The 71,797-nt window shown below is 41.0% G+C and overlaps 5 protein-coding genes and 1 pseudogene across 11 annotated transcripts in view; 2 read left to right on the forward strand and 4 right to left on the reverse strand.

The window, feature by feature from the left end:
- The first annotated feature begins 6,002 nt into the window (after positions 1–6,002).
- On the forward strand, positions 6,003–7,794 carry LOC131348697 (gamma-crystallin M2-like). The gene is made up of 3 exons (XM_058383830.1): positions 6,003–6,008; positions 6,093–6,341; positions 7,455–7,794. The coding sequence occupies exons 1-3, from the start codon at positions 6,003–6,005 to the stop codon at positions 7,737–7,739; spliced, it is 540 nt and encodes a 179-aa protein (XP_058239813.1). The 3' UTR covers positions 7,740–7,794.
- A 3,730-nt stretch (positions 7,795–11,524) lies between these two features.
- mbd2 (methyl-CpG binding domain protein 2) lies at positions 11,525–43,808 on the reverse strand. The gene is made up of 7 exons (XM_058383707.1): positions 43,277–43,808; positions 34,156–34,315; positions 27,567–27,704; positions 23,876–23,966; positions 22,332–22,509; positions 19,455–19,581; positions 11,525–12,096 (listed from the first exon to the last, which is right to left on the reverse strand). Exons 1-6 carry the CDS (start codon positions 43,390–43,392, stop codon positions 19,467–19,469), a joined length of 798 nt encoding a protein of 265 aa, XP_058239690.1. The 5' UTR covers positions 43,393–43,808; the 3' UTR covers positions 11,525–12,096; positions 19,455–19,466.
- A 3,526-nt stretch (positions 43,809–47,334) lies between these two features.
- rnf185 (ring finger protein 185) lies at positions 47,335–51,906 on the forward strand. 2 transcript variants are annotated; one of them, XM_058382650.1, is made up of 7 exons: positions 47,335–47,494; positions 47,904–48,162; positions 48,279–48,297; positions 48,381–48,493; positions 48,573–48,627; positions 50,170–50,287; positions 51,490–51,906. In XM_058382650.1, the coding sequence occupies exons 2-7, from the start codon at positions 47,945–47,947 to the stop codon at positions 51,585–51,587; spliced, it is 621 nt and encodes a 206-aa protein (XP_058238633.1). In that variant the 5' UTR covers positions 47,335–47,494; positions 47,904–47,944; the 3' UTR covers positions 51,588–51,906. The 2 variants fall into 2 exon arrangements, with proteins under 2 accessions (XP_058238633.1, XP_058238634.1); XM_058382651.1 differs by having other exon boundaries at positions 51,493–51,906.
- Positions 51,907–52,474: 568 nt separating this feature from the next.
- Positions 52,475–57,112, reverse strand: LOC131348071 (phosphoinositide-3-kinase-interacting protein 1-like; annotated as a pseudogene).
- A 101-nt stretch (positions 57,113–57,213) lies between these two features.
- On the reverse strand, positions 57,214–60,800 carry LOC131348068 (FAST kinase domain-containing protein 5, mitochondrial). The gene is made up of 2 exons (XM_058382644.1): positions 60,679–60,800; positions 57,214–60,304 (listed from the first exon to the last, which is right to left on the reverse strand). Exon 2 carries the CDS (start codon positions 60,296–60,298, stop codon positions 57,860–57,862), a length of 2,439 nt encoding a protein of 812 aa, XP_058238627.1. The 5' UTR covers positions 60,299–60,304; positions 60,679–60,800; the 3' UTR covers positions 57,214–57,859.
- A 4,080-nt stretch (positions 60,801–64,880) lies between these two features.
- Positions 64,881–71,797, reverse strand: part of LOC131348066 (leucine zipper putative tumor suppressor 3) — an 11,107-nt gene continuing 4,190 nt past the window's right edge. For 4 of the 6 annotated variants that reach the window (XM_058382642.1, XM_058382639.1, XM_058382638.1 and 1 more), the window contains 4 exons: positions 70,701–71,288; positions 70,291–70,611; positions 69,118–69,348; positions 64,881–67,517 (listed from right to left, as the gene is read on the reverse strand). In XM_058382642.1, the coding sequence (XP_058238625.1) occupies positions 66,756–67,517; positions 69,118–69,348; positions 70,291–70,611; positions 70,701–71,288 (1,902 nt within the window). In that variant the 3' untranslated portion in view covers positions 64,881–66,755. The remainder of the gene's footprint in view (positions 67,518–69,117; positions 69,349–70,290; positions 70,612–70,700; positions 71,289–71,797) is intronic. The other 2 variants (XM_058382643.1, XM_058382641.1) reach the window with 1 other exon arrangement.

Below are 71,797 nucleotides of genomic sequence, written 5' to 3' on the forward strand. Positions count from 1 at the left end.
AAGCAAAAAAGATTAATGAAGAACATAAAATGCGGCGCAGCGAGTGATGATTGTCATTTGTCACCACAGATGAGTTGATCGTAGAACGCTTGTTTTGGAAACGTGACCATACATCAGCCATCACGTTGGACAGTTAGGAAATTGCTCATGAATCACGCGGCACACCTCCGAGTCACGGCTTCCCTCCACGATCAATACCCTCAACTCCAACAGCGCTGTATACGTTTTCTGAATAAATTCTGGCGGCACGATTCTTGTAAAAGTGAATCTCTGAAATATTACAGTCATTTTATTTCCATAAATTTAAACAAAAATAAGTAAAAGATGACTTGAAGAGTCGTTTTGGGCTTCACATGGAGCCAAGCTCACTTGTAAGCTTTCCTATAGCAGCATGTCCTAAAGAGGGTCTTTCTCCTGCTATACCATGACAAGTACAGAGCTTTTATCCATTTGTAGTTACACTGAACTTTAGAAACAAGTTCCTGTTACCACTGAAGGAAGAGTCGTTCCCTCAGCAGCTTCTCTTTTCTTTCTTTCTCTGTTCCAGTTAATCCAGTAAATTGTCCAGTTAAGACAAACAAAGCAGCGTGTCCTGCTACAAAGTACTGACACTGGAGACTCCTTCCAGAAATGCTACACAAACTTCACCGTATCAACAATTCCACACATTTTTAATCTGTTTAAGTGTAACGTATAAATGAACAAATCCCTGTGATCCAATTATTCCGATAAAAAACTAACATGTTCGAATCTAAAGCTGTGATCTGCAGCGGCATCATTACCAGAGCCGCTGTTCTGTCCTTCTGACCAATCAGATTTGAGACTAACGGTATATATGAGTTAGCCTGCGAGCAGCTGATCAAAGCTGATCTAAGCTCAGGTCATTAAAGTGCATTTGTCTGAAGACTTAATCCTTAACAATTGTACTCGTTCGAGACAGCAGATGAAAGCGAGGCTGTTTTATTTATTTATTTATTTTCTTTTTTCAATTCAAAATCAATACATCTAAAGTCTCCTTGCAAAATTCCTCAGCCATTTGTTCTCCTTCACTGTTAATTACTTCCTCTTGGTCTCCGTGGAAACAGAGCGATCTCCCTCCCGACTTCCATTTTGCCCCGAAAAGGAGACGAGTGTGCAATCCAAATGATCCATGGCCATGTTAAAGAGGCCACAAAAGAGCTCGATACACGGCCCTTCCTGACCCCGAGTCCCCTCCTCCCTCCTCTGTGAGTGATTGCCTTCCCTGCCGCAGAAGCTGCTGGTCAATTTGATGAGAATAAAAGTAAAATGGGGGAAAGGAGAAAAAAAAAAGCATTCCCTGCCGCTACGCCAGACCAGGCCAATGATCGTCCTTGATTTATACGAGCAGGAAGCTCATTTAGGCGCGTGGCAGGATGCTTTATGGAGGCTTCTGAGCACTATTGTAAAAGTGTAGAGGGCAAACAAGAAGGTGGGATGAGATACAGCATGCGGTAGCGTGTTCTGGCCAGAACCGGGTCCGTGTGCCATCAAATCGAAAGCCTTCACAGCGAGATATGAGCCACAGATCAGTGTTTGAAGATGCCGTTCCTACAGACCACAGAGGGTGAGATACACGATTATAGAAAAAGTGCCCCTGGGGCAGTTCAAGCCTTTAATGAAACATCCTGTCATTAGTGTGCAGATTAAAGTGCACTTCTAATCACTGGGCTTTAATTATGAATGAAGGGATGTGGCTGTATGTTAAAGGTCGTACGAGTGATTCTATAACTGAAGTATGATTTGGCCAGCATGAAGCTTTAAAAACGATATGGAGAAAACAGGCGTTTATATATTCAAACCGTTCCTCGGGAAACGAGGTCATTTTAACAATGTTGCAAGGTGGCATTGTGCTCTTAGAGGTTTGAGATTTCAAGCAGAGAATTAGCAAACACACAACATTTCAGTGCCTCAAAGTTTTTTTCTACAAAAATGCTTTATTTTGTGGCTTTTATTTATATTTTTTACTTGAATACTGCAGCTTTTTAAAGTTCCTTCTTTTGCAGATTGCTTCATTTTGCTTTTCTGAATTCGCAAAATCACGTAATCCTGGAGGGAGTCTTTCCACCCTTGTCACGTGTGTGCCCTTTAACCGCCACTTTAATGGGATATTGGTAGTAGCTCGAATGGTAAAGGCCACGGGTTGTTGATCGTAAGATCGGGGTCCAAGCCCCAGCACCTCCAAGCTCCCACCATGTGGCCCTTGAGCAAGGCCCTCAAACCCCCCTGCTTCAGGGGCTCTACATCATGGCTGACTGTGCGCTCTGACCTCAAACCTCCAAGGATGGGATATGCAAAGAAAGAATTTCACTGTGCAGTAATGTATATGTGACCACTCCAAAAACACAAGGAATGGAATTCTTTCTTCTGATTGGATGAGACATCGTCACTCAGGATATAAAAGCAGTAGGAAATTGTGTATCTAACTTTATTTCTTGTACATGAGTGGAGTTCTGTGTTCACGATTTTGGATATACTGATTGCGTTTCATGGCATAAAGATTAGTTTTCGATCTCTAAAAACACACCTGAAGAATGCAGGAATGTTTCGAAGACCAAACTATTCCAGATTAAAGGATGTAAGGAACGCTATAAGAGCAGAGCTGCGTTCATATACATGCAAATCAACTTTCTACTGCTGCAGCCTGCTGGACTTCCTGTATATCCTGAGTGACAGATGTCTCGTCCAATCAGCAGTAAGAAATCCATTCGCAAACTACACCTACCTTTTCCATTTTGTCTGAATTGTCTTTGTGTTTTTGGATTTGTTTTGCACTTCTCGGCCACCGTAGACAAAGAAAGGCTACTTACTACTGAAAGTAACTGTATCTGAGTAACTGCACTAGTGAGCATCATAATGAAGCTTACAAATAACGTGAAAAAACCTTCTTGCAGGAAATCTGGATGATGCCACTTCCGGTTGAACATCTGGACCTTCTTTTAGCAGGAAATCTGGATGATGCCACTTCCGGTTGAACATCTGGACCTTCTTTTAGCAGGAAATCTGGATGATGCCACTTCTGGTTGAACATCTGTACCTTCTTCTTGCAGGAAATCTGGATGATGCCACTTCTGGTTGAACATCTGGACCTTCTTCTTGCAGGAAATCTGGATGATGCCACTTCTGGTTGAACATCTGGACCTTCTTCTTGCAGGAAATCTGGATGATGCCACTTCTGGTTGAACATCTGGACCTTCTTCTTGCAGGAAATCTGGATGATGCCACTTCCAGTTGAATATCTTGACCTTCAAACACCTATTCAGGCAAAAGTGCTGAGTAAAACATTCAGCAACATCAAAACGTATGGAAAAGGATGTTAAATGCGTAGATTCACACACAAACAAAAAATTCTAGGATTTTTTATGACCTGTAATGATTAGAGTTCGGTCATTATAGTGCGCCGGGACAGGTTAAATGATGTAATGCTTTAGATTTTGTAGGTTATATTAATATTTTATTCTACACAGATGAAATATGCATATAGGATGTAATAAAGGACACCTTTACCTGTGTGTTTTGTATTATTCCTTTAAAACATTTCATTCCTCCATATTATTTATTAATATTCATGAGGTCACGAATTATTTATTAGCTTCCTGATGGCCTTCTCAATGGAAGGGGAAAGTATTTTACATGTCAATATAATCAAACGCCTCGCTCTTTTTTAAAATAAAAATGCTAATTCGTTTAGTTTAATTTAATTTAATAAAATGATGCAATATAATAATAAATGTTTGCTATCGTACCTACCTGTGTTTATAGTGCTGTCTTTAAAGCTTATTATTTGTTGAGTTCATTAAGAGGGGGCGGGGAACCAACGGCAACAAAACAAACAAACAAACAAACAAACGCCATCTTAAGTTTATGGCTAGTTTTCTGTTTACGGAAAACTCTACACTTATTTGCCTCTTTACCGCAACTCTTCTAACCTCATGCTGACTACAGAGAGCTGTGTTTAATACATTGTCCCAAATCTCACATTAGTGTACTAAAAAGTGCGCAAAAACAGCTAGTTTATAAACAGGAACAGCCTGAAATTTGTTATAGACTACGGATGGGGAGTGCGTGTGTCAGGTGTGCTGTATGTTAATTAACCGCCGTGAGCCAATCAGAACGAAGTATTCAAATAGCGCTTACAGCGCGTTCGAATTTCAGCCAATCAAAACGAGCTATTTCGATTGTTCTTTGCATGCATAATAAAGTATGCAAATGACGCCTTCGGGTGTTACTCAAACATCAATCCTTTAAATGTGGTCACAGGAGATGCATGGGCACCCTGACTGGTCTGTGGCTATGCAGCCCCATACACAAGAAACCTTTCTATCAGAACCAGCATTAACTTCTTCAGCAATTTGAGCAACAGTAGCTCGTCTGTTGGATCGGATCACACGGGTCAGCCTTCACTCCCCACGTGCATCAATGAGCCTTGGCCGTCCATGACCCTGTCTCCGGTTCACCACTGTTCCTTCCTTGGACCATTTTTGATAGATACTGACCACTGCAGACCAGGAACACCCCACAAGAGCTGCAGTTTTGGAGATGCTCTGATCCAGTGGTCTAGCCATCACAATTTGGCCCTTTGTCAAACTCGCTCAAGTCCTTACGCTTTCCTGTTTCTAACACATCAACTTTGAGGTCAAAATGTTGACTTGCTGTCTAATATATCCCACCCACTAACAGGTGCCATGATGAGGAGATCATCAGTCTTATTCATTTCACCTCTCACTGCTCACAGTGTTATGCCTGGTCAGTGTATATAGAGATATAAAAAGAGATATGTAAAAAATATAACGAGATTATATATTATTTTTGGTCAGTGCATCACAAAAAGTGTGACGGTGCACAAACTTTTGCACTCAGCTGTGTATGAATAAAACATAAAGCTTGATAAATGTCTCAAATAATGCATATGCTATTTTTACACTCATTTGGCTGTAGGACCTGTGTGTTGTCAGCCTGCATCAAACACACACACCCACACACACACAGCTGTAGAAGAGATCTGAGTCACAGCCTACAAAAGAATAAACACATTAACTAAGCGGACTTAATTAGACGTATTCGACTGACAAGCTAAATGTGAAGCATTCTGTTAAGATCGCTGTTTTTTTGTTTTAGGAATCAGCAAACCTGAGAGCTGTAGGTAATGAAATAAACTGGTGAAGTGTTTCAGTCTTCATTATTTTCATCTGGTTGTGTAAAGTGGAGGAGACTATGCTTATATTTTTGTTGGTATAGCCAAACTGGAGAAGCTGATCTGTGAAAAAGTCACAATTTGCTCACAGATCAGCTCTACAAAGCCAGAGAGTTCATGACATTTGTTCAGAAAGTACAGTAAATCGGACGCATTGTGTCGAGTGACATTTATTGAAAGTAGTTTACGATTATTTAGAATTATGCTCTTAAAAACAAAACATTCTTAGTCAGGGTTTATGGTTCTATAAAGAAGCTTTAACATGTATGGAACCTTTCCATTGCCGATGCTGCTAAAGAAGCTGTTTCCTCTCTAACATCAGCACAACTTCAAAGTCGTACATTAAAGTGAAAGAGTTTTAACAATCGATCCTGAAATGCTGTGGTGCCAGATCAGGTGTAATGATGTATTTGGCCCTCGTAGCACTGCCAAATCGCTCACTCAGCCTGACATCAAGACAAAAAAAGGCATTCAATTGAGCAAGGCTATTCATCCTGAAAATGACAAACCCAGTACAGTGCACACAAACAGAGAAAAAAATAAATAAATATATAAATAAAACGCTCCAACGTATTGTCTTGCATCCATTCAAAAGCCCTCCGGAGGCCGAATCGCATGGAACTGTAATAAAAGCCGTACTCTGTGCTATGTTGCTTGCTCAGGGGGTTTTAACAATGAGGTGTTCGGCTGGATTTTCGGGGCAGTCAGGTATAAATACGAGGCTTCAGCGATGGAAGGGTGTGTGTCCATCACCATCTCCAACAAAGCCTAGAAACCGCCCACTGCAACCATGAAGGTAAGAACCTCAGGGGGTTTTGTTGCTAAAAATATCCACCTTGCTTTAGGGGAAGTCTTATATAAGTCTGACTTTTTTGTTCAGATCACCTTCTACGAGGACAGGAACTTCGGAGGCCGTTCCTATGAGTGCAGCAGCGACTGCACCAACATGTCCTCCTACCTGAACCACTGCTACTCGTGCAGGGTGGAGGGCGGCTGCTGGATGGTCTACGATCAGTCCAACTTCACGGGGAACCAGTATTTCCTCAGGAGGGGCGATTACCCCGACTACATGAACATGTGGGGATGGGGCACAAACAACTGGATCAGATCCTGCCGCATGATCCCCATGGTATGTTGATTCGCATCACTACATCTTCCTTTCAAGACGATGAGGAAAATTACATTTCTTTATATAAAGCGTTGTGATTGTAGCCGAGCTGTTTGAGGGAAATAATCAACAACGATGTGGTGCGACGGAGGCCAATATGTGCTTTTGACCACCCTATTTTTTTCCCAATACCACATTTATCAATTTTTTTATTATTATTTATTAAACAAAGACACATTGTACTCCATTATTCAAACAAATAATTACATTACATCCTGTTCTCACTTGTGCTATAGCAGCTATAAACAGTCATTCCCTCACCAGCCTCTCTTATTTGTATTTAGCTTATTAATAGTTAATAAGACAAATAAATAAATAAACCAACACTACAGCTTGTCAGGTTCCCAGGAAATGATAAAGAAAGAAAGACAATATCACTGTTAAACAGACATTTTAGTTTTTGCAGCTACAGCTAGCTGCACTCGTTGCTATAGAAACACTAAGGTAATGGATTAGCGCATCTATAAAACCTAGACCTGTGATTGATGTAGCAGGTATTACTACAGTCAGAGCTGCTGTTATTAATAGAGAAGAAAAATTCGAGAAATCAGCAGTGTTGTGGTACAAACCGAATGACTAAATAAAAAGAAACAGCGAGTGATGCAATACGGAGCAATGCGTATTTCGCTTAGCATGCTAGCACCTAAATCGGGAGGACACACAGCTCGTAAACGAAACCAAGATGCTACAAAGCTTCAAATAATTGTTTTTTAAACGCAAAAGATTTACTTCAGGGATGTGTTTGCACACCCTGAGGTTTGTTTAGTCTTCTGTTAGCAAGCTCATTTGCCAGAGTAAGCTAACGGTGCCGTGCTGGCCGCTGCTAATAAACTGCGGTCTGAAACACATATCAAACCGCACGGAGAGTCAAGTAATGAATATGAATAAACACAGAGGGCTGTGATGAATATTAATGAGAAGACAGGACAGCGGTTTCTGAGAAAACAGGCTGGAAGTTGGAGAGACTGATGAGGATACTTATTATTGAAAACATTTGGATTATACATATAGTCTTTAACACACACACTCAAGGTTTGGATGTGTAATCGTTCCCTTGTTTCTTCTCCAAATCAGTACCGAGGTTCCTACAGGATGAGGATGTATGAGAGGGAGAACTTCATGGGCCAGATGATGGACGTGACTGACGACTGCGACTCCATCATGGATCGTTACCACTGGTCCAGCGGCTGCATGTCGTGCCACGTGATGGACGGCCACTGGCTCATGTACGAGTATCCTCACTACAAGGGCAGGATGTGGTACTTCAGACCCGGGGAGTACCGGAGCTTCAGGGAGATGATGGGAAGTGGCTCCATGAGGTTCATGAGCATGAGGCGCATCATGGATTCCTGGTATTAAATTCCAGTGGATGTCAAAATGAGCCACATTTAAATAAAAACCTCACTTAAATAAAACTTACCAGGTTGTTTTGTGTGGGTTTTTATTTTCTGAGGGTAAAAAATAGAAAAATGTACACCATTTAGTTTTCACAAGAATGCTTTAAAATGGCCGTTTAAATAAAATAGAAATCAATGAAAGTGAAACAAAAGCCATTCAGACATATTAGATGAAATCTTGACCAAACTTCCCAAGCTGACACCGACACTATTGTCGTTTCTTTATACTGAGCAATTTTACAACCAGGCCACGTTCTGGCGCTAAAAAAAATAATAATAAAAACATAATGTTATGACTCTCTTGAGCTCAGTTACGCTGCAATCTGTGTAATAATACCCATAAAGTCATAAGGCTCAGCTTTAAAGCAATGCTCATGCTTTTTCTGCTTAACATTTCAGCAAAGAAGTCGTTTCGTTTTCATATTCCGGATATCTCAGACACAAAGCGCAGATTTATTTCTGTCTTTCCGTCACAAATATATCTCATAAATCAGTGCTGTGAAATGTTTTTCAGGCTCATACATTATTCATATATATATATATATATAGGTATATAGGTATATATATATATATATATAGGTATATAGGTATATATATATATATATATATATATATAGGTATATAGGTATATAACACCTATATTTAAGTCATAATCTGTAAAAAATATAAATAAATATCCACCTGTCGTCTTAATGTTTAGGAAGTGTAATTATCTCCTTAATGCCAGAGCTGGAATTTGAAGCATCTCACATTTAATACACAGCTTTTACAGCCCACGTGTCAGCTAGATGGATGATTTCCATATCCATATCCGTTTTCTGTAGCTTATCCCACACAGGGTCACGGAGATACCCTCAATGAGGTGCCACAAATCAGACACATTCACACACTATGGACAATATAGAGTTCCAATCAGCCTACAATGCATATCTTTAGACTGGAGAGGAACCCAGAGAACCTGGAGGAAACCCCCAAGGCACTGGGGAGAACATGCACACTCCACACACAGGGCGGAGTCAGGAATCGATCTTAACATTTATGAAATGTATCCATATCCATTTTCTGTAGCTTATCCCACACAGGGTCATGGACACCCTGGAGTCTGGAGGGTGAATTGAGGGACGAGGCAGGAGATCCATCACAGGGCACAAATCAGATATGCTCGGACACTATAGACGATACAGAGATGCCAATCAGCCTACAATGCATATAGTATCTTTAGACTGCAGAGGAACCCGGAGAACCTGGAGTACTGGAGGGTGACTCAAGGGACAAGGCAGGCGATGAGGTGCCAGTCCATCACAAGGCACAAATCAGACACACTCACACACTATGGAAAATATAGAAATGTCAATTAGCCTAAAATGCATTTCTTTAGACTGGACAGGAAACTGGAGAAAAGCCCAAAGGCACTGGGGAGAACATGCACACTCCACACACAAGGCCACAGAGAACCTGGCATCTGGAGGGTGAATCAAGGGACAAGGCTGGAGACACCCTGGACTAGGTGCCATTAATCAGACACACACACACAATGGACAATATAGAAGCCTTTATTATGGCCACACATATGTAACAGCACAGTGGAGTTCTTTTCTTCACATATCTGAGGAAGTTGGGGTCAAAGCGCAGGGGCAGATATGATACAGCACTCCTGGAGCAGGGAGGGTTAAGAGTCTTGCTCAATTGTCCAACAGTGGAGCTGGGGGCTCAAACCCAGATCCTCAACCCAGAGCCTTAATCACTTGAGCCACCACTGCCCCACGAATAGAGATGTCAATCAGCCTAAAATGCATATCCTAGGACTGAAGAGGAACCCGGAGAACCTGGAGGAAACCCCCAAAGTACTGGGGAGAACATACAAACTCCACACACAGGCCAGATTCAGATGGAGGTGGGATATAAAGTGCTAACCACTAAACCACCACATGAATTCATTTCTAGCCATTAATCCTGGGTGTCGCTCACAAAACAAACATGTGCCTAAGGCTAAGATCAGGATCACTTGCATGTAAGTGAAACACGCCTCTGTTTTAGGCACGCCATGTGTGTTTGCGCTCTGAAGTTTCACATGAATGCCAGCATCAAATCCCCACACATGCATTCGGAATACAAACAACCGTAAAATCGGCTCATTTTTGTGTTGCATTAAATTCATTCTTGTACCGTAACACGTCGAGGATCTGCTCCGGCTACCGACGGCCTTCACTTTGGCTCCCTCCGAGCCCGAGGTCATTCCATTACCCACTAATAAGAACCGCTGAGTCCGAGCCGGCATTATAGTTCGCTGACTCGTCCATTTTCCTGTACTCCTGGAGAAATGTGCATCATCTGAGTTAGTCAGGCCACTAATCAGATATGACATCCGATAACACGCCGTAATTAGGAGCTCTGAAGTCATTTCATGCTGCGGAACCTGAAATCATTTACGAAAACACAGGCTGCCAGAAGAGCAGCAAAGATAGAGAGGGCATTTTAACCATTTCGTTGAAATGCCTCTTTTATACACGCAATCTGATATAATGAGTCAGATGTGATAAAAATCGGTCGTTTTGTTTATGGGCTGAAATGTCACATCACTGTTTTCCATCCTGTTAGGGTCGTTATTGAGTTTTAATGATGCAGACACATGGCCTAGTCCAGCTGATGCTTTAACTAAGTCACATGCATCTTTTTGAGAATTAGAATAGAACAAGGGGGACAAATACCTTCAGAGTCCAAAAAATTATGCAAAACAGGACCATTATAAGATGCAAATGGATTCTCCGGCCATTTTGTAAGCAAGCCTGAGCCAACGAAAGAGACAGAGGGGGGAGGAAATTCCCATAGACCGATATCATCTTGGCAACACCAGACCATTAACGCATGCTAATGACAGCACACGGAAGCCCTGTGGAACCTGCAGCAGCCATAATGGAAAGATCAGAAGCCATCCATGTGCCACAAATGACACACCACTTCCAGAAAAACTCATTCTTTAAAAGGACAATTGCAAACGAAATCATTACAAAAAAAAAAAAAAAAAGGTCTCATTTCATCATGTTCGGCTGAATTTCTGATGTAAATTAAGTCGGTTTTGTTACCTTTAAATAAATTAGCGACTAAGTACATAAAATACATACATCAAATTAAAAACGTAAAAAAAACTAATAATAAAATAAAAAAGAATTTAATATCATGCAAACTTTTAAAATAAATACAAACAAAAAAATATGTACATATTTAATATAAACAATAAAATGTATAAAATATTTAAGCAAATTAAAAAATGAAAATATTTTAAGTATTTTTAAGTATTTAAGTATTTTTATTCAAGTATATTTATTTATTTATTTAAAATTCTTTTATTCTATTTATATATTACATTTGGAACAGAATTTTAAATAAATAAAAATACTTGAATAAATGTAAGAAAAATTCAAACAAACTTTAATAAATAAACAAATAAACAAACTTAAACATGAACATGTAAAGAAATAAAATTTAAACAAATAAATATATACTACATAAAAATGTAACAATTTTTTGTAACAAAAAAATAATCAACTAATAAATATACAACATTTAAAATGTGAACATGTTAAATAAATAAATAAATAAATAAATAAATAATTCACCACAAAATATTCATTGTTATGGTACCAAATATTTTTTGAAATTATTCCCCCACCCCACCCCAAGATTCAGCTTCAGCTCCATGAGCAAAACTGAGCAGTTTAAAAGAAAAAAGAAAAATGACCGCACAGATGTGAACATTATTATTTATTTATTCTATTATGATGCACAAAATGTACAAGTATTTTTTTTTTATTCCAAGGTATAAAATTATTTCTCTTAAATAAGCAAAGTTCTCATTAATAAGTATGTAAATGCATTATTCGTTACAAACCCTGAAAAAAGAACGAATCCCTTACAAGTGTCGGAGACTGGGGGAAAAAAAAAAAAAAAAAAAAAAGAGTTAGCAATACAAATCCAGCAGATTGCAACCTGACTCAGTTTTTCAGAAGTATTGCTCACTGATTTCCTGTAGAAAAAAGTTTGTTTGTTTGTTTTTTCACACAAAATAATTCTGATTCATATAGATATGTACACAAAAATATATGCTCTAGATTTAAAAAAAAAAAAAAAAAAAAAAAAAAAAAGGAAATGAAAAGGAAAACGGAAAGGAAAAAGGAACGGTCTTGGTTTGAAAGCTGTTTGTCCATGATTGTGTAAAGTGTGCTTGGGTCTGCGGGACGGATCCAGGCGCAGACTGATGACATCATCTCAGAAGGAAGGGGTCGTCAAGGGGGGTGTGGCCTACCTGAATTCAGTGTGTTCTGTAAAGGGAAAAAAAAAAAAAAAGAGTGGATGTGAGTAAATATAAATATACAGGTAGCATAAAATATTAGATATTTAAATATTAAGTAATAAATATTACACGTTTCAGCCTAAGCAGAAAGTGAAGTTAGAGGAGAAGAGTTTTCTTGTGTTCTTTCTCATGTTCCACTCCACAGCAGAGGTCAATATCAAGCTCATGTGAAAGTAGATGCTCAGGACTTTGTCGTGTCTCAGAACTATTTCTGTTTTTAGCCTACTAGAGGTGATATATTCATAGAAAAGTTCCAAAATAAACAAAAACGGTTCGTTTTTTCCCCCACACAAATGTTTGTATCTTCAAAGTAAATGTTGATATCAAACCCATTTCTGCTCTCTGAGACGCTCGAAGTGTTTGTTCATCGAAAAAGCGGCTCAAATTAGATCTTCAACCAGGAAAATTCTGTGTAAGGTTCTCCAACAGAGGGAAAAACACACGTCTAAAACACACTGAAAGCCAGCAGTCTCGATTTAGATCAGACTCACAGCCTGAACATCACCCATTTGTTTACATGACGATGTAATTCTATTCATTTGTTTTATGACTGATTCGAACGCTCCTCGCATTACGAATGTTCATAGATGCGAACAAACAGCAGAAGTAGCTCACGTGTCTGCCGGACGTTGTCACAGTTGTCCTGTTGTGTGCTTACTGTCCAGTGCGATAGTGTACAGTAGTACAGCGCTAAAGCAGAGCCAAAGGATGTCCGGAAGCAAGAAGAAAAAAGCAGTGGTGATGTGGAGGGGAACTGCTAGGTAGCGCAAAGCAGTAACCATGGAAACAAAAGTGAAAATAATCGAGAGATTGGACCGAGGCGAAAAGCTTTACATTGCATTATTTGTGTTAAAGGTGTATAAGACTCACTTTGACGGACTTACAAACGAATCCGACGTACGAACGTGGAATGGAACCCGTTTGGAAGTCAGGGACTTACTATATTATTTGCTTCTATCTATTTAAAAAAAAAAAATCTATTTATAATTGTCTCATTAACACTAAGTTCAACACCGTCAATATGAAGCAGCGTTAAAGCGTCGCAAGAAATGTCCGAACTCCAAAAATATCTAGTAGCTAATCGATGATTAAAGCGTAACCACGTCTGGATGAGTAGTTCCAGGGTCTGTGGAAGTTCTTTAAGCTTCGAGGGTTTACATCACGCTGCAGCGACGTGCCGGGATGGAGTAAAAATAGCGCAGGACCTTTCCGAGCAAGGTCGGAGAGCCGAAGGGCGTCAGACGAGGAGCGGAGCCGAGGAAAAGTCGAATTCGTACGGCGGTGCAAATGGGAGGGTTTTTTGATAAAATAAATAAATAAATGGGAAAAAAATCCCCTCAGGATCAGGAGTAATCAATAAGAGGACTGCAGGAGGCTCGGGGAAACATGAAAGGGAGCAAGAGAAGGTGATGGAGATCCAGAGATGGAGATGGTGAGGGAGTGGAGAGAGTGTGTGTGTGTGTGTTGCTGAAGGGCATGGACTCTCCCAAACATGCTACAAAGACACGAAATGCATCTGAACTCCGAGTGCTGGCGCAATTCTTTGCCGATCATTTTCCTAATATGAGGGAAATTAATGTTCTTTCTTTTTTCTGGTGCTTTAGGATTAATTAGTGATTCCAATCATGACTCATTTCCTGCAACTGCGGTGAAAATTACACACCGTTTGACTCCACATTACGGCATTAACACCTTTTCCAGCCATTTTTCCCCCACCATAACACCATCCCCCCCTTTGCCCTCCCCATGCTGGTAACCTACTCAGAAAAATAAAATGATTTATAATCAATCTGAGATCGTCACGTGTGTAATATACGTCTCCATTAACAGATGCTTTTTACTTAGTTTTTGGAAAAAAAGAAAAAACACGTTGGTAATTAACACTAACTGCCCTACAACTTAAGAGTCTGCCTGCAGCGCAAGCATTAATTATCCACACTTATCGGCAAAGCACCGCGCTGAAAGACGGAGCAGAAAAGGGAGGCAGGGATCCGCTCCGTGAATGAAATATTAAACAGACGCGTTTTAACGCCTGGGCCGTAAGACGGAAGCGGGAGTTCAGACGGAAGGTGGTGTCATAAATACGCAGGAAATGAGGGTTTGTCTGTTTCAGGAGCGTTGAGAGATCGGTGTCGGGATTAATTCAGAGCGGTTTCTCGCTATCGGCGATATGAAGGCTTCGTTTAGGACACACGTGACCGCTTTTTGGGGTTTTTTCCCCCCCACATGAAGCTGCAGTGAGGTTTAAAAAGAAAAGGTGAAGCAAAAAAAAGGTAGAGGAGAAAAATAAAAAACACTGCTAAAGCTAGAGTCGCGGGTTCGGTGGTCAGCAGTAGGTGACTACGGGACTACTGGGTGATGGTATTTATTAATGGGTGGAGTTACTAGAAATCCAAAAAGCTGTTTTCTGTAAATAATGTGAAACATTTTGGAGGGAGATTTGAAAGTTACAATGATCCGAGTAACTCCACGTCATCACAGCACTCTTGTTGATGATTTTCCTGTAAAATCACGACCCATGGATGTTTTACTGCTAACACGGTGCTGTTATTAGCAAATACTCACTGCTACGTTCGTTTTTCCTTTTCGTTTTCAATGACCGTGAATTCAATTAGAGTTATTGCACACTGTGACACGTTTACAATAATGCCGAGAATTGAGACGGACACAGACGCACACGAGGATCGAGAAAAGAATTTAAAAAATACCCTGTGACTGAAGGCCAATAGGCTGTTAGTGAGTTTTCCTGCTACAAACCTTTAAGAGCAGCACCTGCATCATTAATTCGCATTTGCACGCAAGCATATCGATCCTTAAACCGCAAATCTAATAAAGCATCTCTCCCGGAGCTGCCGGGGTTACGCCTGGTTTCCAGCTTTACACGCGAGCTATTTCCTGGAGCTGGACGCAATGAGCCGTATGTCTAACACCGAGTGTCTTCGCTGCAATCATACACACACACACACCTATTTCATTTCCATCTCCCAGGCCCTTGTCATAAGGGACGACCGGCAAAATAAATAAATAAAAATAAAAGGCTACAGGTTGTGAAACATTAGGCACCTAATGATCAATACGGAGTGGGATGATACTAATTTAATACCAGATGAAATGTCAGAGCCATGGAGACGGAAAGGAAAGGAAGTAGGTGTGTTGTTGTTAGCGATTAATATCGTTCCTCTCTTTTTATCTAGGAGTCTAATGATGTCAAAGGACTGGTTCATTCATTTTTAATTTTAGTGCATTAGAACACATATCCCAATCATTAAGGGTATTTTGCTCCACTTTTAAACACTACGCAGAGGGTAAAGAATAAGAAGAAGAAGAAGAAGAAGAAGAAGAAGAAGAAGAAGAAGAAGAAGAAGAAGACGAAGAAGACGACGACCCCCTGATGTAAGCCCAAAAGCACTGAACATTCTCGCTTATTCCTCACACATTTCTGATTTTGTTCACTTTTAGCCTTTAAATATTTTAAAACCGTCTAAGAGCCGCGACATAATGAGGCAATGGCCAAGAAAAAAAAAATTCCTGGCATGGATTTTCTTGGAACAAAATCATCCATTTGGGCAAAAGGCTGGCACCAGTATTGGTCCTGTGTGTGTGTGTGTGTGTGTGTGTCAGCATTAAGGAGTGCTCCATCACATCAGAATTCCAACCACTATGTATGGATGCGTGTGTGTGTGTGTGTGTGCATGCACTAATATAGCGATCTGGAAAGAACCCACACCAGCCCCATTCGGAGGTAATTGCAGCTCTGCCTTTTTTGTCTATTATACACGATAATCAAATCTACCCCCTATTTATGGATGTTAGCGTAACACAGGGCCAGAGGGAGAGAGAAGCAGAGCGACATGTGGAAGACGCAGATAGGCAGCCACCGTCGTCTGTCCCCGACCTCCACTGACAGCGCTCATAATCCCGCCCCACTGTGATTAGCTCCGTCGCCAGATTAGTAATGCGAATCAGATAATTACTGTCCTCTCCACTATCTTTCCAATTCGCTGTGCAATTTCCTTCTTTCTTTCCCCTCTCCTGATTGTCGTTACAGCAGATGGGCATGTACGATGGTGTTTTCTGGAAACGATCGTACTTTGGAAGGAAGCATGCCATGCTTTGGATTTGTAGTTGTGTGAATGGGGCGAAAAAGAAATCATTGTGCCAGAAGCCGAGGAGGTTTATAGGTGAGTGGCTGGTTTAAAGGGCCGCTGAGGGCCTGGTCTGGACTACAAGTGCTCAGTAAATCCAGCTGGGTCACACTGCTGTAGCTACGACACCAAGGGGGATCATAAAACCTGTCAAATTCACTACAGATTTCAGTACTCTGAAGCTTCTAAAGAGTGGATTGGCATTAGATAGCTGCAAAGAGTTTTCTCAGGGCATTGTTGTTCGTGTCTGTGCTGTCAGTAGCAGTGAAGGAGGCATGGCCTACAGATAATTCAGTACCAGTATAGGAGACATGGCCTACTGATAAGTCAGTACCAGCGAAGGAGGTGTGGCCTATAGATAAGTCTGTACCAGTGAAGGAGGCGTGGCCTCTAGATAAGTCAGTACCAGTGAAGGAGGTGTGACCTCTGGATGACTCAGCCCAGTGAAGAAGGAGTGTGCTCTAGATGAGTCAGTAACATTAAAGGAAGTGTGGCCTCTAGATGAATCAGTCTAGTGAAGGAAGCGTGGCCTCTGGATGGGTCAGTCCAGTGAAGCTTGTATGGTGTCCAGTGAAGTCTGTCACAGAAAAACCGGCATAGCCTCTAATGGTCATTAGTTGCAATCAAGAAGGTGTGGCCTCTGTACCACAATAAAGGAGGTGTGGCCTATCTCACAATAAATATACTGAGGAGTTGTGGCCTCTATGTCAATCAGTCCATTAAAGAGGTTTGGCCGCTGTCTCAATAAGTCCAGTGAGAGGTGTGGCCTCTGTATCAGTCAGTGCAGTGATGGAGGTGTGGCCTCTGTGTCAATAAGTCAGGTTGCTCATGTAATTATACAGTAAACTGAGGTACACGCCCCTATTAAACACCCTGTGTGAGTTGAATAAAAAAAAATCTTTACTGGGCTTCTTTATTCAAATGAAATGAAAGCCCAGCATTTAAAAAACACAGTGACAGAATGAATGCATTTTCCCCCATTGCTTTACCTTCTGTAATTTGTATTCAAATTGAGGCTCGTGATTGCAAACCGCCAGCCATATTCAGCCCTCTAAACAGGGGGCAGCTGACCCCACACAGGGGCAAGACTGAATAAACAAATTAAATCCTGCTGACAGCTAAACACACCATCGAGTCACATGCATACGCTGGCTTTGATGAAAACGGAAAGCGATAAACAGCTTGGATATACATTAACCAACACTTCCGTTAAAAACAGATCCTCCCTTGAACCAACAGATACAAAATGGTGGACGTGATCACTGGGGGGCGGGGGGGCATGGGGGCCAGTCAGTGCGGCATCAGGCGACAGACGCTCCACATCAGCATTCTAAAGGAACCAGAGGGCCTTTTTTTAATAGCTACTATAATGCATTCTCAAAATGGAGGAGTACTCAGGCATATAAGATGTGGCACGGTTGAACTCCCCTTGTGGGTCGACGCTTACTGAAGAGTTACGGCTCCTAGGGAGGTGGGGCTGGAAAAATGAACTATTAATTTGCTTTAAAGATTCATTAGAGGGAGATGAAGAGGAAAGAAGAGAAGCACTGGGCCAAGGAGACAGTTGGAGAGCAACTACAGTCGAACCCGGCTTCTAATGACCACCTGAATATTTCATGACCGTCTGCAGTTCAGGACTTCTCTGCTCCACCGAAAAGCCACTTGTCGAAATTAGCATGGACTCGCGATGTCCTGCCAGCACAGGAATCAAGCCGGAATTTGTTTTTGTTTTTTTAAAGCACAGCAATATTTTTTACACTTGCGTTTTTCAACCACTACAACACGGGGCAAATGCTAATGCTGAGCTCCTGTGAGGCTAAACAGCAATTTGTTGCAGCTTAAAATATTTAAAAACGCGCTTGAACCGCAAGCACCACAGGACAAAACCTAAGCAGACACTGGTGGGTAAATATAGCTTTTGAAGTGGCCTTGAGTCATGCAATGTAATTTCAGAGTAAAGTAGGGCGGAAAGAAAGAGTGTTACACAGCAGTGGGCAGGCCATATGCCAAAGCTAATGAGAGCCAGAACTCCAACTGCGCTAAGATCCATATTTACAGAATCACTAAACAGCTGATAAGCAGAGCTTGTTCTGCACACCGCTGCTCACAGCTGTATCATGCAGTGAGCAAACAGCAATTCACTGCAACTGGGATTTTTTTGTTTGTTTGTTTGTTTTTGTGTGTGTTAGGAAATCAATCTGAATTTGTTCTTTAATATCCAAATCGAAGACTGACTTAATGGAGTTCGGCAGTAGACCAATAATTACGTCATGCGCTAATCTGATGACGAGGAATACTTCCACAGAGCGGAGACACACTTGATCCTGATCGGATCTTGGATTACCCGGAAAAGATTAGAACTGGATTTGGAAAAGGTTTGCTAGAACTGGATATATATAAATATAGACTTGATTGTATAACTTTGTAAGGACAGAATGCCATCTCCACTTTTCGTACCTGCTTAGGACTGGCAGCGATATGAACTAATGCTACTAAATCTACAGAATACAAATAAGAATAGGAGTGCGTGTGTGTTTTTTTAATTTCCTGCCAGAAGTGTTCACAAGGCATGTAGTTGAGACCAGAGGTGTACAACGGGACTGGAATCCCCAAAAAAATCCTCACTAATGTACATTGTGTAATGCATTCACAGCATTCTTTCATCCTTACTAACTGCATGGTCAGGGTCACAGCGGTTTCATTTAGGCTATTTATATATTTATATTTTGGGAAATAAAACTAGAAAAGAAAATAGTGTAGGCAGGTAGAAATGGTGAGAATGTCTTTAAAATTGACACCAGTTATGAACTGGAACAATGTAGCTAAGATTGAGGAACAATCACAGCCAGAAACACTGACAGCACTTACGTTTCCACTGCTAAGGGTTTTTTTCTGGCATTTTCCATGGGCATAGTGCTAAGATTCATGTAGAAGAGAAAAAAAAAACCTTCTGCACAAGGCCACGCCCATACAGAAATTTAGAGCGGCAATAAATTACACGCTGATTACACATGAACGTGATGATTCCTTCGTTAGTAAATGTGATCTGGTCAATTTTCAACGCGTTTTTAACATGAAGTGCAGCAACACTTTTTCTTCTGGGCTATACCAGGTTTTTTTGCACCCCTCTGAGGGTTTTTTTTAAAACATCTTCTCTCATTTTTTCCCCCTACTCTCTCACCTGCTGGAGTCTCTACGCCGCTCTGCCCTCCACGTCTCTGGCAGATTCGGCGGCCCGCGCCAAACCGTCAGCCATCAGAGCCTCCTCCAGACTCCTCCTGGCCTGGTACACCTTCAGCTCCTGCTCCCTGAGGAGACAGAAACACGGGGGATTAGGATACAGACAGCAAGAAAGAAAGAGAAAGAAGAAAGAGCTAGACTTCAGAAGCCTGTATCCTGTCCAGTGCTGTCTAACTGCTCTGTTGATTATGTCTGACCTCCTTTTACCGCTTTCCATCACCCATCAGCGCTCCCGATCCTCCTGCTCACTCTCACCTCTCATCTCATTCCCCCCATTACTCCTTCCTCCTGTCAATCAACACCCTTCCCCCGCCCATGCCCAAGCCCCATCCCTTCCTCCACTCCTGTCTCATCGCCGGATTAACCCCGAGCTCTCATTAGCGAGTCCTAACTTTAGCAGCCGTCTCAGGTTTAATTAGAGGTTAATGAAGGGAGATGCAAATAAAAACACGACAATCCACTTCTCCGTGATTTGAGAACACATGCTAACAAACACATTTAATAACAATAATAATATTAAGAAAGAGAATAAAGTCTTCCTGGTCATGCATGACCTCTAGAACATTATCATGATTACTAATGCTCTTCCACAGGAGGAATCCTTTCAGGAAAACCAGAGCACTCAGTTCTGATTGGTCAGATGTAGGCTCCAGGGCTGGAGGTTCGAAATACTGGCTATGCCCTGTGTGCTCATTCTCTCCGTGCTTCAAGGGTTTCCTCTGGGTTCTCCGGTTTCCTTCCCCAGTCCAAAGGCAGGGGTCCCCTACCTTGAGACAGACCCCAGAAGTACTACAGATGGACGGATGGATGGACGGACGGAAGGATCAGATTCATTTTCTCAAACAGCAGCCGTGACAGTATTTTTTGTCTCACAGGTTTATATTAATGCACTCAATCTAATACATTATCATCTCTGTAACAACAGCTTACGCAGGGATTTGGATGGCAGGCGCTCGGCATACACATATTTGTTGACATATATGGTGAAGTTTTCAGAAAGTAGATGTTAATGAACATTTTTTGGAAGGACTCGCCGTCAGCGTCAGCATTTTGTAACAGTAAACTCTTTGCAGTTTCTCTTTAACACAGTACAACATAACAGACTGGGAATAGAAGGCTAATGAAGGAGAAAGTGACCACAGGAAGTAACTTGTTTTACAAATGATTCTTCTGTTTAACAAAATTCTTCTGATTTGAGATCAGTAAAGGATTAATTACAGAGAAATCATCATCTTTGGGCTTGGTGCATTAACTGTTAATTATATTCCTAACTAGAACTAAAAAATGCTATGATATCATCGCATTTGTTTGTAATAAACAATTGATTTTCCTTCCTGTTTAGTGTGTGAATGTGAATGCTGAAATGATATTGTGATGAAATGATAATTCGTCCTAATGGTGGAAAAAATGAAGGCAGGGATGAGTCTGAGGAGACAGAGGAAGCCTGAGGAACAAAAAAAAAAAAAAAAAAATGTCCCAGGCAGGAGGCTCAGTGAATTAACCTTTTAAGAGGATTACAGTTCTTCCTGGCGCCCCTGATGGAAAAGCAAAAGAGGAACTCATCCAAAAACTCAGTCAGTCTTCTTCCAGATCCCTTTAGTTCCTCCAAACACTCAGGAGGAATCCACTGCCAATTATCAGACGGCGTAAATGCTGCATAAGCATGACATCCTGCATAAACACTCTTCCAGTCATCCAGGCCCCGCCTGCGCTCTCCTTTTCTACCGAAGGGAGAGAGAGAGGCAAGAGAACAGACGAGACACGATTCATTTCCTTCATTTCTCCCAACTCTATAATCACCAGCAGCAAGCAGCTCATCTCCCAGGCATTTTACAGTCCATAGCGTTGGCCGGACCCACATTCATACTCCCACAAACCTGATCCCGGTTTTACCTCCAAATACAAAAAGATGACTACTGCCATCTAGTGGGCAGAGCAACGCTTCTGGAAATGACTTCAGGTGAGTACTAAAGATCAAACAGCGCTCATCAAATGAAAGCGGCGGTGATTATTCAGAGACAGAAACGGTGTTTACGGGAGCCTGTGGTTCCCTCAGCACTTCCAGCCATTTGTTTGAGTAATCGCTTAATGTCTGAAGATGCTTATTTGTATCCGCTTGTTTTTGTGGTGCCTTGCAGATGCTTGAAGCAGGTACCGATTATTTCTGAGGCTAATCATCCCGCATCAAACCCTGAACTGAGTAATTCCACATGCGCCGTTGGCAGATAAATACATCATCTCTGTCAAGGTGGAAAGAGCTCATCAGCATTCCTGCCGGCTCTCAGGACAGAAAACGACTCCGTCTTGCCAGGAGAAAATCTTATTTCGGCTCTTCGCTTTCCCAAATACAGTAGCCAGGCGCCAATTTATCTTGTCCGTAATGCCTCACAGAGCTGAAGCGAGATCGAAATTGCTGTCCATTATGGACCTTATGAAGTCACCCGCTACGCGGTACGCGCCATGCTAACGGCGACACCGAGCGCGAGAAGGGGGACGGACGGAATCTGAGAGGAGACGGCATACGAATGGAAGGGAAAATGAAGTGGGTAAACAAAAACATCACACCACTGGTTTTATCAAGGCTCTCGATAACTGACGCCAAATCAAAATGCCACTCCAGAAGGTTCTAAGGGAGAACACGGAGGTCAGGGTATCAAGCGGTGGAAGAAGTGGTCACAATTTTCGACAGCAATTTGCAGCACAAATCGATTGCTTCCAAGAGAGACTTCAAATGGGACTCGGTTTTGCGACAAGAGACTCCAAACACGCTGATGTGGTTCGATCACAAAACCGGATTGCGTGTTTTAGGTGGCCGTACCTGATGTCTTCGTCAGTGACGATGAAGGATTTGCAGAGTGGCTGGGAGGTGTTGAGCCAGATAGCGGGGTTTTTTTCTGCCGCGGTCGACGTCTGACCCGTGATGGGGCCCGAACTCATGTGTAGAGCGCTGGCTATGGCCGACAGCAACGTCTCGTCTGACGAATCCGGACCTACACCTGAAAAGAAGGGACACGTTCACATACAATTATCCGCCGAGTTGCTAGTTTATTAAATACCTTCTATATGGAAACATTGTCCAGTCAATCTCTGTCCAGTTCATCAGACCATCATCATGCTGCTTCACCTCATAATACAAGGTGTAGCTGATAAAATATCCAAAGAGTGTAGGTAGACATTAGGCTGTGTTTATTTTAATACACTTTATTATAAGTCTTTATTATAAATACATTTATTTAGCTCCACATAACATAAGAAAGTGAATGAAATGTTTTCTGTAAGGACGTGTTTATTTAAAATTGATGGAAGGAGTCTCTGGTGTCAGTTCTGTCAGTCACCATGGGAAAAAAATCTGCCATAAGATGACAAGCGGCATTTTTCCTCTTATTAATTGTGAGTAAACAAAAAAAAAAACCTCAATTAACATAACATACACGCAGCTATAAACAGAAGCAGAGTCTCTGCTGACCGTCAGGCCACGTCACACCATCTCTGCGCTGATTATTTTCCCAAAAGAGCGCCCCTCTCATGAGATTTATTCTTTATTTAATTGCTAGTACATGTTGGTCAGAGGAAGTGCTAGTGTGAGATCGTGTACTGCAGCAAATCCCACTGCATTCGAGCACGAATCCAAACCAGACATATTACAATCAGCCACTGTGGCATTTACGTTCACGGCATTTGGCGGACACCAGACGCAGACGTTTAACCAGCGAAGTGCTTTTAAAGTCTCAATCAGCGAATACATCGATACTGGATCCCGAGGTCACGGAATAAGAATACCATCAGTCTAAAAACAGCAAGAAGACACACACACACCGACTATTTTAAGTGCTAGTTTCAGTATTTCAGGAGGAGGCGGGTCTTTATGCATCGTTTGAAGTCTGCTGTGACTTGGCTGTTCAAGAGTCTTGATGCGAGGTATTGTCATGTGACCTATGTGACCTCCAACAAGTTAAAATGTACTCCGGTGTTGTTAGACAAAATCATGTTAACCACACGGAACCACGTTTCATACTAAAAGCGCTTCCGTACCAGTCCCGTTGCATTATGGGATATATACGGTGTGCCCTGGCTCCATTCTGCAGAATCTCAGCAGAGGCAGTAGATCAGACGAATTTCTAACCTACTGTTTTATTAACACTGAGAATTCTGAAAAAAATTCTCTTTCGAGTAGTGGTGATTTTCGGAAGCAGATTCTTTTCCATCGTTTGGAAGAACCATTTTAGGTTCCCTAAAGAACCTTTTGTTTTTGGTCCATAAGTAATCATTCCACATTCCATCAATCAAGACGTTTATCACCCAAATAAATTATATCTGCCCATGACGATGAGGATATATGAGGAAATCTGAGTAAGTGCTTACTTTGTAAACCTTTAGGAAGTTCCATCGTCCTGAGAACTTCTTCCGTGACGTCCGACGACCTCAAACCTTTCAACCTCCTCTCCCAGAACAGCTGCGTATACACAGAGAGATAAGGAGAAGAACATAAACACAGACGTACACAAAACAACACCTCCATCCTGTACGTGTGACACTAAGGATTAAACCATAAACAACCTGGAAATCTAGTGTTTTTTTCCATTTAAAATATGTTAATCTTGTTGCGTTGTTCTATTCATTATTCCTGATTTGAAATCGAAGACAATAAACGTTATGAGAGACAGAAAAACTAGCCCAAGATTTCCGGAAACTTCTTCTCGAGCAGCTTTTGTACAACCCGCTACTTCAAGCGCTCTGCTGTTAGCCGCCGATGTCCAGGATGAGCCCAAGGGAGCCATCTTTAGCCAACATGGCAGCTTTTGCTTGGCACTTCAAATGACTGGCCAGCAGCAGCTCGTAAAAAGGCCCCTGGATTTACTGAACTGTGTTTTTTAAATAAAAAGCTCCTCCATGACTGTCTTGGGGCCTTTACAAATAAATCCACCTTTTACAACAATGGCTGCGTTTTTAAGAGAGCAAGAGGAGCTTGGGACAAGCGCCAACGGCAGCCATTCACACGCTGTGTTCTTCCTGGAGTCAGTGACAGAGGGATATTAATTCACGATATATATTATTATGCTTAATAATCTAATAGGACTTTTTGTTACTGGTAATTGGGATAGATTTTACATCGCAGCATGAAACAAATTTAAGCGAATTATACATTTATAACAGGCTCGGGGATTGCGTGCAGAGATGCTACGTTAGATCCATTAGAATGCTGATACCACGCTTCGCCGTTTGAATAACAGCTCTAATTTTACTGCTTTTAGAGAAAAGAATTAGCAACGTTTTAGCCGGGAAGAGGGGAAAGACTACAGATTAGCACGAGGCAGTGAAATAAAGAAACTAGCTGAGAAACAAGCTTTCTGAACAACCTGAACACACACAGGGATTGGTTTGGGAAAGGAAACGTCGTCTAAGGCTGTATTACCGGAACGAAAACCAAGAAAAACTAGCCGCTGCATTACTCCCAGTTTATTCACAGGGGCGTTTCTGAGGGCATTAAATTTGACGCAAATTGGAAAAGTACAGGATGAATCATCAAAATTGACTCTGCGTTTTCCTGGAAATTGTAAACTAAACTAAAACAGATTTTTGTCAATTACACGTATACAGCAGCAGATATGCTTTTACGACCCTAAAAAAGCATATACGAAACACTCCTAAAGACCAATTTTATGATTTCAGAGGTACTTTAAATCTATAATCTCATTATTCATCCATAACTGAATCATTTCCTATTTCTAAAAGCGTGCCATTTAAAAAACTTTCTTTTAAAGACTGTATGCCAAGATTTTGCCATGACCTGAGGTAAAAATTCCAGTCTTGTTATGCTAACCTGAGCTCGTTTGATCGGAGAAACTCATCTCCGTTATCGCTGTCGCTATCATGCATCATATACTGTGTGTTCTGAGGTAAATTAATCATGAATCTTGATTTTTCTGTGAGGAAATTCAGCGACATCGCAATCAACAGATACATACAGCACGTGTAATCAGGCTAGCACTAGCAGCTAGCTTCGTTAGCTCACTAGTGTTAGTTTTAACGCCTGCTTTCTTTCCAAAAATTTTGATTCCTGAAGAAAGTCAGGGTTTTTTCTTTTGGGTTTAAAAGAAAAGCAGATTTTTATGAATCCTATATTGTGACAGTATCGTAAGCTGTAACAGAAGGTTTAGCAATGTGAGAATGTTGTATCAGCACATGCAGAGGGTGTAGGAGGGAGAGGTTTAAGAGAGAGAGAGAGAGAGAGAGCGAGCGAGCGAGAGAGAGAGAGAGAGAAAGAGAGAGAGAGAGAGAGAGATGGATGGATGGGGGATGGTGTGATCATTACAGCCCTGCTCACGGAGAACAGAGCAGTCAGGCAGCAAGATAATTCCCAAACCCCAATGACTACTGGAGTATTGCCTACACACACACACACACACACTAAATCACTCTCTCACCTCAACTCCCACCGTCACACTACCCCTTCATCCCTTAACCGCTCTTACAGCAAAAGCTTCCTCCCCCTCTTCGTAATCATCCTGACCTTCAGCGTATGGTAATCTAAACTGGTCCAATTGAACCCAAAACACTGCTGATATGTCATTCCTTATAATAATAATTAAAAAATAATAATAATAAACTCTGCCTTATCTCAATCCAGAGTTAAAGGAAAAACGTCTGTTTATCGCTAAGAGTCGAACAAGCCGATTTCCAAAAAAAAACATGTGAGCGATTAAACAAAAGAAAAACCTCCGGACCGTCCGGAATTCTCTCAACACACAGCACAAGAAAAATCTTATGTTTTATGAAAAATACAAACAAACTGTGTGTATCTTGCATTATTAACGCTGATACAATCAACCAGTGCTGCTGCTGAAATGTGTGGATTTAGCAGCCCCTAGCGGTCAAGAGAGTGTATTGCACCCTCACATATCTCATAGGAAACAGTGTGGACAAAGCTTTTAAGTGGTAATGGGACTGCAATGGGACTTAACAGGTTTAAATTCTGACTAAACATCATATTATATTTTATATTTATAATATAGCAAATTAACATCTGGGTAAATGTTTTAGAAACATACACTATAGTTCCAGTGAAAGGAACTCTTAATGCTTCAGCATACCAAGACATTTTGGACAATTTCATGCACCCAACTTTGTGGGAACAGTTTGGGGATGACCCCCTCCTGTTCCAACATGACTGTGCACCAGTGCACAAAGCAAGGTCCATAAAGACATGGATGAGTGAGTTTGGTGTGGAGGAACTTGACTGGCCTGCACAGAGTCCTGACCTCAACCCGATAGAACACCTTTGGGATGAATTAGAGCAGAGACTGACAGCCAGGCCTTCTCAAAAAAAATTCACATAAACACACTCCTAAACCTTGTGGAAAGCCTTCCCAGAAGAGTTGAAGCTGTTATAGCTGCAAAGGGCAGGACAACTCCATATTACATTCATGTGCATGTAAAGGCAGACGTCCCAAACTTTTGGCAATACAGTGCATGTTTGGAGAAAACAGAGGTGGTCCTGTGACCTTGAGGGACTCCATTTCACTTTTTATTTTTATTCTAAATATTTAACGTAAACGTGAATGAATGATGTAAAGGACCAGACTTCTTTCACAGGAGATTAGATTTAAATAAATAAATAAAATAAATAGTCACATACTGGAATTACAGTGTTGCTTCAATGTTGGAAACAAGGAAAGACACAGTTTCCTACTTGTAAATTGAGCACAAACACCCAACAAAGGCTCACACCGAACTCAGGATCATCCATGATATACTTTCACTAAATTTCACTGGCAGAAAAAAATATGTAATATAAAATATGATACCTGTCTGTGAGAACGCACTTATATTGTGTTTTTATTATATTAAAGAAAAATGTAGGATGAATAATTTCCAGATCATTTTCTCCTATTTTTATACAAAAGCACCAGAAGTCGTATTTACTGATCCACCATCTGGCATGAACGATCTTCCAGCAGGCTCCTGAACGCAGCATAATGCTCCAGGGATTTAGTTAAATCACCTACAGCTGATAATTAGTTCACGAAATTGACGCCGAGTGGAAGACGCTCACCTGCCGAGGCTGCTCGGTTGCTCGCTGGAGATCTGTCTTGACTTTGTTGTTGGGATGATTGACCACTTTGGTGACCGGCTGTTTGAAGATGGAGGCCGTCTGTCGGATGGGCAGTGCTGTGTTCAGGTCTGGTTTTCCCTGAGAGAAGAGAAAAAAAAAAAAATCAGAAATTTATATTAAAATACCTGAAACATTTTATGCCTCTTTATACCGGAGTAGTTTTTTGTCGTAAAAACGTCAGTGCTGTGAGATGCTAAAAAAGTATAAAATCTGGCTGATACGTCAATCATAAACTGACTTCCTGAATGAGAAGCTTAGAAATTTTTTTTAGAAAGCCTAACATCAAATCAGACTTCCCCTGCTTTGCTTCTGTAAGATGGCTGAGGCGATTAGCACGAAGGAAATGGCGGCCATCTTTCATCGCTAAAGCTGCATTTTTATGATTTGCTGAAGAAGGAGCGGAGGTGAAGGGGAAAAACACAATGAAAAAAAAAAGAGTTAAAAAGACAACAGAGAAAAATAATGAACAACATCGTGTTTGAAGCGAAATCAGTGAGAGAGAAAACACTGAAAACTTAACTCAGTCAAAATAGCTGAGTCATGATGCTAGCGCTTCACAAACCACAATAATCTGTTTCGGTTCGTCGACTCATTACAAAACCCTGAAACAAGAAACCTCTCCTTTTCCGTTTTTAGTTACCTCAATTTTTAAAAATGCATATATATATATATTTTTTTTAAAAAGTCATTTATTAATGAGAGTTGAGATTTCCAGCTATGAGCAGGAGGCTCGGGGCTTCGGGTCGACTGGATCCAGGCCACACATGCCGTTATTTTTTGTTTTTTATTTCCAGCTGAAACACACATGTCTAGCTATTCTCATGAGAGCATACACGTTTCTGTGTCTCGGACCAGAGACCCCACAGCGCTCGTAAAGCCAAACCGGCGTACACGTACAGAAAAACGCTGGTCGTTAAATCTGATAATCGCACTATTCTAAAATTAAAAGCAGTACCCCTGAGAGAATGTGTGTGTGTGTGTTTGCTAGGTTTTCTATAAACCTACACAGTAGGTCATTTTCACCATAACGGCTAACCATCGCTCACTTAAATCTACTTTCACTTTTAGCATTTTAGCAAAAACGAGCCTCAGCTTGGGTTCAGGAAACCTGTCGGTGTGTCACTCCCTGCAGTCAGCTAGCATTCGAGTGCTAACACTGTAACCACCTGTAACTAGCAAGCTAGCTGCGTTCTCGGTTATGTTACCTCAGCGAATGTAGTGTGTAAAGTAAGAAAAAGTGAAACAACACTCATAGGTTCAGCTAACCTGTTAACTAACCTATTTTTTTGAGGAAGGTAGTGGGTTAAAATCACAATGTCGGCTTTTTTGGGAATTCTGTGTATTTAGGATGGTTTTCCTACCTACAGGCGCAGAATTTGAGACGTGCATCAAATTCGGTTGTTTATCTGATGATTTTGTCTGGAAATGTTTGATTTTATTTATAGATTTTGTCTGGAAAATATATGATCATCAATTTAAAAATAATATAAAAGAGTTATGATTTAGTAAATAGACTACTCACAAAAAGTTAAGGATTTTCGGGTGAAATTTCAGGATGCACCTAAAATGCACTATAACCTTTCCAGGTGAACTTAATTTGACCTTCTCTACACTTTTGAATGCACATGTCCAACTGTTCAGTGTTTCAGTACTTTCTGCAGAACTTGCTGTTCTCTAACAAGGTGCTTAATGGCAAAATTCACAACTGGTATTTGATCCATGAATCGACCAATAAATTTTCTGGTTCAAATAAAATTGGTATTTAAACAGTCCTCTTCACTATGCTGTTCACATTTTGACATCATGAGACCAAGACCACACCTAACAACTGATCAACAGTACCTCGCCATTGTGAGGCTTCAAACAGGATGTTCTCAGTGCTGTTCTCTGATGAAAGTCGATTCACGTTGAGCAGAAATTATGGCCGCCAACGGTGTTGTAGACGTCAAGGAGAGCGCTATGCATCAGCCACTGTTGTGGTGGTGTTACAGTCTGGGCAGGTGTGTCTACTCAATACAGAACTGCCCTACATCTTGTGAATGGTACAGTGACGAGCCAATACTACCTGAATAACATCATTAATCCAGTCATTGTGCCCCTGCATGAACAACACAGGCCTAATTTCATCTTCATGGGTGACAATGCTCCAGCTCATCGAGGTCGCATCATTAGGGAACGGCTGCTGGAGGCTGGGGTACCTCAAATGGAGTGGCCTGCACTTTATCCAGACCTGAATCCCATAGAAAACCTATGGGATCAGCCGAGTCGCCGTGTAGAGGCTCGTAACCCTGCACCCCAAAACCTCAATGACCTGAGGGCCGCCCTTCAGGAAGAGTGGAATGCCATGCCTCAGCAGACAATAAGTCGACTCGTGAACAGCATGAGACGTCGTGGTCCAGCTGGAATTGATGGTCAAGGGCACATGACAAATTGAGACATTGAGATTTTTTGTTGTGGTATACCCACCACTGTTGGTGGCTTTTGTTTCAATAAATTGTTTGAGATGAGGAAATCACCATTGCATGCTTCTACTTAAATGCCCTACTTTCATGATATAATATCACTGTAGCGTGAACTTTTTACATTTTCCATAAATTTCACCCAAAAGCCAAATTTCCTTAACTTTTTGTGAGTAGTGTAATATAAAATAATATCAAAATCAAATAGTAGTTATTCTCATTTCTGCCATTATCAGACAACAGCCATGTGTAATTACTTGTCATTATATCATAACTGCGTATCAAATAATTTGATGTAAAAACTTACTATAACGTAGCATTCAGCATGAATATATGGCACAGATAATAATCTGTTCACTTATTATGACTAATTTTATAGTCACAATATTAAATAATATTAATAACTAATCATAATAATTTATAGTATTTATAGTTGAATTAATTATAATGTTATACCGTTATAATGTATAAAGGATTTCAAAATAAAAGCTGAATGAACTCAAAGCTACTGAAGGGGTGTAGAAACTGGTGTTTTGAAGAAAGGACATCAGTTATATTTATCCTTTTCTTTCTTTCTTATTTTAATTGATTGCTAATTGACTGACTGACTGATTGATCATCTGACTGATTAATCAGGTCCGGTCCCCCCCCCCCCCTTAGTTTCTTAAAGAACTTTAAGGAAAGAGCTAGGTTTGTTTTTGTGCTGCTGTTAGACAAGTTCGATGACTCAGCTATTTCCTTTTATTGTGAAGTTTTCAGTCAGGTTTACAGGAAACCCCATTAACAATGAAGATTCAATACAATATTAACACACATTAAATATCATTTAAGATCTAAACTTGGCTGTGTATCGTCCATCGGTTTTTCTTCAAACGCATCGTAAAGGGACAAGCAATAAGATTTGAAGACGATTCAGTGTTAATCTGATACACTGCTTGCGCAAAGAGACACGAGACGGAAAAAAAATACTCGTCCAGAACGCTCCTGAAGCGGCGTTTATTTATTTTGTGGCTATTTTAGGTGTTCCCGAGTTCCAGGAAAAGGATTTCGAGTGTCCAGCCAGGAGTCCTCAGCCTTCTGAGGCTTGGACTTTTCGTTAAACGAAGCCAGAGTGGTGATGCAGTCATTCCTGGAAAATCCTGACAGTTAACCGGCTCGACGGTCGGAAGAGCCGCAAAGCTCGATCCGGTGAAGCAAATAAAGATTAAAGCAGCCACGCCTTAACGTAGACGAGCGAGGACAACAAATCTCTGAAACTTGTTTGGAAGGAAAGCTAGCATGCTCACAAACACACACACACTCACAGTGTGTTTTTATATGATTTCAGAGTCCAGGTGCGACGCGTTATCATGCCGACAAACTAATTTAACTGAAATTGAGACACAGCTGCTTGGTTACGCTCGGTGAGGCAGTGATTGGTGTTGGATTGCAACTTCGTAATTCTTAATATAGCTCAGGAGTTTGCATGAAGTGCGGCTGTGTGTGTGTGTGTGAGTGTGTAAGCATGAGAGAGAGCGAGAGAGTGAGAGAGACATTGAGTGAGAGAGAGAGAGAGAAACACAGAGTGAGAGAGAGAGAGAGAGAGAGAGAGATTAGGAGACAGAGAGAGAGAGAGATTAGGAGACAGAGAGAGAGAGAGATCCAGTGTTAATGGGCGTGCTCATTCTACAGTCTACACATTCTTAAGATAGTATCACACACACACACACACCACATGTAATCTCCAAAGGCCACAAAAAACAGACAGACGTACAAGGAAATCGTGTTACCAAGAAGTAAAATTAAAACAGCATCGCCAGTATAAAGGAAGTTTTTCTTGTTGTTTTTTCCCGGTCAGAAACCAGGGGTGTACCTGTTTACTCTCCCCTTCCCTTCATGAGCCATGTGTAAAGACACCGTTTTCGTAGAAGTGCGCTCGACAGTGTGTTAGAAAGTGTGTTAGTGAGCCGCTGACATCAGCGCAGTGTCCCTGTCCTCTAAATCCTACAGCGTAACCAGGTGAGTGCTTCGAACAAACTCTAAAACACTGCGGAATTAGACTGTATTGCCAAAAGTTTTGGGACGTTGCCTTTTACATGCACATGAATGTAATATGGAGTTGTCCCTCCCTTTCCAGCTATAACAGCTTCAACTCTTCTGGGAAGGCTTTCCACAAGGTTTAGGAGTGTGTTTATGGGAATTTTTGACCGTTCCTCTAGAAGTGCATATGTGAGGTCAGGCACTGATGTTAAAATAATAAAAAAAAATAAATGTAATTTAATTTACCTTAATTTAATTCAACTTAATTTAAATAAAATAAAAATAATTTAAATTTACAAAGTGCATAAAATAAATGTAATTTCATTTCATTTGCCTTAATTTAATTCAACTAAATTTAAATAAAATAAAATACATGTGAATCTGCTAAATTAAAAAAAAAAAAAATTACATGTTTAACAAGAAAATGCAAAGAATAAAGAATTAACAAAGTGCAAAAAATAAAATAAAACTAATTTTATTTTATTTTATGCTGTTTAATTTAATTTAATTTTATTCAATAAAATTTAATTAAAATTAAATTGAAAAATCATTAAATGTTTCATGTTGCATCTCCAAAAAATCAAGTCCAAAAAATAAAAATTTATTATAAATAAATATATATAATATATTATATAAAATATAATAAAAATATAAAAATATATTTTTCAAGTCCAAAAAATAAAATAAAATAAATTTAAATAAAATAAATAAAAATAAAAATAAATGTAGATAAAATAAGTTAAATTTTTAAAATGGTGAATCGGCTAATTTGAAAAAGAAAATAGTTTTACATGTTTAACTAGAAAGCTCACCATAAAAAATAAAAACAAAACAAAAAACATAGAAAGCGTTTGTTGTGAGATGATTGATTATGGTCATTTTTGTGACACCACTGTCTGCGATCACGATGGACTGCGTTAATGCTAGTTTCAGAGTTCCTCTCTCGCCTGGTGGCCTGGTTTGGTTAGGTTATGTAAGGAGCGCTCAGAGCCATGCTGAACGGAGCTGAATGGATCAGTCATGCGTGTGTCTATAGGGTGAAAGAGAAGAGCGGTGTGTAAAACCCCCTGCTGGCCTCTACACTTCACCCCTGCTCGGGATTTTTTTTTTTTTAAGTGCGCGAGAGTAGCGGCTTTCTAGAAGCTTCCGTGTGTTTTTCCCTCTTTCTCTTTCTCTCTGTCAGTGTGCCAGGTCCTGCATGACACCACAGAGTTACGCTGTTATCTGCTCAGCCCGGGTGACACAATAATCAGGGCAGCTGCTGACTGTAAACAAGCATGCATGCATGCACGCACACACACACACACACCAGTGCAAGAAGTGTGGCAGTGCACGTGTTTAAAACACACTAATGCAAGGAGCGCGGAAGTGCATATAACTAACGCACACACACACACGCTAGTGCAAGAAGTTCTTATGACTAACACACACACACACACACATTTGCACAACTGCATGAAGTGCGGAAGTGCATGTGACTAACACACACACACATCTCACACACTCTCACACTAGTGCAAGAGGTGTGGAGGTGCGCGAGACTAACACACACACACACACACACACTCTCACACTAGTGCAAGAGGTGTGGAGGTGCGCGAGACTAACACACACACACACACACACACTAGTGCAAGAGGTGTGGAGGTGCGCGAGACTAACACACACACACACACACACACACACTAGTGCAAGAAGTGCGGAAATGCATGTGCCTAACACACACACACTAGTGCAAGAAGTGTAGAAGTGCATGTGACTGACTAACAAACACACACACACACACACACACACTAGTGCAAGAAGTGCGGAAATGCATGTGACTAACACACACACACACACACATCACACACACACACACACACACAAGTGCAAGAAGTGTGGAAATGCATGTGACTAACACACACACACACATCTCACACACACACACACACACACACACACACACACTCCCTGCATGTTTTTAGGAGCCGGGAGGAGAACCATCACATGGAGAACAGACGGCACCCCCCCTCCCCCGAGCCCTGTGAAGCAGCAGTTCGACTCGTTACCTTGGACAGACTGAGATGTTCGCTCCGAAGCCTCTGTTTGTTTTTCTGGATTTTGCTGGGCATCATCTTTCCCGTGCGGAAGTCGAAGCATCCCAGGTCCACCGTATTGCCGAGATACCGGGATAGCTGAGGTTTGCTTCGGAACTTCTTCCCTGATGGACTACGGAAAACAAACAAAACAGAAGATGATTTTTTTTAAAGTGTTATTGAATAAATAATGATGAAAATAAAAACAAAGTCTGCGTGAGCAATCCCTCGGAACCTCCGTCACGCGTGACTCACGTGAAGCGACACGTGTCACGATTATAAGTCGTCAGGGTCTCGTTAGAAGGAATTCATCGTGTAAAAGCTGCCGGTTCGAACCGGTCATCGGGCTGGGCTTAGCACGTGAGAGCGCAGACGTGAAAGACGTGAGCATCTACAGCATTTACAGCGTGTACCGGACACCATCTGGACGAGACGTCAGAGGAGGAGGAAGAGATTTTATTCTTATTCTTCCTGGTCGTGTTTATTTACCGTTAAGACTGCGTAGATGACTCAAAAAATGACTCGTTATCTAAACCGGATGTAAAATTTTAAACATAAAATCAACACATAAAAAAAAATTACAGCAGCAGCATTTTCCGTGTCTTTTTTTTTTTTTTTTTTAAATGAGAGACCTAATTTGCATTTAAAATCCATGGCCTCATGCAAATTGCGACTTAACTGACCCTGAGACTGACAACACGGATGTGCAGCAAACTGTGAGCGGGGCAACTAGGTGACTTTTTTCTTCCCGTCTTTTAGAAGAGCTTTTTAAAAAATGGGGTTCGTCAGTTAGACTTGTGAGAAGAGCTGCAAAGCCACAGCGAAGCGGTGCAGAAGCAGCAGTTAACACGGTGGCGAGATGCCTATCAGGGAGCACGGCTGTGTGTGTGTGTGTGGAGTATGAAAGTATAAAAATGAGTCACTGTGTAGATTATTATTAGAGCGTGAACGAGTTGCAGTCAGTCAGAGGACGTGTTTGTCCACAGTTTGATGGACCTGCGTCATGAGAGCGTTTTTTTTCCCCTTCTTCTTCTGGTCAGCGAACAAGCAGAATCGAGACGAAATGACTGTGCAGGAGTCTGATCGGCCGGGCCGAGGCTCACCTACGGAGCGCATGAGTCACTGATGAGTCAAAATGAAGACAGAGTGAGAGAGAGAGAGAGAGAGAGAGAGAGAGAGAGAGAGAGAGAGAGAGAAGGGGGGTGGGAGGGTGAGGGGGGAGCGAGAGAGAGAGACAGAACAAGAGAAAGACGGAGAGAGAGAGGGACAGGAAGAACAGAGGGAAAGAGAGAGAGAGAGAGAGAGAGAGAGAGAGAGAGCAAGAGAAAGAAGGAGAGAGAGAGAGACAGAAAGGACAGAGGGAGAGAGAGAGAGTGAAAGAGAGCCAGAGAGCCAGAGAGAGAAAGAAAGAAAGAAAGAAAGAAAGAAAGAAAGAAAGAAAGACATAAGCACATAAACTCTGCTCCTCAGATGATCCCTCCATCATCGAGACCTGAAAGTGAAAACGAGTCGAACGCTCGGAGTGAAAGCAGGAGCGTGAGTGAAGTCACAGGTCACAGGGTGCGCTTCCTCTAACAGAAACGCGTGACCATATGGACGCGGCGTGAAGCCTGGACGCTATTTCCCTCATGAAACAAACAGAATCACGAAGCCGAGCGCTGTGGCCTGAAACCAAGCTAAGATCCACGAGCCTCCGGGGCTCTTCTCAGAGGGCACAGCAGGAGACGACTGCCCCGTTAAAAGGGCGTAGGCCACAACCACCAGAGCAGTGTGTGTTTCTGCTGTGCAAAAGGGGGAGGGGTGAGAGAGAGAGAGACAGATAGAGAGAGAGAGAGAGCATGCGAGAGTGTCGCTAGCGAATTCGCTGCTCTTGACAGGCTCTGTACCGCACAACCCACACACACACAAACACCCCAACAGACGGTGAATAGCAATCTCGGAGAAGAAATGTACCATAAAATCGTGTGCACGCTGTTGTTAACATTCTCCCGTGCAAAAGCACACAGAAACACCGAGCGTGTATTCCTCATAAAACCGGGAGAGCAGCAGGGAGGCCCTGCGAGATCCGAGCGTAGCACTCAATTATTCATCCACTGTGGGTCAGAGTGTGTGTGTGTGAGAGCACAATTCTGACGGATCAGCTCCTCAAAGCTGCTAACGAGACAACGTGGAATCCATGTTGTTCTCGCTAACAGGCCAGTCCTTTATGCTCAACACTTCATTCTATATAAATAAATAATAAATCAATAAAAATCCATTCTCTGATGTTTCCTTTAAGGACGTTAAAAGTTTTTAAGGAAGGAGTCTCCAGTATCAGGATCAGTATCAGCGCTGGAGGACAGACATTTATTTCCACTGATTATATTGTGCCAAATTGCTGTGGTACCCGTCACTTCCTGCGGCGAAGGGGACGTGACGTCATTCACGGTTCTATCCCCCTGTATCCGAGCCTCGCAAATGAGTCAGAGTCGGAGAATTCGAGTCCCGAGAGCTTTCGCAGGTGGCCCGGCGTTTATTACTTTTATTACGAATGATTCAGTAAAAGCACACCAGGCAAATCACTTCAGCCCAGAGGGATTCATGATTCAACAATCAACACAAACAGGAAGCACGCAGTTGGCTGGTTTCCCATAATGCCTTGAGGGGATTAGCCAACTCTGTAATTCCACCCACTGGTCCAAAGGTAGAGGTGTTTATAAAGCGCTTCTTCTATTCAAGCACTTGACAGGGACCTGGGTTCAACCATGGTGCTGTGGAGCGAGCTGTGGATTTTCCCAGAATTCCCTATCCGGAGAAAATCGAGGCAGGAGCGAGGAGATGTGCGTCGGCCGAGACCCGAAGCAGCGAGGCCAAGGACAATGTGGTTACATCAGAGCCGAGCAGGGTCAGGAACGCCACGTCCACACGCAGCCATGCAGTGTCGCAAGTGAGAAAGAGACACAGAAAGAGGAAGAAAGAGGAAATGAGCTCTGCATGGGGAAAGCCAGGACATTCCTAATCACGGATGTCACGCAGCCGTACACGGATTTGTTTTCTTTACAACATCCAGTTCATTTAAGGAAAAGTAGCTGATCCATTGATTCAGGTGTGTTAGAGGTACAGTGTTAAGCAGTTACACCAGTTGAACTGGTGGATCACCGGCTTCATCGCTGTCACCTCAGAGTCTCACTCTCTCTCGATCAGTGTTGAGTTTCTGAGTCTTCCTCAGCCTCTGTGTTGAGGTTCCTCAGTGTTCTCTGGTTTCCCAAGACCCTAAAAACGTGTTAGCGTGGTGATGAGCCTGGAACCACATTCAGGCTGTATTCCTAACTGCAATCCAGTGTTCCCAGTAAAGACACCAGCAAAGATCACCCCGACCATGACCGACCACTTACTTCTTACTGAAGAATGAATAAAGTAGCATGAGTAGGAGTAGCAAGAGATTGAGCTCGTCTTTAAAGAAATGGTATTTTTGAGAAACTATGAATCACTTTTAGGTTTCAGTGGTGGTGCTGGTGAAGTTGGTCTTTGAACCAGTACAGAAATGACACAGTTCAGTAAAAGATAAACTTGGCAGATGAGTCAAACCATGACTGAAGGAGGCGAGACGACGGTACGGTGCCAAGCTCACTGTATGGCACAAACGCTAGCTCAAGATCAGGTTAACATCGCAGTTCAGATCCATGGTGACCTGCGAGAAACCGGACAAACCGAGCCATCGTCTGAGTAACGATGACTGACCTCGGTTTACCAGCAAACACAGGGAAAACCCCACAAGTGCTCCTCACACTGAGAAGGAAGCGAGCAGGGCTGAATTTAATCGAAACCTTCCTTATGGGAGAGAGCTGTACAAGCACACACACACACACACAAGGTCAGGACTCAAAAGATCAGAGTTCAAAAACAGGAAATGAAGGTCTGACGTTTGAATTCGAAGCCTCGCGCATAGGGTGGCATTTGCGTTTCCATCTATATCCCTGAACCTACTAATAGAACTGACCTCGATTAGCGAAACAAGCTACATCATTTTGCCCTCATGCTGATCCTGGGGCAGTTATCTGAATACAAGTCATACTTTGCGTGATATAAATAAGGCGTATCTCTGCTCTGGGCTCGTCGACGCCTGGGGACAAAAAATACTGTCAGGAGAAGCAACAAGACGGAAGAGTTTCAGCCACTGTACAGACAGGAAGTGCTAAAAATGCTTCAATCCAGGCAGAGACGCAGGACAACGGGCTTTATCTTGACGACGCCTGAGATACCGAGCGGATTCAGATAAAACGAAGCAGTGGATGACACCAAAAAGAAATGATCATCATGACCACATAACAAACCAGGGCTTTTCCAGTCCTGGCCTGTGTGTGTGTTACTTTCTCTATCGCATGACACGACCCGTATTAGTCAGAGTAGTATCTCTGGAAGTTAATTTAGACTTTTATTGAAAAATACACAGGAGTTTCAGCTCAAACTTACCAGCTGAAGGCAAACACACCACTACACAAGTAGCTGCATTTCCTACGGCCGAATGTCAAATGCCTTTCAGCGCTATTTAGGGGCAAAGAAAGTGAACGGAAAACCGCTTGGCATGATTTGGCCTTAAAAAGTTTATTTGAATCGCGAAATAAATGAAAGATCCATCGAACAAAGGAAAGAAAAACGTTAGAAACATTATATCGCTGTTTTAAATCATTCAACGGTTGGCTTCTTAATCTGCCAGAAATTCCTGAATTCTGGGAAATGCTTTGGCTGACATGACACTAACCTACTACTGAAGATTTTTTTGTAATTCCAGGCAGAGACGTTAATCAGGATGTCTGTTCGCTCAACAGAAACAAAATGTGCGTCACTATTATTATTTTTCTTCTTAGCTCCGCCCACATTTTCCTGGCTCGGCTCTACTGCGCTGTGCAAGAAGCTTAATCAGATTCTTCACAGGTTCGTCAGCATGACACAGTGCGTCTGGTCACGACAAGATAGAGGATTCTGAGTAATTTGTCGGGGCAAGCTGAGCCGAGCCGAGCCGAGACGCACCATCCTGTGCAAAAGCTCTAAACACATCATAGTCGGTCCTGGTGCTTGGGAGACGAATCATTTTATCGCCATGACAACAGATCAATCATTTAAATCGATCAAAATAAAGGTTATGGTGTAAAAGGAACAAACAGCAAAAAAATAAAAAATACTCACTATGATCATTTTAATGATCTGAAAAAGAACTAATTGTTTGTGTGAATCATCGTGAGTCAAATCAATTTGACTCACGATTCACTTCAACTGTAAATGAAAAACAATGCACTGTACGAAAGAGTGATCTGAATCAGTGATTCAAAATGGCGTACTTTGATTAGCGCTGTCACTCATATGGCTTCTGAAACACCAGATTTTTATAAAAGCTCAAAGTGATGGTGAGAAATTAAATCAAGGAGTCATTCTCTCCATATTATTGACCGCTTGAATGGATTTGTAGCTGACGTGTGACATCCCGAAGTGTGTAGCGGTGAAGCGTTTTCAATCTAGCGTTTATGTACTGGCAATTATCTGTCTGAGCGTGAAAACTCCGAGCCTTTCTGAGACGTCATTCACAAATAGCTTGCTTTGCTTTTTTCACCTCCATCTGTCAATCACACCCAGCTCGTGAACGTGACATCATCGGGGGGTGGGGTGGGTGGGGGGCGGTTGGGTTACCAACGTGCAGGCAGTTCATATATGAAAGCTATTTGTTCAAAAGTGTTCATTTTGTTAGTCAATTCTGGTTAATTTTATTTTTGACAATTCTGTGACGCTTGATGCAAATGCTGCAGAATTAACAATCCTTTTCCGTACATTCTTTCAATTACAGAGTGACTGTATAACGATCGTCCAATTCAGATCCCGACACCGGGAAGGCCGATGGTCTGAGGGACGAGGAAACGAGTTTCTGTTTTCACATTTGGCTTCGGTTTGCTTACTTCACTGTAAATCCTGGCCCTTGCTCGGACGACACCTGGGTCGTTTTGAGAAGTGAAAACACTTCCTGTAACTTCCTCATGCTCCTCATCACGTATGTCCTGCATGTGTGTGTGTGTGTGTGTGTGTGTGAATGCTCTCTCAGTCGAAAGCTTTGTGTTGACTTTAAAAGGTACAACATGTTCCCGAAAGGCAGAAGTACAACTTGTGCAGTTCTCCTGTTATTATTTTTCATTAGTTAAGCTCTCCTTCTAATTACATCATGGTTTGGCTTTTAAAACCAGCGGACCCTTCGAGACTCGTGTCCGTTCTGGATATTAAAGGACGCTGAGGTTGACACCATGTGCTATTACAGTGAGGATATTTCCCGAGTGCAGCACACAGCACAGGGTTCACCGATTCTCCACAGCAGGCATCTAAAGCTTGTGAAAAACAGAGCATCTTGTGCAACTCAGAAAGGAAGAAGAAGCTCGGCCAGATCCTCGGTGCTCCACACCCTGTTTTCCACACGAGTGCCACACCCTTTAACGAACCGTCTGCCTCGACAGCAGTCCCCATAAGACCCGTCTGACATTCAGACGTGTTTACAGTCCTCTCCGAGGATCAGGCCGGGCTGCAAATACGGTACCGGCTTCAAAAACAGATGATCCTGACGTGAGGCTTCCTTTAATGGAGAGCTGACGTATGAGCCTTCCCCCCGTCACAACACGACGACAAACCACGCTAACGGTGATGGCGGATCGGTTTACAGGCCTCCCCTCGCCATCACGGCACCTCAGAATCAGCCACGGCAAACACCCCTCCCCCGCTGCACGCCAACACCACTGACTCGTGAAGAGAGCAAGGAGAGGAGGGAAAGAAAAAGAAAAAAGAAAAGCCACTTCACAGCTTTTGTTCTGCTTATTGCAGTGCTGTAAAAAAAACCTGCTATCATCAATCTATCACAGCAGGAACTTTGTTAAAAAAAGAATTGGTGTTATCGCTGTGTTCCTCGGTGCGTCATGGAAAAAGGAGGAAATGTGATTTAAAACACGGTTCAGGGAAAAAGCACGTACGGCGTACCGAGGAGACAAGAGGCGTCACGTAGGGACACGACGGTCACAACTAAAACCCCGGGACTGTAGCGCAGCGTGTCGACGCGGGACAGCCACACAGGAAGTGATGGTACACCAAAAACACTCGGAGGCCTCGCTCTCAGCAGATCAGCATGCAGCTAGCTCTCGTTTCACACAACAGAAGGTGGCTTTCCTGAGAATACAGAGTTTCGTCAAAGCAAAACGAAAACGATCCAAACGTAATTTGAAGATGTTTAAAATAAATAAATACATTTTTAAAAAATTAATAAATGTTTTAGTGTTTACATATATATATTTGTTTTTAAAAGTATTTTTAATACAGAATTTTATTTTTATTTTGTATTTTAAAATAAAACTTTTCATTTCATCGTACTTAAATAGGATAAAACGAGAAGCTAAGCCTAGGTGGGAATTTTAAAGCTTCCTGGTTGAAGCTACGCTTGAGTTTTATCACTAATAACGTTCTGAATTTAATAAATAAAAATACCCCATCACAATAAACGTGTAATTTTAGTTGTTAGCGCCTGCGTGTCAGCACAATCAGCAGGTGTGTCCTAACTCTAACTCCAACGCAGAACAAAGTTTGCCTCATGCTCATTCAGAGTGTTGTTTTTTTTTTCTTTTGGAGATGAGAAATGAAGAACAATGGTGGACTGTGAGCCGAGGAAATGAGTTTGACCACGTTGGTTACTTCAGCCTGATTTTTCTGGCGCTCGTGCTGTGATCACCTGGGCCACCTTTAAAAGCGAAAGCACTTCCTGTAAGTTCCACCACACTTCTAGCCAGCGGTGAGTCAACACATTTTGTACCAAATCACACCCACATGCGCCGTTGAAGCTCGACGGCTCCACCTGGGCCGCGTTCGGCAACTTTTCTGTTGTGTTTGTTTTTGTAAAAGCTTCAAACTCGACGATTCTAACGATATCTATACAAACAGATAACACCGAAGAGAAATCAGTCAGGAAAACTGTAATGTTATGCTTTTTATTTCCACACCAGAACAACCGTCAGGAAGTCGGGACAGGGTTCGGGAATCTGATTGGTCATAATGTGTACTGTATTTTTCCATGCTAGCTGCTGCCAATCATAGGATAATATTAACGCAGACGTTATCGTTTCTATAGTAACAGGTCCGGGTAATAAATAGAAAGGAGTCTCCAGTGTCCAGTGTGTAGGACAGACAGCGAGAGAGAGAGTGAGAGAGAGAGTGAGAGAGAGAGAGAGAGAGAGAGAGAGAAAGAGAGGGAGAGAGAGGGGAGAGGGGAAGGGAGGAAGAGAGAAACAAACAGACAGACAGAGACAGGGGGACAAACAGACAGAGAGACAGTGACGGAGAGAGAGAGAGACAGACAGAGAGAGAGAGACGGAGAGAGAGACGGAGAGAGAGAGAGACAGACTGACAGAGAGACAGACAGAGGGAGGAAGGGGGAGAGAGAGAGAGAGAGAGAGAGAGAGAGAGAGAGAAATGAAAGAGTATAAAGGAACGACACTTCTACAGCGAAAAGTGACAACAGGAACCAGCTTTTTCTCCAGATGTTCCACATCATTAAATGTAACCGTAAACGGATAAAACAGTGCTCCGGGTCGCTCTGTAACAACGCAGACATCACAACTTTCTGTCAGGACGCGTGAAGGGAAAAAAACAACAACTCTGAGGTCGACTTGACCAGCCCGGTCTTCATGTAACTGGTCATGTGATGAGAGGCGAGTCAGTGACACACACTACCCTCTAGTGAGCTTTACACCATGACGTACCTCAGTATAAAACATAATATCACAACCTTCATCATGCCGAGTCTCACTGCAAATGGGCAAAAAATACAAACGCCAAAGGGAACGTATTACACGAGAGGAAAATTGACATTAAAATAGGAACAGCGAGACGGGATTATTATGCAGAACTCCTCCTGACAGCCGAGTCCTGCTCCTGACTTCTTAAAACTTTTTGCATGAATTAAAACTTCTCGGAGAGAGTCAACGGAGCTTCGGGAATACCTGCGCTCGTGTGTAGAGCTTTCAGAGAAGCGTTCTCAAAAGTAATGGCACCCTCACGAGATCGCTGCTTTGTGTCTTGTTCCTCGTTAAAACGTTACCTGTAGTAATAAACATCACTCTTGCCAGCGCTGAGCCCCGACTTCCGGATCACCTCTTCTTTCTTCCAGCCCGGTGGCAGAGCCGGGCAGTCGATCCTCTTCCTCTCCATAATCATTTAGTTGACTTTGGCGTGAAATCAGGGCGACTGATATACTCCCCCCACCCCGGGCGACGTGAGCCAAAAGTGCCTGCTAATGGCCCACACTACTAGCTTGCTCGGTTGGATGAGCGCTAAGCTAGCTGTGTGTTAGCCGCTAAAGTAGTAGATGACAGATCTTGTAGATGAATAAACACGGGTACGGGGAAGCGATGAGCGCCCTGAGAGGCTTTACACGTAGCGAGCCGCGCTTTTTCCTTCAGCTTTTCAATGCCCTCACAGTGGACTCCTCTCGATCCCCCGAGCGGACTCTCGGTGGTGCACGGAACAATCCGAAAGCTCAGTCTGGAGCCGAGCCGCCGCGATGGTGTCGAAAGCTGTGACGCTATGAAATTTCAGCACTTCCCACGCAGTGACCCTACAGCGCCTGGCAACCGTACAGAAAGCCGAGAAAGCCACGCCCTGTTCTCCACGCCCACATGCCGCGAAAACCCCGCCCCCCAACCAGCCCCGGCAAAAGCCTCCCGTCATTTCTCGCTCCTCCAGCCTCGTCCTGCTTTACGACACGCCTGTGACGCAATACTGCAAAAATGAAAACAGCAGGAAGCAGGACACGCCCCGCGGGGTATGACGTTTCGTTTCCTGTTTTTATTTTTATTTTTTTCCACACGCTTGCGGCTTTCACGTTACTGACTTGTGATTTGTTTTTTGACAAACTTTACAGACAGATGCGGTTTAAAAACTGATCGGAAACACTGAGTATTATCTATTAAAAATAATAAATAAAAAACAACTTAAAATAAATCAATAATTAAACTCTACAACAACAAAACAACAACAACCAATAATAATAATAATAATAATAATAATAATAATAATAATAAATACTACTACTACTACTACTACTAATAATAATAATAATGACAATAATAATAATAATAATAATAAATAATAATAATAATAATAAAAGCAATAAAAACATAATACAAAACAATAATTTAAAAAGAAATTTAGATAAAAGTAATACAAATAAAAAAAATCAAATGTTTGTGATCAGTCATATAAATATAAAAATCATATATCATATAAAATCAACCTTTTAATAGACTTTTTAAATAAACTTTTAAATAAAAACAACGGAAAAGCAAGTAGACCGCTGATTCTGACACTTAGTATTATTTATTAAAAAATATTAAATAAAAATAAACTCAAAATAAATTAATTAATAAACAATGCAACAACAACAACAACTAATAATAATAATAATAATAATAATAATAATTATTATTATTATTATTATTATTATTATTATTATTATTATTATAAAAGCAATGAAAAAACATAATACAAAACAATAATAAAAATAGTCAAATATTCCAGATAATAGTAAATAGATCAGTCATATAAATAATCTTGAATAACTTACATTTTCAACCTTTTAATAATTTTTTTAAAAACAAAAAGTAAGCAAACCGCTGATTCTGACACTTAATTTTATCTATTAAAAATATTAAATGAAAATAAATTAATTAATAAAAATACAACAACAACTAACAACAACAACAACAACAACAACAATAATAATAATAATAATAATAAAAGCAATAAAAAATAATACGAAACAATAATAAAAAATAGTGAAATATTCCAGATAATAGTAATACAAATAAAAAATATATATATCAGTTATATCGATTCAAATGTTTGTGATCAGTCATATAAATAATATTGAATAATTTAACCTTTTAATAAACTTTCAGAACATCCTCCAAACCTCTTTTATAATCTCTGAACTTGTTTGTTTCGCTGTTTGTTTCTCTGTTTGTTTGTTTGCTCGTGTAAATGAAGCAGAGCTGTGTCTGCTTTGGATATGGTTAATAAAAGAACCCGTTGTTCATGGTTGTCTAATGATGAACAGTTCTCGTAAACGAATCCTCTGCTGGATATTTGACTTTGTCGCCCTCTTGTGCTAAAAAAGTGCAAACGCAACGCATCAGTTATTAATATATGAAGGAATTGATTTAAATGCATTTCCTGCGTTTCTTAGAAAAGCAAATAACATCCTGATTAAAAAATAAAAAATCTTGATAGTTACTTAAAGAGTCTAAAATATAGAGTTTAAAGATTTAGCACAACTTGTTTCATTATGAACAGGTATATCCATGTCAGTGTTGGATTCATAAATGCATTAGGTCTATCTAAGTTCTATCTCTAGTGTCACATTTGAGTTATAAATACTGTATTAATCAGGTAGTTGTGATAGATAGATAGATAGATAGATAGATAGATAGATAGATAGATAGATAGATAGATAGATAGATAGATAGATAGATAGATAGATAGATAGACTTTATTGATACCATAAGGGAAATTCTTGTGTTATATATACGTACATACGCACATGCATACTTCAGCACAAATAAGATGATCCTGAATTTGTTGCATGTTGTTCAATGCATTTATCTGAAGCTGTATATGATAGAATATCTGATAACTGGTGTTAGTTAAATCCAAATCATTGTTCCATATTTTTTATGAACAACTCACAATGCATCGTACTTCACACAGTCAGATTTGCTAACATTACACACATTAAGCCTTAGTGATGTGAGTTAATAGTGAAGCAGCTACCTAAAAGAAAAAGCCAACAAAAGCCATGTAATGCCCAGGGAATTCACTAACACCCAAGTGGTAAAAGACGCAGCACACCCTTCCACCCTGCAATGAAGCCCTAACATCAGACACACTCCACCCCCCCGACCCACCCCCAGTCCCTTTTCTCACATCACAGCTTGTCATCTTTTAACTAAATCCCAAATGACCATTTCCTCACACATCAGATCAAAGGACGTGACGACGGGGAGGACCGGCCTACACGTCAGGACAAGACATGGAGACTGCAGGGGGTCAGGAGTTCTACTTGCAAAGTAAAAAAACACCACAAACTACAGCACATAACGAACTATATACCACATAGCTGGTGATCTGATCTGATATTTACAACAAATAAAGAAAGAAAGAAAAAGAAAACTAACAAATGATTACTCTGCTGATTCACAGCCATGTCAACTGTATGGATCTGTAAATAGTTAAGTACATGCTTATAAGCTTAATTTATTAAATATTTGTTAGGTGACATTACTAATGTAACAGTAAATATGTGATGTGAATATGTAAATCTAAACACACTGAGATAATAATCTCACATTTGTGTTATAAAAAATAAAAGGAAACAACTGGACTAAAAAAATTTTTACGTGTTTATTATAACAATAGAATATAATATAGATAATAGTTTTTTAATATTATTATAATGATATTAAAATAATTGTATACAAATATTTATGTAAATAAATACAAATAAAACTAAATATTATTTATTTGTTGGTAAATAAACAAAAAGTATTTGCAACAAACAAACAAACAAACAAATAAATACATTTTTGTTCAGGATTCAAATAGCTATAGCTTTTGATTACTTACTAAAAATTACTTTGCTAAATGGCTAAACAAACAAACAAAGAAACAGATAAACAAACTACGACAGACACTGAAAAAATTCAATTATTAAATATTTTAAATATGTATTCATTCGGAATTTATGTATTTATGTATTAAATATGTATTCAATCTCCATTTCGTGTTTTTCAACTGAAAGACATTTCTGCAAAATAAATAAATAAATAAATAATAAAATTAAATTGAAATAAAATTAATTAAATAAATAAATAAAAATAAATAAATAAATACATTTTTTAAAGAAATTTAATAAATAAATAAACTACATCTAGAACATACGCACTGGTTGAATCCCAAATACGTTATTGCTTCCTTTCAAAGTGAACTATGTAGGGCGTATCTAAGACGTAGTTCAAGCCCTTCGTAGAGCACTCCATATTGCATTAATCTCCATTTGAAACGCGTCACGCCGTAGCTCGACGTTGCGTATGACGCATGGTCGTAAGGACGTGCCCAAGCTTCCTGGTTGTCGCTTGACGCAATCAGCTGTAAGTGCAGCTCGAGTCGTGTTGATGAGTCGAGCCGAAAGGATCAGAGCCGGCGGGGGGAATAAAATCTTCACTCCTGCGTGTTAGGTTTATGTTGGATGAAACGTTTCAAGGTAAGGTTGTTAATCTAACGAGTCTAATACGTTTTATAAGTTGGTCAGCTATACGAATGCGCTAGCTGAGCGGCTAACTAGCACCAGCTAACGTTGAAGGGGACTCGCGCAGAAAGTGCGACGTCAGGGAGTATGTTAAAGCGAAGACACGTCTTTAAAAAAAATAATAGTACGAATGTATTTATTGATCTATTTTGAGTATTTTCTATCTTTAGCAGTGATATTATGACCTCTTCCTGGATAGTAATCCTATTACGCAATCAAGTATGCATGCTATTTATATCGACGGTATGATAAATGCTTGCACGTAATGTTGATGCACTGCCTCTAAAGCACTGGTGCGTTTCTGATCATTGCATGCCGCTATTGGTGTAATTATTTCATAAACATGCATATTTGCTTTCTATAGCCTATCCTGAGTCCACTCTTGTGCCCTGAGTAGAGGACAGCATGGCCAGCGCCTCTCCTCATCCCTCTCAGCCTCAGCCTCAAGCTCAGCCTCAGCCTCAGACCCAGTCATCCAGCTCTTCGGCGACAGACAGCGCAGGGACCGGCTCCAGTACCCAGACACAGGGAGAGACCGGCAGCCAGGACAGCACGTTTGAGTGTAACATCTGCTTGGACACTTCCAAGGACGCAGTAATAAGCTTATGTGGCCATCTCTTTTGGTAAGCGTATACATACGCAGATGTCTGATCTGTGACGTGTTAAAGCACTCATAATAACTGTGATATTAACCGTTTCTCTTTCCGATTGCACCCACGCCGTGATTTCTGCTGCACAGCTGGCCTTGCTTGCATCAGGTACGTTTTCTGTCAGCGTCTTTTATAGACAAAACTGGATCTGTCACTTGTTGGGCTCTAATCCATTCTTGTTTTGGTTGCAGTGGTTGGAAACGAGGCCAAACAGACAGGTGTGTCCGGTATGTAAAGCAGGTATCAGCAGAGATAAAGTGATCCCCCTGTATGGACGAGGCAGCACGGGTCAGCAGGATCCCAGGTGAGTATTCACGATGAGCAATAAATGAAGAGAATTATTTCGCATGCATTCATCTAATGTCCTCCTTTTGGGATTTCAGAGAGAGAACTCCTCCCAGACCACAAGGCCAGAGACCCGAGCCTGAAAATCGTGGCGTAAGTGCACTTACTACTGATTTAAAAACATGTCCTCCTGTAAAATCAGTGCCAGAGAGTGACGCACTTCCTGTGTTTATTCTTGTTTAACAATTCGACACGCGAGCTCAGTCGTCAGGTTTGCGTGCGCAGCTTTGCAACACCTCAGGCCAGGTTGCGCTAGCCGCATGTGATGAAACTATTACATGGGGAAGGCAGTTAGTGTAATGCCAGTGTGTAAGTAATTCATTAGTAAAAAAACGCCGTCCCCCAAAGGGACTCATTAACAGGCGTCTCCTAAGAGAGCGGTGGGAAAGCGGCTTTTGTCGCCCTCTCAGGTAATGACAACACCCGGCGTTTGAGGTTGCATCACGTTTCTTTTGTCTTGAAGGCTTTTGTAAGCCATTTCTTTTAAGCTATAGCAGAATTGAATAAATAAGGATCACTGTAAAGTGGGAAACCTTAAATTAGTGGCAATAACTACAATTCTGAATGCAAAAGTTTGCTTTCTCCATGATGATGTTTTATAAAAGGAAGAAAAGGAAGTGTATTGGATTTCAAAATGTATCTAAAACAACCAGAAGCACAATGTGTTAAAAAAAAATAAATAACAGATAATGATATATTTTATTCTATTATAGACTATTCTATTTTTTTGATAATGAAGGAAAATCTGTACAAGGCTAAAGTGGTTGTTTATTTATACACAGACTAGAATAGAAATATAAAAGATACCAAGTCAAATTAACACACACATATATATATATATATATATATATATATACACACCAATCAGCCATAACACTGTGAGCAGTGAGAGGTGAAGTGAATAAGACTGATGATCTCCTCATCATGGCACCTGTTAGTGGGTGGGATATATTAGGCAGCAGGTGAACATTTTGTCCTCAAAGCTGATGTTAGAAGCAGAAAAAATGGACAAGTGTAAGGATTTGAGTGAGTTTGATGAAGGGCAAAATTGTGACAGCTAGACCACTGGATCAGAGCATCTCCAAAACTGCAGCTCTTGTGGGGTGTTCCCGGTCTGCAGTGGTCAGTATCTATTAAAAGTGGTCCAAGGAAGGAACAGTGGTGAACCAGTGACAGGGTCATGGGCGGTCGAGGCTCATTGATGCACGTGGGGAGTGAAGGCTGGCCCGTGTGATCCGATCCAACAGACGAGCTACTGTTGCTCAAATTGCTGAAAAAGTTAATGCTGTTGATAAAGTTAATGTTAAGAAAGGGGTCAGAATACACAGTGCAGGACGGGGCAGGGCTGTTTTGGCAGCAAAAGGGATATTAGGCAGGTGGTCATAATGTTATGCCTGGTTGGTGTGTATATATAAAATTTAAATTGAACCTAACTCTATTTTTAAGTTGAACTTTTTATACTATTTATTCATCATGTAACAGCTTCTCAAACTCGAACTGAACATTGCCTTGAATATAATAGTTTTAAATGTACTTAAAGCACATAAAGACGCTCACACACACATCTCTAGTATGTGTTCTAATTACTTAGTGAATCTGCTTCCTCATTTGCTCAGATCGGTCTTCATGTTTCAGGGGTTCCAAGGTTTCGGTTTTGGAGATGGCGGCTTTCAGATGTCCTTCGGTATTGGAGCGTTTCCTTTTGGAATATTTGCCACAGCGTTCAACATCAACGACGGAAGACCACCGCCAGGTACGACACCGATTCCACTGAATCACTCGTTTAACATCGGTAAACACAATAACGCTGGACATTTGGACAAAACTCTTTTTTTTCATCAGTGATATGTCATATTTGAGCTAAAAGGTGTCACGGCAAATCTATCAGTTAAAATCTCTCAAAGTCGCCATGGTTATAGCTGGTCAAATCACTCCGTTTAATCAATTTGTATATAATATTGATGCACAGTCAGCTCAGTTATTTGTTTTAAAAATGACATTTAATTTTCATTTGTCAGCGAAGCCTGGCCCGTGTGATCCGATCCAACAGATAAGCTACTGTTGCTCAAGTTGCTGAAGAAGTTAATGCTGGTTCTGATAGAAAGGGGTCAGAATACACCGTGCAGGACGGGTCAGGGCTGTTTTGACAGCAAGAGAAAAACCACCACGATATTATGCAGGTGGTCATAATGTTATGGCTGGTCTGTATACATTCTTGCGCGACTAAATAGCTTAACCTTTTGCACATACTGTATTATTTGCTTCTTTTTTTTTTATAATTTTTAGACAGTTTGCTTATACTTATTTTAACTAACCTAAATGTTTTAATTTAGAGTGTGACCGAACTACAGAACTACTTCATTTGATTGTGCCACATCCATAACACTGATAAACAATCCTTATCCTGACCCAACAATATTTTAAGACTTGACCTCATGCTGAGCCCATGCAGTGACTTGTTGCTAAAGAGATGCAAACTTTTGCACTCATCTGTATCCTTTATTGAAACTCAATGTGTTGTGGGAGAGCGTATATTTGCAGTTGCACTCTTAAGAGTGTAAGAGAACAAAGCCAATGAAATTAGGACACAAATGATGGAAATTTTGGGAGATCTTTCCCTTCGTCTCTTGGCGGTTTTGTTCCTCCGGTCAGCTTTATACCGCAGTATACCTGCGTGCTGTTGGATTCTCCGTTCTGATTGGTCAAAAGGTGTTGATTAGTTTTCTAAAGTGACCGCTATAGTAATTCCCATCGTAGGTTTATACTAAACATCGTTTGCTTGAATACATCATTGTTTCTATAGTAACACACATGTTGATTATTTTCCTACTTCAGCACAACACCTGAAGTTATTATTGGGTGCAGACATGCTGGAGAAATCTCAGTGTATCTGCAACATGGAATAAAGAAACCTGTAAAAATCATATCACAGCATGATTTCCTTTGTCTTTACAGCAGCTCCGGGAACACCACAGCACATGGATGAGCAGTTCCTGTCCCGCCTCTTCCTGTTTGTGGCACTCGTCATAATGTTTTGGCTTCTCATCGCGTAAACAGTTAGGATCTGGTCAGGATGTGATAACAGCGCCTTCTTCGTGGACCTGATGGTTAAGCCACAGACAGTGATTACTGAAGTTTCACTAATGGAAACGTTTAATTTCTTCCCCCCATTACGCCGTTGGACCTGCGCTTGGTTTTATAAACGGTTTGTTTTTATGCTTTGAAGGATGTGCACGATGACGCGTGTGACATGACTGCATGTCGGCTGTGATTTTGATACTTGTAAATTGTCATTTCTCGGAATGTTTTTCAGCCCTTCTCGATTTTTTCCCCCCACACGTGTACATTTAAATAAAAGTCTTATTTCTCTTACGATCTCTTGGTGTTATTTTCAGCAGTTGGATCGCAAAATTAAATAAGGAACAGCATGTGCTATTACTGGAAAATAAATCAGTGATGGTCACTGTGGACATGGTTACTGTTTTTCTACAATAACAGCTGGTCCAGAATTGTTTTATTCCTCTTATACCACACACATTACAATAATTTAATAAAGAAAGTCATACTTTTCTCCCATATCTAGTAAGACTGAATGATGTAAAATGTCTGGGACAAGTTAAATCATCTCTTATGTTAGAACTTGATCATATTTAATTTCATAAAATATTTGATAGTTTTTTTTGGGTACAGCTACAAGCTGTTCTACTGTATGACCAGCAGATGGTGCAAGAACTAACAAAACCATATGAAGTGCATAAAAAGAGTCAATATTTTTGTATTAGTGTAAAGAAGAGAGGATTTAAAGGACAGCTAAAAAAGAGTTTAAAAAATTATATAAATGTCTAAAAGAAATAAAAAAAGAGGTTATCGTAGGACTACAAAAATAGCCATAAATAAAAATATAACTATTTTAATTAGCATGCTTATTACATGAGTTTCCTAATATTTGCAAGCTATTTTATATTTTAAGCTGTATTGTGTTTGACTATTATTCCCATACTCCAAACCATACACAATACACAAACTTCATAATTGCTCATTTTTTATCGTCAGACTAAACAAGGGAGTAGTGGCTCAAGAAGCAAAATAATATCGAGGAGACACAGCCCAGGCCGCCCGTCTCTACTGTGTTTCCTGTTCATTAGAAAAAGATTAGAGGTCTGAGCCATGTTGATTCAATACCAAAAAATCGTATTAGCACTGAGTCGGACGAGCTTAATGTTCATTAGTGTGTAATATCCAGTTTGAAAAAGCATCATAATAGTCTTCTCAGAGGAAGGACACTAAATCACTCGTCTATCTCTATGTTATTGTCTTCTCTGTCTCATCTGTAGCTGAACGTATTTCAGAGGTTTTTTCTTTATCCGTCTGTCCTCTGTTCTCATCAGCGAGGTCACAGGCAGCGTTGTAGAAGGCCGACTGCTGGAGGTTGATCCGGTGCATTTCCTGCTCATGGGCCCTCTGCTGCTGCTGCATCTTCAATTTCAGGCTCCTAGAGTCAGAGTATTTACTGTTAACTAAAACACTTCATCATCAGGATGATAACATTAATGAAAGTGTCGCCTAATAACATTAATAAGACAATAATAAGAGTGTCGCCGAATAGCATTAATAAGACATTAATAAGAGCTTTGCCTGATAACATTAATAAGACATTAATAAGACATTAATAAGAGCATCACCTAATAACATTAATAATTCATTAATAAGAACGTCACCTAATAACATTAATAAGACATTAATAAGAGTGTCACCTAATAACATTAAGCCCATAATAAGACATTAATAAAATTACTCCTTCCACTTACTTCATATAGAAGTAGATGACAGCTATTCCTCCTCCCATCACGATGATGATCAGCATGAGAAGAGCCGCTATCGTGTAGCCTGCGGAGAGAACAGCAGTAAACTTTGAAAGAGTCAGGTACAGATCCTGAAACTATTTCATCTATCACTTAGATGTATGTATGTACGCATGTATATAAATCTGTTACTTAAATCGAGAAATCAATAGATATACCCAGAGCTCCGGGGTCATTTTTCTTCCTGGGTCTAAGGTTCGGTCTCCTACTCAAGCCAGGGCCGAGTTTCACCGCAACGCTCTCGCTGAGTGCTGGACGGACATTTGGAGGCTTTGTCCGTTCTGTAAATTAGTCAGACATACAGCAGAAAAATGGCTAAGCGCTTGAGCTTGGTTCCTGGTCCTTTTTAAGTGCTAACTAGAATTAACACTTATTATGTATACTACAGTGCAGTTAAAGGCTTTACTTCATTTTTCTAACAATAGTCCCGCTTCAAACAGGTTAATATTCTCACTGTATGTGTCGTGATATAAAAATTCAAGGAGAAATCATTCGTCAGAAGACTAACACTCAGCTGTCTGTGTACCTGTATACTTTATATACCTTGACATGTCTCTAAGATGCAGTCTTGTCTCTTAACGCCCTCTCCCTCTGCTTCTACAAAACACCATGGCTTGTCAGAGGCATCTGGGTTTCGGCAGTAGCTGTGATCCCATTCTCCTGAGTCAGATATAAATAGTATGTTTTATAGTCAGGATTTGTAGCACGCTGCCTCAAAAGGGCAGCAAACATCCTAAAGGACCCTTCTCACACTAGACATCACTTATTTCAACTGCTGCCCTCTGGCAAACGGTTCAGGTCCATCACTTCACGAACCAGTAGACTTAAGAACAGCTTCTACCCCAGCACCATACAGGAGCTAAATGCTGCTGGTTTGTGAACATACACACTCATGCACATAAACTCAAGGATCGCAAAAAATCTGAGCCAGGATTTTTCTAAACACAAAACTTTTAGGACACCCCTCCAAATCACTGAGTTCAGGTGTTGTGTTTCAGAGGTTGGGCTCGGCCTCTTAGCTCCAGTGAAAGGAACTCTTAATGCTTCAGCTTCATACCAAGACATTTTGGACAATTTCATGCTCCCAACTTTGTGGGAACAGTTTGGGGATGACCCCTTCCTGTTCCAACATGACTGTACACCAGTGACCAAAGCAAGGTCCATAAAGACATGGATGATTGAGTTTGGTGTGGAGGAACATGACTGGCCTGCACAGGGTCCTGACCTGATAGAACACCTTTGGGATGAATTAGAGTAGAGACTTGCCTTCTCTCTTCTCGTCTTCTAACATCAGTGCCTGACCTCACAAATATGCTTCTAGAGGAACGGTCAAAAATTCCCATAAACACACTCCTAAACCCTGTGGAAAGCCTTCCCAGAGAAGTTGAAGCTGTTATAGCTGCAAAGGGCGGGACAACTCCATATTACATTCATGTGCATGTAAAGGCAGACGTCCCAGTTTTGGCCCGGCTCACAGTCTCCGCTGTAATTTATCCCAAAGGTGTTCTATGGGGTTGAGGTCAGGACTCTGTGCAGTCAAGTTCCTCCACACCAAACTCACTCATCCATGTCTTTATGGACCTTGCTTTGGTCACTGGTGTGCAGTCATGTTGGAACAGGAAGGGGTCATCCCCAAACAGTTCCCACAAAGAGCATGAAATTGTCCAAAATGTCTTGGTATGAAGCTGAACCATTAAGAGTTCCTGTCACTGGAACTAAGGGTCCGAGTCCAACCCCCTGAAAAACAACACCTGAATTCATTGATTTGAAGGGGTGTCCCTTTTTGGTAATATAGTGTATCTCAGTATGTTTACATTCAGCTGGACTTCACATTACTTGACATGTTTACATCCCGTGACACTTTAATACCCTCTTATTATATGCAATCCCTATGTTCAACTGTTGTGCAATAACTAATTTATATCTATATAAATATTATTTACATACTTATTTATAGCGTATACATCATTACAATAATCACCTTATTTATCACTATAGCCTTGACTGCATTTTTTTATTTTATTTCATTATTTCATTTGTAAAAACAGATGTATAGTTTGCACCACATTATAAGAGAATTGCACCGCAAGGACTACTCTAATTTTGCTATACTCCGGATAGTGACAATAAAAGAATCTTGAATCTGTATACCAACCTTCCCACTGATCAATACAGCATGGCAGGACGAGTGCAACAGCACACTTCATACACAAAAACGTGGAATATCTACATAAGTTGCTTCTCTGAATGTCACACAGGGGTGCTAACTTGGCATTTGGGGCCTGTTGTGTTCATATTGTGCTGCACACACTTGGTGAAGCTTGGTGAGATGAGCGTGTTGACTTTAGGTACAGTGAAATAGCATCTCCTCAACCTCATAAAACACCAGCAAGTTCTCAGGTCTAGTTTTCAGTCGCCCGTGGCAGCAATTCATGATTCACGTTACACTAGCGAACAAAAGAAAAATAGTAAAAGTCATTTACCTGGGTCAGAGTTCAGGTGGATGCTCAGGTTGTACACGATGCTTATATTTAACCAGTTTAAACAGCTCTGTCCCGAGGAGCTGATCTGTTTATCCCCCTTATATGAGGTTCCAGTTAGTTCAATGCACTCTAGAGGATGAAGTAATGACTGTAAGATAACGTCACAATTGTGTAACATAAAAAAAGAGTATGTATTAGGTAAATTCAGTCCAAATGTTGGCATCCACGAATGTATTTAAAGGAAAAAAACAATTCCTAGATTTCCTGTAACAAGACAACGATATCCTCGGATGAAATTTGTGAAGAGATTCCTATTATTCTGTCCAGTTTAAAATTGCATTTATAACTGAGTATATTAAATAAATGTTTACTTTTTTTTTTTTTTTTTTTTACTATTTTCACTTTGTTTATTTTGTACTTTTGAAAGAATTCCCAATTATTGGTGCTTTCAAAGGTAAACCTATAACATTCAGGTTTCTGACACAGGAAAGTTGCCAGGTTTAGTCGTAGCATTTTCTTTTCTCTTAAATAAACAGGAAAAATTGTTTTGAGAAGGCGTTTCGTCGTGACCTGTCCACTTCTGGGTAGATATTATGACGGAGAGGATGTTTCTCAAGAGAAGTTTTCTGAGGATATTAATATCGCCATCATTAAATATCACATTTAGAGAATATTACCCAATATATATGTTTTTTTTTCTTTACTTCTGGTAGCTTAACATCTTATTACAAGTCTGGAAACTAATTACAAACTGCATTTCGCATTAATATAAAGAATTATGATAAAGATCTCCATGGTAAGCATGCTACATGTTAATAAAATGAGTAAATCCACTACAAATCGATGATGTCAATAAATCATGTAAAAAAACTATGAACCAATAAACTTTTATGGAGAATGATAAACTACAAAACACTTTAAAATGTGTGACTACTATTTTAACCTTAAAACGTTTTATATTATAGGTATTCCAGGAAAAATATCTGTCAGAGTATGTACACCCTTAAATATACTACTTCAGTACTAAAGAATGAGTTTATGCTTTAAAAAAATCCGTTTTAATCTGAATTTTTAAAACCATACGTTGCTAATATTCTCCACAACACTACTCGATAGTTTAAGGTCTATTAAACACCGTAACTAACGCACTTTATATCTATGAGACTTACCGCGAATGGCTGACGCTCCAGCAGCGAGTATCAAAACCATGCACGCGCATCCACGTGGGATCATTTTATTTATTTATTTTTTTTAATTAATTTTCAAACCGCACGAGCAACGACCGTTAAAAACCGCCAACCGTCATTTTTAATATAAGGAATATCAGTGAGTCTTAGCGTCGTACAAGAGGCACTCAGTACTGTAGTATTCGCCTCCTCTTTCTTAATGAAGAGGTGCCAAAAAGTGTAGGGTCATGAAAAAATTCTCCCCCTGAGAAAGATATTATTCCCTTATTTCTTCTGACCAACTGATGGCGCCAAATACAATTCTTTAAACGGCTTCTGGTCACCCAAAGACTACGTTCATAGCATTTATGTGGCTGCTTTTTCCTTGTTCATAATTGAAGCTAATTTTGGGGGGAGATGTCAAAATGTAAAGTTAACCTTTTGAGGAGTCACAAACAAATAAAAAAACAACAACACCCAAAGCCCAAAACTGAGGAAAAAAGATTGTTAAAATAAAAATTGTTTATAATATTATTTCTGTTTTATGTTTTCAGTTTTAGCAGTGTTTACACCATTATTAGCTAGCAAACTGGGATTGCTAACTAGCTAGTTATAATTTTCCAGCAAACTAGCTTAGGTAAGACATCCTGAGGTAAATTACTACTACTACTACTAATAATAATAATAATATTTGAAAGGAAAGCTATCTAACAATGATGTACATTTTCATTCTCAAAACGCATTGAATCCTGCTTTTTACATTTTATTTTCAGTTTTTATATATTACAATTAAAAAATTACAACTTATTAGAAATCATTTCCTTTTTCTGGAGTCAAAACTACTAAAAATTTTGCAGTGCATGTAAGCAAGTCTCTCAGCAAGGGAGCGTCGAAGAAGCGGGAACCATTCCCAATGTGCCACCTCCACTACTGTATACCCTGCCAAAGCTAACTGCCTCCTCTTCATCGCATACAGCCCTGTTAACCGTTGTGTCCTGTAACAATAATGGTTTCTACTGGTCACTTGAACCGCAAGCCGAGTAACAGCTGGCACTGAGGTAGCATGGCCGGGAATGGAAGGATGCTCCTGTGGCTTGGTAATAGCATGCAGGAGGCCATCAGTCAGGTCAACTCCCACACTCAGAATACTTTCTCTTTTGGTAGATGCCTCCACAGGATGCAGAATTGGTTGCTGACGGGACATAGACGTTGATATGGCTGGTTTCTTGCCACTAGTCAGCTGTATCAACAGATCATCGGTCAGGGTTACTCCTGTGTGCATTTCTTTCCAATTCAGAAGCCAAAAGGATTCCTTATCTGTATTATATTGGCTGTGATAGTTCTCAGCTGCAACAGGCAAAGGATTTCCACTGGGATCCAAGTGAACTTCAAGGTCAATTGAGCGCATATGTGGTAGGATCATTCGCTTGTGTACGTATAACTTTCCTCCCAGCAGTTCCTGGAGAACAGACTCTGCCTCAAGAACCTCTGGTTTCCGACACAGTTCAGACTGGGCAAAATCCCATAGCTGTTTAGTGACCTCCACCTGGACAGAGGGATTCATCCGTGGCCCGGTCCAGCCAGGTAGCTCAATCGCCACCGTTCCATCGAGAGTGAAGAGATCCTTTTTCATATCTATCAATCCTGTGACATGGGTTGTGAATTCGGGGCTTAAAGCCAAACTCAGCAAATCATGAGGGAACTGACCTACAAACGCCAAGCCAAGCAGGGCTGTCAGGAGGTGTTCAGGGTAGCTGCGGAATTCGGACTCTCTGTCACGCAGGGCTTCTGTGAGTCGAGGGTGAAAGCTGGGGCACTGGCTGGGAAGGATACCCAGGTTGCCAAACGCCCACAGAAGCTTAGCAGCATCTTTGCTCCTGTATTGAGATGGTACTTGGGGTAGGTGTTTTGCTACAGCCAGGAGGACACGGTCATCACGGTAGTGCAGTGAAGAGCAGGTCAAAGCGATGTGCATTAAGCCCTGGATGGCCATCTGTGGAGCACGGCGGGGCACTTCAGAGCTGAGTATCTCCAACCAAGGGAGGTGGTCCAGGTGGCTGAATCTCATTAATTTCATCACATTCACAATGCCAAAGTCACTAATTTCCTTAACTACAACACAGGCTCGGTCCACAAGCCTGCGCAATGCTCTCTCTGAGAGTGAATTCTGAGTTTTAAACAGACCCAAGCAAACAGCACCCACTTCTTCACCCTTCAGATCTTCTAGATGCCGCATTATAATACCTTCTATACACTGAAGGACAAATGCAGGACACTGTCTGCTTTCACCTAGTATATACACAAACTGGACCAGCTCCGGTGGACCCATCTGGTTAAAATGCTTGCTCATGCAGTCGCACAATTTCTCTATGTACTGCGGGACTGAGCGTCCGAGGCACCGCCACAGGTCAGCTACGAGTAGAAGCTGGTGTAGCTCCATCTCACTGGTCCGGCGGCTGAATTCAGCTTCGTACAATTCCAGTATGTTGTGGTGGTGAGACAGTCCCAGTCGCACAAAGGCACATAAAACCTCAATCAGCTGCAGATGCGTGAAGTTTTCCAGGTTCTCCACACTGTAGCGCAGCAGCGTGGAGAACCGCGTGTTGCCTCTGATTATCACAGTCTGTTCGGGTTCCAAGCGGCCAAGTTCGCAGATAAAATGAGCTACATTTGAGGCATCAATGTTTTTCATCAAGGCAGCTTTATGAAGCAGTAACAAGCCGTCTTTGTTCTGAATAGCAGGTGGACGCTGAGACACGTCGTAGGTCATCATGCTGTACTCAGGCCTACATCTCTGAAAGGCACGTGTGTCCCTTTTTAAATACGTGGATCCATCATCTTTAGGTGAATAAAATTTATTCCCTTTCTCAGCGACATCTCGATTAAAAGCAAAACCGAGCTGGTCGTTTTTTGAGATGGATAATTTGCGCGACGGACCAATCATATAGTGACTACTTTGCTGTCTGAACCCAGCACTTGGGACCGCCTGCGATGTTTCTTGTCTCTCTGAACCTCTCTGGACGGCAGAGCGCTCTGCTCTGGATTGGTAGTAAGCAGAGGGATTGTACACCAGCGAGCAGCCCTGGACAGTTTCTGTACTCTGTGGCTCTTGGCTCTTTTCCTCCTTCTGGACATTTCCATGTTTCCTGTCTGAGGCGAGGTGTTGAGCTCTGTGCACTGGCCCACATGGTGAATGGGCGAATACACGCAGCGTAGCTGCCCCACGCCACAGTGACCGTGCAGACATCCACATCGAATTCTAAAGGGAAAAATGAAGATATGATCCATGTTTTCAATCTGAGACGATCCTTATACCAGTCACAACCAGATTTTAGATCATTTTAATTATGCATAAATTGATTTCTTCTAAAAATGCTAAAGGATATTCGAACTTCTTTAATGTCTTTGACAGCTTGCATCATAATAAGTGGCTTCATAATAACACTGGTTTTGGAAGACCATACCTGTCTTCTCATTTGCATCAAAGCTCATTAAAATAACTCATATCCTTCGAATTAAGACGATTTCAGTTAACCTTGTTCCCTCCCCAGTGCTTAGTTATCTATCTATCGCGGTGTCATCATTCATTCTGCTAATCATCGTAAACATATAGATAAATACAGATATACTTACTAAGCATGTATGTCTCGATCTGTCAAAGTGGCTCGCGCACAACAGAACACGGATCCATGTTAGACGAGGTCAGCTCGCGCTACATGTGCGCCTCCATGCATCAGGTCACGTGATACGGTGGCTGCTATTGGACAAACAGGCGGTGTGACGGGGGAATTTTTCACTTTTATTGCAAATTACATGTTTATTTCTGATGTTATGATATTTGAACGCAAATGAAGGCTATATTGTCAGAATAAATAACTCGGCTACAGAAGCGCTGTTTCAGTAAAATAGTAATTTTATGTGGGAAATTATAGATGAAATATGGAACCACTACTACAAATATAAAATATGGAATAAAATACTACAAAAATGACTACAAATATCGTATAAGCGAGCTGTAAAAGTGTTTAAATAATAATAACACGTCACTGCATACTACATGCAGAAATAATAATAAATTATTATTATTATTTTATTTTTTGGTATGTGGTGACTGCAGATCCTCATTATTATTATTATTATTATTATTATTATTATTATTATTGGTAGTAGTAGTATTGTTGTTGTTGTTATTTAGTTGTAGTTAGTTTAATGTATTAGTGTGTTTGTATTCGAGCTAGTTTACTTAAACAGGGTTTCAATCTAAAAATGTAGATAAATCCTATTGACCAATAACATGATCTTGTATCTGGAGTGTGTTTTCTTTGCACCCAGAGACTCCTGTAACTGTTTTACAGAACCTATTTTTATTTTTAATAAATGTTGGGCACATTGATCAAATGTGTACCTTGTGTACATCGACCTATTTACTGAAGTCAGAGAGTTTTCTTTCCATTTCCATTTCTACCTTTACACTCCTGGAAGACTTTCCTTAAATGAAAAGTGTTATTAAATTGTGACAAACAATATTTAGAGGTGTAATAACTTTGGTATTAGTAGGTTGTGATTCCCAACTCAAAATGAAATGTGAGAAATCAGGGACTACACTTCCTGAACCATTGAGGTCAAAATAATATTTGTCATTACAGTCGAGAAAATTATTAATAATAATGAATCTCATTGTTACCCTAGGCCTTATTTCCTAAAAAATGACTCGTATTATGGTCATTCTGTACTCTTTATGATAAATCCATATGCTGTATATAGTTATATAGCTTATATATTATGCTGTATACAACGACCGGGCTTTACATGCCTAATATTGTGTTGGTCCCCATTTTGCTGCACAAACAGCCCTGACCCGTCCTGCACTGTGTATTCTGACCCCTTTCTATCAGAACCAGCATTAACTTCTTCAGCAATTTGAGCAACAGTAGCTCGTCTGGATCACACGGGCCAGCCTTCACTCCCCACGTGCATCAATGAGCCTTGGCCGTTTATGACCCTGTCACCGGTTCACCACCGTTCCTTCTTTGGACCACATTTGATAGATACTGACCACTGCAGACCGGGAACACCCCACAAGAGCTGCAGTTTTGGAGATGCTCTGATCCAGTGGTCTAGCCATCACAATTTGGCCCTTCGTCAAACTCGCTCAAATCCTTACGCTTGTCCATTTTTCCTGCTTCTAACACATCAACTTTGAGGACAAAATGTTGACTTGCTGCCTGATATATCCCACCCACTAACAGGTGCCATGATGAGGAGATCATCAGTCTTATTCACTTCACCTCGCACTGCTCACAATGTTACCCCTGTTCGGTTTATGTTACATGTGTAAACTGTGAGATTTCATGAGCACCTTTACGCATTTAAGACAAACTGCAGAACATATTGCTCTGTGTAGTATCCAGGGTACAATCTCAGCTGTACAAAGAATTAATCCCAGGTCAGAGTTTTAATGAGAGCTTTTAATCTCTGATTGGTGAAGCCATGATTAAAAGTAAGCATTACAACACAAATTAAAATAAAATAAAAACAAAACTCGGCTGAATACCAAGTATTTATCTGAATTTAATGTGATTTATCGAGTCACTGTGTCTCATGCGGTCATGTCATAACCTTCTCTCACTCTTTTCTTCATTCTATAATCCTGGTATGAAAACAAACTGTAAAACAACAACAACAACAACAAACTCATACTTAATTCATTTTATTCACATCTTTATTAATTGAATTCATATTTGCTAAGATATGCTCTTTTTTTTCCCAAGCGATTTTTTCGAAGCATAAAAAAATCAGAATGAAAACAGTTGCGACATTTTTGTCCTCCCTTCGAACATTTCGAGAAATATGAGACAGGGGAAAATAGACGTCAGGGGCTTTCGCGCTCTTCCCTTCTTATAACACGTAATGGCCGATTGAACTTTTGTTTTTTGTTATTTTTTTTGGTTTTATTTTTTGTAAAGATTTTAATATATTATATTATATTCCTATATCGATAGTTTGAAAAATAAAAGCTGACATGTCAGTCTCATTAAATTCACAAAAGTATTCACACGCAATAGCTCGGTATATTTGGATAGAATAGATATGTACACATAAATAACAATGATTATTTACATGCAGTCGACTGCCCCTTTGTCTCTACCAAGAACACAGCAGGACACAACAGAATTACATAGCAGCAAATGTGGCCAAAGACAGTAGAGGGGTGGTGTCCGTCTAAAGCTTTGTAGATTATGTCTCGCTTAACACCCAGTGTCATAAAGCTTCCAAATAAATAAATAAATAAATCTCACAAATCTGGTCACTTGATAAGAAAAGAAAACCCGCATGATTATAATTCTCTATGGGGGAAAAAATATTAAAGCAGTGTTGTTTTTTTTAGTTTTAGTTTTTAGAATTAATTGATTTAATTTAATTAGGCATGTGCTGATAACACAATCTCAATTCTTCTTACAACTGTATTATCTTTCGGGCGACGCCGATGAATATCAGCCTGAAATCTCCTGTAAAGATGCAAATGAAACACTTTTTCAATTGTCTGCTCTGGTCAGTGTCAGGTACCGGTCACAGCTCTGATATCAGATAATAGACCTGATGGGCCAAAGGACTGTCTGATATCAATACTGCAATGTGTGATCTCAATCAATTTAAAATAAAAAGAGAAATAAATCTGCAACAACCTTTCGGGATTCGTCAGAACTTTTACAACGTTTATCATCACTCACAAATCGTTTTGTACGTTTGCTTTTGTCTAGTAAATATTATGGATGTTCGGGATGGATGGAAAAAAAAGATAGATTGATGTTTATGGCTGGATTCCAATTTTGTAAATATGAATTTATTTATTTTATTTTTTAGGATTATGAGGTTGAAATAAAATTTCGATTTAATCAAAATTCATTTTTAAAATAATCCCAAATATTTAAAGAATTAAATAAAGAATTTTTTTATTTATAAAATGATTTCTATATTTATATTTATTTATTTCTATATTTAAAGAATTAAATACTTTTTTTTTTTTTTGCAGAAAATTGTTTTCATTCAGTTTAAATCAGGTTTCTTGACCGCTGGACACTGGATCTCTGCTTTGTTTGCTTGGAAAAAGTGAATTTTTTCGATGAACCGAATGATCAGATTGTCCATTCTGTATATCTGACTATTTTAAAATTGAATCTTAAGTGGAATTTGAGTTGAGAAAACTAAATCTGGTGTTAGTTTTAAGTCTCAAAACTTGATGCGCAATAATTCCAGAGCAGACATTAAATGTCAGATTTACAAAACTCAACATGATGTTAATAAATAAAAAGTTGCATTGTGTTAACAAAGACTAAATAATCTGATATACTTATACTGAAGTATTCATATATTGATATGATATTTTAGCCATATCAATCCGCCCATTACACAACTTCCCATCACTTGTGTTGTCTATCACGGTGTATTGTATTACACATTATTAGCACAAGCCTAATCAGCATGTAACCTACATTAAACCAGATATACCGTGTTATAAGGAGCGTATAAAGCCACTGAGGGCTTCATCTAATATCTTTCACTGTGCCCCTTTTCATTATTCGGCCCCGAAAAGTGATTCCTGAGTAATTTCATTTGCAGATGAACTCATTTATACTCATTTACTTATACATATTATAACCAAAAGCAAACAAACAAACAAAAAAACAAGTATAGTAGCAATCTTGCTATTAACAGCAGGAGTATCAACAAAAACGTATATATATATATATATATATATATATATATATATATATATATATATATCAGTGACCATTCAATAATAAAAGAATAAACTAATTTGTTGGATCATCACATGCTTTGCTTTAGGATGATGATGTAGGCTTTGTGACAAAAGGTGTTTTTTTTTTGTTTTGTTTTGTCTTTAAATTAATGCTACCACTTTTCCACCTCCATCTTCTTCTTGTAAATATATCTAAACCATCTGAATCCACACTACACATTCTCACTACCTGCCTACCTAAACTCCCCCTCGCAAGCACACGAGTCACATTTCAGTCTTTTAGATCCCACTCACTTTATATGGCAACGAAGCCTGTGTACACGGTGTACTTCAAAACATCACTTCAATCTACTGCATATTATATATTTATATATATATATATTTATTTTTATTTTTTTAAAAAGTCAAATATTCTAAATGATACTTTCAGAAAGTATACATTGACACATATTCTTTTTTGGAAGAAGGTAAGGTCCCACTTAAACAGACTCATTAGTTCATAAGTGGTGGATGGACCGTGCTTCAGAAGTGCGCTGGTCTCCGACCACACGCTGTCCTAATTGCCCTCTTAGCACTTTTTATCTTTCATTAATATATATATATATATATATATATATATATATATATATATATATATATATTTTTTTTTTTTTTGGCTCAGCCGCTCACTCCTCCTCTAACTAGCAGCTTCATAAACCAAACACCTCTCTTAAAAAAGAAACATAGTCTGAGACCAAAGCAAAGTGCATTAAACTATTTGTTTTGCTTTTTTTGTTTTGTTTTGTTTTTCTCAATACCTCTCGCTCGCTCTCTAATATATTCTACATCGTTTTCGGAAACATGAAGTACAAAGGTGAAAAGCAGAAATGTTCTGGTAATACGCTTTCGTGTCGAATGACCACGTGTCGGTCCTCCGCCGCTGCTTTCGCTATCAGAGCAGGAGGGTTGAGGCACGCTCCTATACAACAACACCGGGTCTTGGAGTCCACTGGTAATCACTACCCGCGACTACGTCCACTATGAGGGAACTCGAGACCAGCAACGCCTCCTAAATATTTGGTCCTTCATTTTTGGAAATCAAACAAAAAAACAAAAAACAAAACACACACTGGTGTGATATGGACAAGCACCATAGACAGGAGGAGGATCATGTCTCTCACCCTGTAGCTTCTAATTAAGATTTTTTTTTAAAAAAGAGAGTCTTTTCCGCTAATATGGATGCTATTCTATATCATCTTTCGTTTTCTTGTTTGCTGTAAGGTCTGGAGGATTCTTATTTAAAGGAGCAGTTTGTCTCCCCAGTGACCCGTTACGTTTAAGCCTGACATGTCATCTTATAAGGAATAGGGGTTGGAGGTTGGTAGCTGTGTTCCAGCTTGGGGCGATTGGTCGCATTTCCAGGCCGGAAAACCAAAACGAAGAAATCTGCTTCATGGCAAATACTATGTTTACTTATCAAACTGCACCTTTAAATAGTATCTGTGTTGTTTTTAAAGTTTAACTTGAAAGCTGTTGATTTAGATTTATTTTGTGACACATTTGTTATCATGAACCGTGCATTGAGAGCTAGCATACAACAGTCTAGCCTTAAATCTGGATTATTAATGCCTGATCCCTTATCCCCTGAGTGTTCGATCTACTCCCACTCCTCTTGGCTACAGACTCAGGGCCAGCTCTTCCTACACTCCCACGACCCAAACCAACACCTTTTAGGATTCAGAGCTTTTCCTAGGTCAGTCATAAGGCCACACAAACATATTACTTAGCAACTTGCACCCCTCAACCCTGAGGTCTGCCTCACTCAGCAGGGCATCCTTGGACTGTCCTCAGAAGTTACAGACATGACGTTTTTGTTTCAGGAGGGTTTGTACTTAACGCTATTGTAACTGGTGCTCTAAGTGTTTCTTTTTTTTTTTATACTGCATCAAAGAGGTCACATTTACTGGCATCATATCTCCGTCGACTCAATCCTCTCCAGACGAGTGGGAACGGGCCACGGGGGTGCCAGCTGGTGCAGGGCGGGCACCTTCTTCTCCTCGACCGGTGGAGTCGGGGAGGTGATTGACACGGCCACAGGTGGCGTCGTGGGCATATCAAGACTTGCAGAGGGTGGGGGCGAAGCCGGTGTTGCCGGCGATACCAGGATGGGAGTGGCCAGCTGGGCTCCGAGCTGGTCGACACGCTCCTCCAGTGCCTGGTTCTTCTGCAGCATCTCTACGTAGCTGAGCTGCAGCTGCGCCTGGTACTTGAGCACGCGCTCTTTTTCTCCCTGCCAGGTTTGGCGCTCGTGGGCGAAGGTGAGTGCCTGGCGTTCACGCTGCTGCCTCTCCAGACGCAGCTCCCCTTGAAGCAGCTCTAGCTGCCGCCGTAAGTCGCCTGCTTCCTGCCGCTGCACCTTGGAATCATCGCTCTGCAGGTTGAGCAGTGGGTCCGGGGCAGGCAATGCAGGCAAAGGGGGAAGTGAGGGCACAGGGGGCAGCGATGGCACAGAGGGCAGTGATGAAAGAGAGGGTAACGAGGTGGGCGTCTCTGGCGGGCTCAGGGGCGAGAGGAGGCGTTCCCGGCTCCGAGACAGCACCAGCTGACCCATGTCGGCCAAGCCGGACTCGGGGGTACGAGTGCCAGCGGTGCTGCTAAGCTCACTCAGGGCTTTCTTCAGCCCAGCTACCTCCGTCTCAAATGCACTCAGCTTGTCTCTCAGGACGGTCACCTAAAGGGTAGAAGAAAATTAGGAAGAGAAAAGATTGACTAAAATGGCTAAGCAATGAGGTCACTAAGTTACCTGACTCTACAGACATTTGAATGCAATGAGCAAGAAAAAAAATTAAACCAATTTCCCTGAACAAAATAAAATGAATGCAGTAACAATCTGTTTCATTATCTAGCTAAATATTTATACTTTGTTGGTTAATAAATTAGCACAAATACTAGATACAAAAGCGGTATGTACTGGTGAAGCTCAACACAGCTAAAATGATGCGGAAGCTAATATTCTATATAACATGCTTACACCGACCAGGCATAACATTATGTCCACCTGCCTAATATTGTCTTGGTCCCCCTTTTGCTGCCTTTCTATCAGAACCAGCATTAACTTCTTCAGCAGTTTGAGCAACAGTAGCTCGTCTGTTGGATCGGAGCACACAGGCCAGCCTTCGTTCCCTACATGCATCAGTGAGCCTTGGCCGCCCATGAGCCTGTCTCCGGTTCACCACTGTTCCTTCTTTGGACCACTTTTGATAGATTCTGACCTCTGCAGACCGGGAACACCCCACAAGAGCTGCAGTTTTGGAGATGTTCTGATCCAGTCATCTAGCCATCAAGATTTGGGCCTTGTCAAACTCGCTCAAATCCTTACAAATATTCATTTGCTGCCTAATATATCCCACCCACTAACAGGTGCCATGATGAGAAGATAATCACTGTTATTCACTTCACCTGTCAGTGCTCATAATGTTATGCCTGATCGGTTTATATATGTGTTCTGTATGCTTGTATGTGATTTCTCTATTTATGACTCCTAACTTGGGTTTCAAAGTTCTGCCCTACAATAATCTCATTCAATCAAGGGAAAAAAATATCTGATGAGCTGAATCTGGATCTCTAGTCAAGGAAAAACACTACTCTGGATGTGGTTCAGTGCAGGAGTTGGGCTTTCCAGAACATTTTCTATATGTTAACATCATGCAAGTCTTGATAATGAGTGGATGCATTGAGTTAGGGTTAAGGGAAAGGAAAACTTTTTGTGATTGTGCTGCTTTCCATGGCTGTCTGGTCTGCTACAAAACAAACACCATTTTGACTTTCTTGGTAAATCAGGAAGCTAAGACGAGTTACCTGCCTGTTGAAAGAGACTTTTTCACACATTATAGATTAGAATTTAGAGTATATTAGAGGATATCAGAGGATATAAATAGACATGGGCTAATTTGACTAATTAAGCCATCTGCTTCTGCTTCCATTTTTGAAATATTTTATGTTTTTGCATAGTCAACATAATAATTGTAGAATGGTTGGTGTATGTTAGAGTTGTTGCGTAGTGATGTTAATGGCTATGGTATGAATCCATTTATTTCTGGTCTTTGTAGCTGTTCCTATAGCTGTCCTAGCTACTAACAGTTTAGGAGCAGGACTAGGAAACACTTAAAATATTACAAAATTGATATAACAGGCACAGACCCAATACCTCTGTCCCTATCCACTGCCTCATCTATATGCTTTGATGCATGATATAAATAAATAAAAAAAATGTATTGTGTGGCTATCCAGGCAGAGCCCTTCTAAGGGCTGGGTTTGGGTTAAATCAGCACCTCGGCCAGCATGGCCTGCAGTTCTGCCTCGCAGCGCTCCAGCTCCAGCGTCTTCGTGCAGAAGGACTCCTTCAGGCTGATCTCGGCCTGCTCTCGCTCCCTCAGCTGGGCGTTCAGCTCCTTCAGCTGATTCCTCAGGGCCACCATCTCTCCGGCACGCTGGGTCACCTCGCCCTGGCTCTCCCTCAGCTGTTGTTTCAGCAAGGAGATCTCACCTGCCTTCTGACACACCTGGAGAGCAAGCAGAGCGAATGATGGCCATACGGGTGCGCTCCAGGTCACGGCTATTCAAATTTTGTAAAAGAGGACTAAATGGGGGGGGGGGCACATGGGGTATGCTAGCCATGCCAGCAAAAAAACACTGGGAACAGCAGAGAGGTTACTTATCAACTCACAGCCTCAAGTGGGCCAACTTTAAATGGGTCAGACCAGTCCATGGGCAACTCATTAAACTGGTCTGATGGGTTAACTAACTGGGAGTCTCAGCATCAGACACTCCGTCAACACGATACAGAGCATCTTTTCTACACTTTTCTGGCCACACCCTTTAGGATCTTAAAGACTGCAAACTGATTGGCCCTTCACATTTTCAGTGGGCAAACAAACACTGTGAGACCCTGAACTTTTCGGAGCAAGTTCATGGAAAAATGGGAACCAACATGCATGAAATGTTATAAATGGGATCTTTGATGAAATGTACCAGACTCCTGACTAGATTACTGGTTTAATGTAAATGCTTCTCAGAGCAACTTAGTTGCTGCTGATGCTTGTTAGTCAGAGAAGTTTTTTGGCCCATTAAACAAAAACTAAAACACGATAAACAGTGAGAAAAGAAAGTATGACATTTTGTATGAACATTACATTAGAGATTCAGCTACCATCATCTTACAGCTAGCATCACCAAATTATTGTCTAGATTTTAAAATTTCCTCTTTACATGAAGACAAAATTAAACAAAAAATTATAGCCCAGGATATGATGGCCAGTTTATAATTTGAAGTAGCCTTAAATGTTCCGTTAATTGAATAAAAATGTTTGGCCACCGGTAAGGTTTGCAAAAAGTTTCTCAGAATCTCAAATGTAGGCAATCAGTCAAAAGTGTTTACACGGTTCTACAATGTCTTTCCTGATGGATTATGGACCAAAGTATTTCATTACTGTCTATCCTCTCACCTCCCACTTGGTCTCCTCCAGCTTGGGCAGGAGGTCAGCCTGCTCCTTCCTGTAGTCCAGGCACTTCTTCTCCAGTTCCTCACGCTGGGCAAGGAGCAGAGTCATCTCATCCTGGAGCCTGCGCTTGTCCTGCTGCAGACGGCTGATCTGGGCCTGCAGGGCCTGCTGTGAACGCTGGGCGCGACGGGTCACCTGCTGCAGTCGCCCGGCGTAGTTCTGCCTCAGTTCCTCCATTTCACGCTCCCACACCCGCTGCTTCTCCTCGAACACCTGCACGATTGCAGCTTCGCTCTGATCCAGGTTCCGTCTCATATGGAGCACCTAGGAATAAAGAATACGACAAAGCATAATCAGCGCAGGAACGTGCACATGGAATTAAATTTCGACATAGATGAGGTACGATGAAATACCTTCATCCTCACCTCTTGCTCTCTCTCCCATAAGCGGTCCTCCAGGTCACGAATGACGTCATCGGAGGATGGCGATGGCCGCAAGGGCGCCGGGGCGTCACTCAAGTGGCTGAGGCGCTGATAAGACGATGAGCTCTTGCCTGAAGACGAGTGACCACTGTCAGAGGCACTCAGCCCGTTCTGGTAGCCTGGTTTATCTGGCTTGTCCAGGCCAGCTGTTGCAGTTCCCAGGCGGTTGATGTGGCTGGTGGAGGCACTGAGGGGCCCAAGGGCCGGTGGAGGCCCATAGCCCGAGCCTGTACCTGCATATGTGGGCAGACTAGTCAGAGAATTCCTGCCAGAATCAGACAGGCTGCCCTGACCGGCTCGAATGCCTCCACCAGAGTGTGTTCCTCGGCTGTTAGGGGTTTCCTCATCTGGGCGGATTCCCGAGGTTCCTTGGCCCCCTCTCTCACCTGCGCCACTGCCCGACGTGCCTCCACCTGCACCCACACTGGCCTGAAGGGGGCACACCAGGTTTTGCATGGAATGAAAACTCTTGGGCACCACAGGCTTGAAGGCGGAGGGACGGACCAGTGCGTCAGGATCCTAAAACAGCAAAGCAATTGCTGTTGTATTTGAGTAAGTACAAAATGTTTAAATTAGACATACACACATTTTGACAAAATGATTGCTTACCCAGCATCAGGTAGTGGTATTAATTTGTGGAAATGCTGGATACTTACAAATGTTCCTACATAAAAATTCCTACATGCTCAGTGTATGATTTTTGGATTTGGTCCTCTGGTTAGAAAGTTTTACTGCAGTTACTTGAAAGTGGATTGTGCCATGTTATTCATTTTACTGTGGCTTTAATTGGAGTATATTTTCAGACAATTTGGCATATACAGTGGAACCTCAGTATACAATTTGCATTGCAAAACAAATTTTCCCTCTAGAAATAATGTAAATGCAGATAATCCGTTCCAGTCCCCCAAAAATATGACCGATACGAAGCGTATGTAAACTTTATGGCTGCTTACAAAGAGCTGACCCAAGCCAAACATTCCATGTCAAGGGTCCTCACAGGAAGTCGTGCCAAGCTTGGGGTAAAAATA

Source organism: Hemibagrus wyckioides, linkage group LG28 (genome assembly GCF_019097595.1).
Source record: "Hemibagrus wyckioides isolate EC202008001 linkage group LG28, SWU_Hwy_1.0, whole genome shotgun sequence".
NCBI classification, from domain to species: domain Eukaryota; kingdom Metazoa; phylum Chordata; class Actinopteri; order Siluriformes; family Bagridae; genus Hemibagrus; species Hemibagrus wyckioides.

Excerpts from the sequence above, each read along its gene's own strand:
- LOC131348697 (XM_058383830.1), top strand. Across the intron at positions 6,342-7,454 it reads CCTGCCGCATGATCCCCATG|TACCGAGGTTCCTACAGGAT; the intron begins GTATGTTGATTC and ends TCTCCAAATCAG.
- mbd2 (XM_058383707.1), bottom strand. The coding sequence starts at position 43,392 with ATGATTATGGAGAGGAAGAGGATCGACTGCCCGGCTCTGCCACCGGGC. Across the intron at positions 27,705-34,155 it reads AACATCTCAGTCTGTCCAAG|GGAAAACCAGACCTGAACAC; the intron begins GTAACGAGTCGA and ends CTCTTCTCTCAG. Across the intron at positions 19,582-22,331 it reads GTCACTGACGAAGACATCAG|GGAGCAGGAGCTGAAGGTGT; the intron begins GTACGGCCACCT and ends CTGTCTCCTCAG.
- rnf185 (XM_058382650.1), top strand. The coding sequence starts at position 47,945 with ATGGCCAGCGCCTCTCCTCATCCCTCTCAGCCTCAGCCTCAAGCTCAG. Across the intron at positions 48,494-48,572 it reads ACGGGTCAGCAGGATCCCAG|AGAGAGAACTCCTCCCAGAC; the intron begins GTGAGTATTCAC and ends TTGGGATTTCAG. Across the intron at positions 48,628-50,169 it reads CCGAGCCTGAAAATCGTGGC|GGGTTCCAAGGTTTCGGTTT; the intron begins GTAAGTGCACTT and ends TTCATGTTTCAG.
- LOC131348068 (XM_058382644.1), bottom strand. The coding sequence starts at position 60,298 with ATGTGGATGTCTGCACGGTCACTGTGGCGTGGGGCAGCTACGCTGCGT.